This window comes from Rhinopithecus roxellana, chromosome 8, assembly GCF_007565055.1.
Source record: "Rhinopithecus roxellana isolate Shanxi Qingling chromosome 8, ASM756505v1, whole genome shotgun sequence".
In the NCBI taxonomy this organism is placed as follows: domain Eukaryota; kingdom Metazoa; phylum Chordata; class Mammalia; order Primates; family Cercopithecidae; genus Rhinopithecus; species Rhinopithecus roxellana.
This window is the reverse complement of record NC_044556.1, coordinates 95,147,633-95,218,615: the sequence shown is the minus strand read 5'-3', so window position 1 is coordinate 95,218,615 and position 70,983 is coordinate 95,147,633. Positions and strand designations below refer to the sequence as shown.

At 47.1% G+C, this 70,983-nt stretch overlaps 1 protein-coding gene and 1 long non-coding RNA gene across 3 annotated transcripts; one reads left to right on the top strand and one right to left on the bottom strand.

Annotated features, from left to right (window-relative positions):
* Window positions 1-9,842: 9,842 nt before the first annotated feature.
* LOC104670708 lies at window positions 9,843-14,046 on the bottom strand. The gene is made up of 3 exons (XR_749173.1): window positions 13,738-14,046; window positions 13,326-13,586; window positions 9,843-10,066 (listed from the first exon to the last, which is right to left on the bottom strand). It is a non-coding gene; the product is annotated as an uncharacterized LOC104670708 (long non-coding RNA).
* A 6,133-nt stretch (window positions 14,047-20,179) lies between these two features.
* C8H1orf198 (chromosome 8 C1orf198 homolog) lies at window positions 20,180-50,227 on the top strand. 2 transcript variants are annotated; one of them, XR_749172.2, is made up of 5 exons: window positions 20,180-20,647; window positions 33,249-33,299; window positions 44,719-45,261; window positions 48,418-48,502; window positions 48,756-48,845. XR_749172.2 is itself a non-coding variant. In XM_010374045.2 (4 exons), the coding sequence occupies exons 1-4, from the start codon at window positions 20,315-20,317 to the stop codon at window positions 48,810-48,812; spliced, it is 984 nt and encodes a 327-aa protein (XP_010372347.2). In that variant the 5' UTR covers window positions 20,180-20,314; the 3' UTR covers window positions 48,813-50,227. The 2 variants fall into 2 exon arrangements, 1 of the variants encoding a protein (XP_010372347.2); XM_010374045.2 differs by lacking the exon at window positions 48,418-48,502 and having other exon boundaries at window positions 48,756-50,227.
* Window positions 50,228-70,983: the final 20,756 nt, after the last annotated feature.

Here is a 70,983-nt window from a genome sequence, read left to right as displayed (position 1 = left end):
AAACTCTGCCTCCCGGGTTCCAGTAATTCTCCTGCCTCAGCCTCCCAAGTAGCTGGGATTACAGGCTCCTGTGATCACGCCTGGCTAATTTTTTGTATTTTTAGCAGAGACGGGGTTTCACCATGTTGGCCCAGCTGGTCTCAAATTCCTGACCTCAGGTGATCCACCTGCCTGGGCGTCCCAAAGTGCTGGGATTATAGGCATGAGCCATCAAGCCTGGCCAGGTCTCTCTTGTTTCAATTCTTTCACTGACTGTATCTGTTCTCATGGTTTCAACTATCATCCCTGCACCATTTCTAGTGCTGTCCTCCCTGCCAACTCTAGCCTTACATTTCTAGTTGGCTTTGAATCCTCTGTACCTACATGGATCACCAGCCCCTCAAACTCAGATTGTGTGCAGCTAGACTCTTCAAATCCTTCCCCCCAAAATCAGTTCTTCCTCCTGACTCATTTCTGCTCTTTGTTTCACCATTCTTCAAGTTATCCAAGCTTAAAACTTGACAGCAGTGACCTCTTCCTTTTCTTTGACTCTCATTGTTAACCCATGTCCAAGCTCTGTCAAGTATTTCTTTGTGATATCTGACACCTGTAAGTTCCCAGACCTACAACCACCATCCAAGCTCTGTCAAGTATTTCTTTGTGATATCTGACACCTGTATGTTCCCAGACCTACAACCACCATCCTACTTGAGACCTGTTCCTTCTTGTTACAGAAGCAACAGCCTCTTACCTGGTCTCCTGTCCCTGGTAGCTCTCCTGGGTCATCCTATTTTGGTATAGTTTCTAAAAAACTCTTCTGATTATATAGGGCCATGTATAAGGTAATATTGAGCATAATCAAAATTACCCTTAAAAATCTCTTAAGGAAGGCTGGACATGGTGGCTCATGCCTGTAATCCCAGCACTTTGGGAGGCCGAGGTGGGCTGATCACTTGAGGTCAGGAGTTCAAGACCAGCCTGGGAAACATGGTGAAACTCCGTCTTTACTAAAAATACAACAACAACAACAAAAAGAAATCAGCTGGGTGTGGTGCCACATGCCTGTAATCCCAGCTACTTGGGAGGCTAAAGCAGGAGAGTCTTTGAACCCGGGAGGTGGAGGCTGCAGTGAGCTGAGATTGCGCCATTGCATTCCAGCCTGGGGGACAGAATGACTCTGTCTCCAAAAAAAAAAAAAGAAAAAGAAAAATCTCTTAAGAAGATGCTATATTAAAATCTAACAAACTATGTCTCCTGAAATCCCACAACAACAAAATGCATTTCTTAGCTGAGCACAGTGGCATGTACCTGCAGTCCAAGCTGCTCAGGGGGCTGAGGTAGGAGGACAGCTTGAGGCCAGGAGTTCCAGGCTGTAGTGCGCTATGTTTGGACCTGTGAATAGCCACTGTGCTCCAGCATGGACAACATAGCACGACCTCATCTCTAAGAAAAAACAAAAAAGACACATTTATTGTCTCCAGCAGGGGAATAGATTGTACTTTCTTCTGTTAAATGCCAGATAATGTAATTGACTTGCATTTAGAAGGCATTTTTGGAAAAAAAGATGTATTTTTAACACTCCCTCCATGCAAGGCAAACAAGAACTGAAATCGACGAAGAGACTAATAGCAGATTTGTATGTCCTTACCCATGCTCACCTCAGGTGTGAGCTTATGCAAAGTTCTTCTGTCCCTTTCCTTTAAAAAACAATTATCAGGCCGGGCGCAGTGGCTTGCACCTGTAATCCCAGCAATTTGGGAGGCTGAGGTGGGTGAATCACCTGAGGTCAGGAGTTCGAGACCAGCCTGGCCAACATGGTGAAACCCTGTCTCTACTAAAAATACAAAAACTAGCCAGGTGTGCTGTCAGGCACCTGTAATCCCAGCTACTCAGGAGGCTGAAGCAGGAGAATCACCTGAACCAGGGAGGTAGAGGTTGCAGTGAGCCGAGATTGGCCACCAGACTCCAGCCTGGGTAACACAGCAAGATTCCGTCTCAAAACAACAAAACAAAAAACTATAATCATTATATTATTATGTTTGCTTTTGCTGAATGTATGTAATCCAATGGGTGGAATTAAGTGCAGATACGGCAACATTTCTCTGGTGGTTCAGCTGTTTGGGCTGGGGTGTCCACATGTCCATACTGAGGCCCTCTCCAGTGCCAGTCAGGGCCGGGTGGGAAGAAAAGGAACCTGGGGCCTGTCCCCCTGAATCCTCAATTCAGTTCAAAGTCCAAGGATTCAGAAGCTTCTCAGTTCAATCCAGGACACCCAGGTCTCTGTGAAGGTGTATTTTTCAAGTCAAGTTGGTAACTTCTAGATATTTAGACACATGGTATAGGACCCTCTGTTTGTATTCTTGCTTTGGTCCTACACTGAATACGTAGAATGTTTTCTTGAATTGGAGGGAGAAGCAGCAGTGGGGGCTTTCCCACACGCCTGCACAGTGCAAACAATTTCAAATTGTTGGGAAGGCCCGCAGCCATTCTCACTGTCTCTCCCCAAGTCTCCTGGGCTCCTGCTGTCTCCTTCTCCCAGGCAGTCTCATACTATACTACAAGTAAATCCCAAATACTTCTTACTTTCTGAGGTAGAGAATTCTGATGCCTGCATGGCACCTGTTTTCTAGAACCTGCTACTTAAAGTGTGGATCACAGGCCACAATAGCAGCAGAATCAGGAAGCCTGGTGGAAATGCAGCCTCTCAACTGCCTGTGAGGCAGCATTTCCTATTCCTTGGAGCTCTAAGGAACATAGTGGGGAAATGCTGGCAGAGAAGCAGTGGATGCTATAGGAAAATGTGGGACAGGGCAGGCAAAGAGAGGAGCAAAGGCGGGGCTTCCAACCTTGAAGAAGAATAAGAAAACTGGAAAAGAAATGGTGAGAAAAGCAAAAACAAAGCCAGGACAACAACAAAAGCCTGAATGAAGAGAGTTTTCTCCAGGGGACCAGAACCACCACAGCCTCCTGTCTCATTCAGCAGAGGGGCTGACAAGGGTGAGAACAAGAGAAAGCCCCTACTTGACAATCAAGATTGGCAGAGTGAAACATGGGAGTGTGTTGAGGGGAGGGCCTTGGCTTGTAGGGATGGAGGATGGGAGGAGAGGACCAGAGTCTGGAGGTGGTGAGAAAATGGAATGGAGGGGAATCTGTCCACTTCGGAGAGACAGAGGAAACAGGTAGGAAATGCCCCGTGTGCATTTGGATGACAAATGGACAATACTGGTTTCTTTCCAGCCAAGCTGCCCCAGAAAGGCAGAAGGAGAAAACACAGCCAGGCAGCTCTGGGCAGAGGGAGAGAACACAGTCTAGTGGTGGAGGGGTAGCTTTGGTCTCTTCCAAGGCATAAGGACCTGACCCTCCTAAAATAGCCCAATGCCACCCCACATCCCTCTGCCTCAGGCTGCAGTGTCCACTGCTGGCTTCTGTCCTGCTGGGCCACATCTCTGATCCTTCAGAGGTGCCTCTAGCTAAGCCACAGGAAGCCCCCAGAGCACCTTGCTTCTTTTTTAGCCTTCCTGGGCTAAGTAAGGACACGCTCATATTTGGAGGAAGATAGGACAAACCCCAGGGCAAGAGGTAGGTGCCATGTGAGGGCCTCTCTGGTGCCATCTGTCTTGCCCAAGGTGCTGAGACCATAAGAGTCCTGGGGAAGTAGCAACTCTCAGGGCAAGCCTGGTCACTTCCAACCCAGCATTCTTGGAACCCAGCCCCTTTTACTGTTGTCTGATGGGTTTTTCTTGCCGGAAGCACAGATAGAGCCAATTTACCAAGACAGTAGTATTGTAACAGAGAAATAGTTGAATAAATGGAGCTGGCTAAGCAGAAGACTGGGGTTTATTACTCAAATCAGTCTCCTCCAAAATTCAGAGACTGAGATTTTTAAAGAATGATTTGGTGGGAAGGGGGTGAGGGAATGGGTGCTGCTAATTGATTAGGGATAAAGTCACAAGGGTGTGGTCTTCATGCCCCTCTAGGTGGGGGTGAGAGGACCCAGTGGGGTCAGTTAGTTGTCAGAAATGCAAGTTAGAAAAACACCTTTAAAAAATAATCTTAGGTTCTACAATAGTGGTGTTATCTACAGGAGTAATTGGGGATGTTACACATTTTTTGACTTCCAGAACAGTGCTGGTTCCATTTAACTATGCCTACATCCCTCTCATGACCCTAACCTTGTGGACTTTCATTAGTTTTACAAAGGCAATTTAGTTTTGAGAAGGGTTATTATCATCCTTGCTTTAAGGTTAAACCATAAACTAAATTCCTTTCAAAGTTAGCTTGGTCTATACCCAGGAATAAACAAGAAAAGCTTGAAGGTTAGAAGCAAGATAGAGTTAGGTATGTTAGATTTATCTTACTGTCATCATTTTGCAAAGGCAGATTCATTGCCTCCAGGCGCTCAGCTCTGCTCTCCACTCCCTCCCTGTTGCTTGGGCTGGCGGGCTCTCACCCTCCCACTCTCAGCCTCCCTTCCAACTATTTCCCTGGACTGCTCGCTCCTTCTCCTCACACAGCTGGCTTCAAATCTAAATAAAAAAGCTTAACCTAAATAAGAAAATCCTGCAGTGGTTTTTTTGGAATTACTATCACATTTGACATATGTAGAAACTGAGGCACAGGAGGTAGTCTGTTGGGGTCACACTCTAGAACACTGGTGCTGGGGTTGAAATGCAGGTGGCCAGGCTCCAGAGCCCCCTCTGTGCCTCTTTGAGGAGACAATTTCCTCCTCAGCCTGAGACCTCCTCCACCACGCACAGGCACAAACCTTCATGGCCAGGGAATCATTTGCCCAGGGAAGGGAGTGTCCAGGGGTGCCCAGCAGAACACAGAGGTCAGCTGTCCTTTTCAACACATTTCTAAACTTGGCCACAGCAGCGAAGTGGCCACCCAGCATACTTTGGACTTACATATGCTTGGCTCTGTGTCTGTAGGAGAAAGAGAGGTGGTTTTGCTTTTGTTTCGTTTTGTTTTTTAATTTTTTTTTTTTTGAGATGGAGTCTCACCCTGTCGCCCAGGCTGGAGTGTAGTGGCACGATCTCCGTCACTGCAAGCTCCGCCTCCCGGGTTCTCGCCATTCTCCTGGCTCAGCCTCCTGAATAGCTGGGACTACAGGCACCTGCCACCATTCCCGGCTAATTTTTTGTATTTTTGGTAGAAATGGGGTTTCACCGTGTTAGCCAGGGTGGTCTCAATCTCCTGACCTCGTGATCCACCCGCCTCGGCCTCCCAAAGTGCTGGGATTACAGGCTTGAGCCACCGTGCCCGGCCCGCTTTTGGTTTTTTAAGTTTCACAAGCTTAGCTGTGACCATCGTGAGGCAAACACAGGAGAGGCAGAAGACAGTGTGGTGAGATAAAGCCAGTTCTTCACCCCAAAGGAGTGGAGCCAGGGAAGCAGATGAGGAAGCAATAGAGGCAGCTTCTGATGTAATGTGGACCCTCCAGATCTCCGCCACTCCAGCTTCCCCGCCCACACTTCCTCTCCTTTGAGCGCCCTGTCCAGGCGGTTGGAGTGATCCCTGGCCCCGTACTTTGTCTCTTCTCAGGACTGAGAGACTCTGTCGCCTCTTTCTCACCATGCTTCCCCTACCTGTGTGCCAGGTGAACCTCCTTATCCTTCACCCTCTGTTCTTTTTCTCCTACAAGAAAGTTATGGATTTTCTCTGCAGAGCCCACTGTGGCTTCTGCTTATTTCCATTGTAGCCTTTATCTGCCTTGTTATCATGCTACCCAGGGCAGAGAGAACGTCTTTCCATCCTAGAGTGTGGTCCCTGGCTAGGGCTCCATCCTCAGACCCGTGGTCGCAGACCTAGGTGAAGTCAGGGATTTTTGTTCTCCCAAACGTTGCATTTCCCAAGACCACCCTGTCTTGCCACGTCCCCATCCTGTGCCTATAAAAACCCCGAGACCCTAGCAGGTAAACACACAGGCGGCTGGACGTTAAGGGCATATTCACAGGCACCGGCAGGCCGGCAGGCCATTGACCAGCAGAACAACTCGGAGTTTAGCTGGGGTGGTCAGAGAAGAGTTGGCCGCTCAGTAGTCTGACTCCAGGGGAAAACCTTCCCACTCCATCCCCTTCTGGCTTCCCCCATCTGCCAAGAGCTATTTCCACTTAATAAAACCCTGAACTCATTCCCCAAGTGCAGGTGTGATCTGATTCTTCCAGTACATGAAAGCAAGAATCCCAGGATACAGAAAGCCCTCTGTCCTTGTGATAAGGCAGGGGTCCAACTGAGCTGACTCACACAAGCCGCCTACGGACGGCTAAACTAAAAGAGCATCCTGTAACACACGCCCACTGGGGCTTCAGCTGTAAGCACTCACCCCTCGATACTGCCATGGGGTCAGAGCCCCACAGCCTGCCCATCTGTATGCTTTGAGGTTTGAGCAGCGGGGCACTGAAGAAGCAAGCCATATCCCATTGCATGGCCTGTGAGGGACAAGGGAACCTTTCCCGTTTCAGAGGCACCTGCTAATGCTGCTTCTTTTTTTCTTTTTCTTTCTTTTTTTTTTTTGAATCTCACTGTGTCACCCAGGCTGGAGTGTAGTGGTGCGATCTTGGCTCATTGCCACCTCCGCCTCCCGGGTTCAAGTCATTCTCCTGCCTCAGCCTCCTAAGTAGCTGGGATTACAGGCATGCACCACCATGCCCAGCTAATTTTTGTATTTTTAGTAGAGACAGGGTTTCAACATGTTGGCCAGGCTGGTCTCAAACTCCTGACCTCAAGTAATCCACCCACCTCAGCCTCCCAAGGTGCTGGGATTACAGGTGTGAGCCACCACACTGGCCCCTACTAAAGCTTCTTAACTCTGCTGTATATATACTGCTTAGAATGGGCATATTCTTTGGAGCTGGAGTTTGGAGAATGTCTCAAAGCTTCCTAAGCGTTGAAGACAGACACCATTCCTTCCTTAGGCTGTGCCGCCCACCAGCCTCTTCTCCTTGATGAACAGGGAAGAAGCGACACAACACTAGAAGGAAAAGGGAGTTCTGGCACAGTCCTGGTGTTTGTCTATCCTTCCGAGATTGGCTCTGGGAGTGCGTGGATGCATTTTGGCTCCATGGTGAATGGCTGTTGGAGGGAAAGGATAGTGTGTTTAGATTCCTGCTCTGTCACTTGTGAGTGGTGAGGCCTTGGGCAAGCACCTGACCTTGTAGAGATTCTGCTTTTTTACTTGTAAAATACTTTCTTCATAGGGATGCTATGAGAACAAATGACAGGCACCGTAAGGATTCAATGGATGCTTGTTTCCTTCATAGCACTTAGCACAGCCTAGTGCTTTTGTCTGTGTGCTTGTTTTTCATTCTCTTCCTCATCTATTAGATGACAAGCTTGATAAGAGCTGGGTCTTATGCTCATTGTTCCTGGGAGCCTAGCACAGTGTCTGGCACAGAATGAATGAATGACTGAATGAGTGTGCACTGAATAACATACTGCGATAGCACACTAGTTTGAGATTCCAGCCTCTGAATTTCATTCTCATCACTGACACCGAGATATTCCCTGAGCTTGAGTAAATCACTTTTTCTCTGTCTCTAGACTAGTTTCCCCAACCATTGGGTGAAGTAAATTTAACCTCTTTCTTCTTAATAGGAATATTATTAGGACCTACGTGCTAACGTATCCAAAGTACTTAGTGCTTCTCAGATGAAGGTTTCTATTAAGTAGGTACGATTAATCTCAGGGAGTTCCTTAATTTTCCCCAAATACAGGATACATGGCAAGGGTGGTTTTTTCTTTTTCTGAGGAGATTGGGAGATTTTGCAATAGTGGATCCCATATAGCGATTGTTTATTGATATAGGAACATAACTAATGTTTCTGAAATGTAGCTTCCTTGATTTGATCTCTATTTTATGACGTTTTCAAAAGAGCTTAATCAGAGCCCTCCATATTTCTGTTTGTTGGCAACAGGAGTGCCCTTTTGCTAGGAAGTTTACATGGGCATTGCGAAAGGTGACAGCCACTGTAGGTGGCAGACCCAAAGGGAGAAGGGGATGGGGACAACATGCGGCAAGGAGGTTCTCTGGGGACTGCTTGTCTATGTGGGCACACTGCCGCATGTGTCATCAGGTGACCTCCTTGGAGCAACTGCTCAGGGGTTGCCAGGGCTGCGTGACTGTTGTCCTTATGTGGCAGTCAGTACCACAGTCTGCTTCCTGCTGTGGCCATGGCAGCAACAGTGGCCATAGCATAGAGGAGAGGGGATGTGATAAAGGTCGGTGAGATGGCATTTAATCCAGATCTTCAGAAATTGGTAGAACTTGGACAGGCTGGCCTGAGGAAGAGCAGCTTTCTAACCAAATGGTCTGATGCAAACCAAAGCACAAAGGTCACAATGAGGATGGTTTGTACCCAGGGCTTTGGTGATGTGCTGTCACTGGTGACAGCTGGTGAAGGCCAGAAAGAGCTGCTATCTAAAGTAATAACAAAAGTAGAGACACCCAACCGGAGGGTCTGTGAAAGAGGAGGAGGTCAGCAGAGGGGCACAGGGTGATTGTAGAGGAGGAGGCCTGCAGAGGGATGCAGGGTGATTGAGGAGGGGGAGGCTGGCAGAGGGGGGCAGGATGATTGAGGAGGGGGAGGCGGGCAGAGGCGGGCAGGGTGAATGGAGAGGTGGAGGCTGGCAGAGGGAAACAGGGTGATTGGACAGGGGGAGGCTGGCAGAGGGGGCAGACTGACTGAGGAGGGGGAGGCCGGCGGGGGAGGGGGTAGGGTGACTGAGGAGGGGGAGGCCAGTGTGGGGAGGGCAGGGTGATTGAGGAGGGGGAGGCCGGCGGGGAGTGGGGGCAGGGTGATTGGAGACGGGGAGGCCTGCAGAGGGGTGCAGGGTGATTGAGGAGGGGGAGGCTGGCAGAGGAGGGGCAGGGTGATTGTGGAGGGGGAAGGCTGGCAGAGCGGGGGCAGGGTGATTGGAGAGGGGAAGGCCAGCTGGTAGGGGAGAGAGGCAGGGTGATCGAGGAAGGGGAGGCTGGCAGGGGGGGCAGGGTGATTGGAGAGGGGAAGGCCAGCTGGTAGGGGAGAAAGGCAGGGTGATCGAGGAAGGGGAGGCTGGCGGGGGGGGCAGGGTGATTGGAGAGGGGAAGGCCAGCTGGTAGGGGAGAGAGGCAGGGTGATCGAGGAAGGGGAGGCTGGCGGGGGGGGGCAGGGTGATTGGAGAGGGGAAGGCCAGCTGGTAGGGGAGAGAGGCAGGGTGATTGAGGAAGGGGAGGCTGGCAGGGGGGGGCAGGGTGATTGGAGAGGGGAAGGCCAGCTGGTAGGGGAGAGAGGCAGGGTGATTGAGGAAGGGGAGGCTGGCGGGGGGGGGGGGGGCAGGGTGATTGAGGACGGGAAGGCCAGCAGAGGGGTGCAGGGTGATTGGAGAGGGAGTAACCTGGAGTTGGGAAGACCAGGCACACCAGATAGACAATTAGACCTGGAGTATGCTAGTGGCAGCGGAAGAGGAAAGAAAAGGACGGCATACTTTGAAGACGATTGCAAGCATGACATAACTTTTTTCTTGAGTAGACCTGCAGTATGAAGCCATGAACTGAATTATTAATACAACATGACATTTGGGGGCCAACTTGTACGCAAGATGCCCTCCTCCATCCACCTCTCATTCATTTAAAAAGGATTAACTGAAGGCTCCCCTGAGGCTCTGGCCAGTGGTTTTCATGGACCCAAAGGTGGGGAGCCATCTGAGAGGGAAGGCTGTCCTCCCTTACTTCTCATCTTGCAGAAACTTCACAGACAGCTGTTTTCACTTTTCTATATTTGTTCCCATTCTTCATAACATCTTGGTATTTTGATGTATTTCAGGTTAATGGAATTCAAGAACATAAATTCAAGCGGATAATATAATGAAAATACTACTATCTCCATCAGTCAGTCTTTTTAACTGCCTAAAGTTTTAACCAAGTCCCAGAGCTTTGGCTAATGATGAAAGAGGTAACAGAACAAACTCAGGTCTCTCGTCGAGCAGATGGAGCTGGTGGATTCCAGGACACTCCCCAAGGGAGCCAGGGATGACCATCTACGGCTCTCAAAGTGGCGACATTTGCAAACCAGGACCCAGGAGCCCATTTAACAAATGTCAGAGCAGCCTGCAGAGAGGAATGGAAGGAAGAAACATGCATTCCACATCTGGGAGTGTTTAGAAGTTGGAAACCGATCATTTAGAAGAAGAGAGGAATTCCCTTTACTTCTCAATCAATAAATCATTGCCACATAGTTTAATAGCCTCCTCTCCGTTGGCCTTTTATTTTTAAATCTCCCTCATCCTCCCTCTCTCTCTAACTGCATTTATTCACGGTTATTAAACCAAAGATTTATATGAGTTTAAAGCCATTTCCACATGTATAATGTGGAAATGTTGGCATTATTCTTTCCAGGACACCAAAATTTATGTGAGGTCAAACTATAAAGGAGACAAACTGTCTCTTTTGTGCCTGCCCTCCCTCTGTCTCCAGGGAAGAGCTCTTTTGGGTGGAGGTGATCCTGAGGACTTCCTGGAGGAGGGGGCATTTGAGCAAGGTCTTAAGGATGGGATTACTGTAGTTGGAGATAACCAGGTAGGAATTCCAGGTGAAGGGAAAAAAGAGTAAATAACTGATTCTAGAGTTATTTACAGGTATACCTTGTTTTATTGCATTTCACTTTATTGTGCTTCACAGATACTATGTTTTTTACAAATTGAAGATTCACGGCAACCCTGTATCGAAGGAGTCTATCGGTGCCATTTTCCCAACAGCATATGCTCGCTTTGTGTCTCTGTCAGCATTTTTTGTCAATAAGGTCTTTTTAAAATAATGGATGTCCTTTTTTTAAAGACATAATATCATTGCACACTTAAGAGGCTATAGTATAGTGCAAACACAGCTTTGATAAGCTCTGGGGAACCACAACATTTGTGTGACTTGCTTTACTGTGATATCTGCTTTATTGCAGTGGTCTGGAACTGAACTTGAATTATCTCTGAGGTATGCCTGTATATTTTTATAGAGGCTAATAATCTTAAAGGCCTGTCTAAATGTAAACATTCAGGTACGTAGAAGATGTTTATTGTTTCTGAGAAGTTGTTTAGCATTTTTCACAGAGCAGTTAAGCCTGTTGTCTTTGCTAAGTATGGTATAGACAGAAAGAAGGGTCCAGTTTTGAGTCTCATGTGAGTCACGTAGTTTTGCCCAGAGAAGACGATTCTGTTCCAGGCTGTGGGTGCAGAGAGTACCCCAGACCCAGCATCACTTGCCTTGGTGACAAATCAGTGTCTCAGGGAAAACTCTCCCTACAGTTGGAAAAATAGCCCAAAATATTCAAAGCACACTTTATGCCGAGAATAGTTGGGAACATCATCTTCTCGTCTTCCCTTACTTGCGCCAGCCCTCCTTTGTCTTGCCCATGAACACTGCTCTCCAATTACGCAGTGACTCCCCTAAAGAAACCAAAGCTCACTCTCACGCATTCCCATGCTGTACCGGTGCCGGGGGTCGGGGGAGCAGAGAACAGTCCCATTGCAGGGCAGCATCTGGAATAACCAGCCACAGATGCAGGCATGAGTCATCGTCCTCTGGGAGCCTCGCCTGCATCCCTGCTGAAGGCCCACGCAGGGCAGGCCAGCTTGATCTACTGCCCATTGCCCTGCCAGGCCTCAAGGCGTCCGAAGAGTTCCCTCCCCAGGCTGCCATGTGTTTGCCACGGCGCACGGCACTTCACCAGCAGTTTGGCAATGGGCTCACGCGATGTTGGAGCTGGTCTCTCAGCTGTAAGAAGCAGGCTAGGGTGCTGCCTGTGGCTTCTCCATGGCCTTGCAGGACATCTCCATGGAGGAGAACAGGCTCACAGATGACTGTTTTGAGACAGCAAGTTCACTGGACACCCATTTGTACCAAGGGCATACTTGGCATTCAGCTGTGTAGCAGGCACTTTGGGATGGGTGACAGAAAAAGAACCCTGCCCTTATCTTCAGCTAAGGTAAAAGACCTGAAATAGCCATAGATAACACTGAGGGACCGTACATGCAGGCAGACATGACAAATACAACAGTTGTAAGTGTCGAGTGGACACAGAGTCAGGGAGGCTGGGGTGGCTGGTGTGTGCTGAGGGAGGGGTCTTCGCATATGTCACCTCTGTCATTTGACGCTACCCTAGAACGTGGATAGTTACCCCATCTTAAAGAGGAAGAAACTGAGGCCCAGACAGGTATTTAGCAGATTTTTGTGAGCCATAACATCACCCCTTCGCCCACCTCTGTGGTGGGCTGGTGAGTGATGACAGCGTCCACCTCCAACACACATCACTTCACTGTCTCAGGGCCTTTCTCCAAAGCCTTTGGGTCTCGTCAGCCTCCAGGGGTGCGCCCAGGGCATCCTTCAACCATGGGGAATAGGAGTTGAGGCAACAGATAAAGATCCCAGCCTCCCGTTCTTTGGGGGGCCAATTCTGAGGGGCTTGTAACACAGTTCACAGAGAGTGCCCCATGTGACTGATCTCCAGTAGCCCACAGTGGCAGTGGGCTCAATGACACATAATTGTTTGATTTTTCCTACTTCCCATCCCTCATTCCAGCTTCCCTGGCTCACTTCCCAAATTAACTACACATATCCAAGTCCATATCATAGTCTCTGCTTTTAGGGTAGCCCAAAGTAAGATAACAGGCTAAGGTGCTTGTTTAATGTCATCTATGAGGCTAAGGAGCTTGTTTAATGTCATCTATGAGGCTGCAAAGTGTCTCAACCAGGACATAAACAAACCTAGGGCTTCTGCCTCCCACGAAGGTTCTCTGTGCCTTGTGTTACCCTGTCTCCCTGGAGGGGAAATTTCCCAAGAGTGCTGAGTTTTTTTTTTTGTTTTTTGTTTTTTGTTTTTTTTTTTGAGACGGAGTCTCGCTCTGTTACCCAGGCTGGAGTGCAGTGGTGCGATCTCGGCTCTGCCTCCCAGGTTCACGCTATTCTCCTGCCTCAGCCTCCCGAGTAGCTGGGACTACAGGCACCCCCCCACCACGCCTGGCTAATTTTTTGTATTTTTAGTAGAGAATGGGTTTCACTGTGTTAGCCAGGATGGTCTCGATCTCCTGACCTTGTGATCTGCCCGCCTCGGCCTCTCAAAGTGCTGGGATTACAGGTGTGAGCCACCGTGCCCGGCCGAGTGTTGAGTTTTGAGTCAGACCTTGAAGAAAGTAATGGATGTCACTGGCACGGGAGAAAGAGACAGTGTTCTGGGCAGCATGAAAGACCTGATCAAAGGCACAGAAGAGAGACCCAGAAAGCTTTGAAAAGGACAGCAAGAGGCAGGCTCCCTGGATGTTGGCTGCACAGAGGTGAGGGGAGGAGGTGATGGATGAGACAGTGACTGCTCCACTCTTACCAAAGTCACCCGCAGCTCCTGAGTCATGAAATGACATGACACTAACAATATCTGGGATATGATGAGGTGGTGCAGTGCAGAAAATGGATTTGAGTAGGCTGGGACTCAAAGGCAGTGACGCTGGCTCTTGTCCGTATGAACAGTTGTCCACCAGGCCATTCTGATTTCCTATGAGGCAGCGAAGGGTACCCTGGACACAAGTTGTGTTTTAAGGCGTCCTTGTTTGTGCTCCTGGATTGCTGGAGGCTCCCGTCTGGTAACCTGTCCGTGAGTCATGACAGGGAGCAACGCTGTATTCAAGGGTGGTGACATGTTACCCTAGAACACTGGTATAGTTACCCCCCTCTTAAAGAGGAAGAAATGGAGGCACAGACAGGTACTTAGCAGAAGATTTTCGTGAGCCACACCTTACCTTTGAGCCTATCTCTGTGGTGGGTAGGTGGGTGATGGCAGTGCCCCACTTCAAGCACACCCCACTTCCCTGTCTTGGGACTTTCCACCAAAACATATGAATCTTGTCAGTCTCCAGCCCTCCCAGGGAAGACCCCAGGGCAACTTTCAACCATAGGGAAAGGGAGTTGAGTCAATGGATAAAGATCCCAGCCTCCTATCCCACCAATTTCAGAGTGTGGTCTCGGGACCAGTAGACCAGCATCATTTGGAAACTTGTTAAAAACAAAAGTTCTTGGCCAGGCACGGTGGCTTATGCCTGGAATTCCAGTGCTTTGGGAGGTGGAGGTGGGAGGATCGCTTGAGTTTGAGACCCATGTGGGCAACATAGCAAGACTCTGACTCTATTAAAAAGAAAAAGAAAAAAAAAAAGGTTCTTGGTCCCTACTGGGGACCTACTGAATCAGAAACTGTCAGGGTGGTGCCCTGAACTCTGATTTAACAAGGCCACTCTGCCATGCTTGAGCTTCGGAAGCACAGCTCGAGGATATGAACGTCTCTGCCAGGGTGTTCTACTTTAGCTGCTGTTTTCATCCTGTTGTTCTCAGTCCTAAAGTACTCCTTTAAGCCAAGCTGGGAAAGAAAACAGAAGTTAGTTCTTTGATAGCAGGTTCTCATTAAAACATAGACAAAACATCTAATAGAAAAATGTCTGACTAATGGACGACATCTGACTAATGTGATTTCACAGTGCCTGTTGCAGAGGAGATGTTCAATAATGTCAATTTCACTTTTCTAAGCAGGGAGATAAGATAAAACATGAGAATATGGTAGGCAAATGCCAAAGAAACAAATATATAATTAATTATTTTAAATGATAAAGTGAATTTCTACTGGAAGACACCAGAAAGACATGAGTAGAACAGACAGCATTTCCCTGTTGTTGTGCTCTGTGAACAGCCAGGAATGCAGACAGAAGGGGAGGACCGTCATTCTGTCTTTGAGGGTGAACAGGTTGGGCTCAAACAGGGTGTGGCAGTTTTCTTGTAGAGGTTTATTTCTCTTCCTCGAGACCAGTCGGCCTTGCTGTCTCTCTCTCTCAGTAACTTTTTTTTGTTTTTTAGAGACAGGGTCTTGCTTTGTCACCCAGGCTACAGTGCAATGACATGATCATAGCTCACTGTAGCCTCAAACTCATGGGCTCAGGCAATCTTCCTGCCTCAGTCTCCCGAGTAGCTAGGAGTACAGGTGTGTGCCACCATACCTGGCTAATTATTTTATTTTATTTTTGTAGAGATGGGGTCTCACTATGTTGTCCTGGCAGGTCTCAAACTCCTGGCCTCAAGCCATACTCCTGCCTTGGCCTCTCAAAGCTCTGGGATTAATAGATTTTTTAAATGGGACTATTCTAGGGAGAAGAGTTCCAGGGCCATGACTGTTAGCCAAGATGTCAGACATGTAATGGGAATGTTGGCCATCAATTTGGGTATTCGATTGTTACACTGAAAAATTAGTGCTATGTTTGACTTGACTTCCAAATGAGTGACTTGGAAACTTTAATACATCGTGCTGTTAGGGTCAGTTTTTAATATCATTATTATTATATCCAATGGTTAACCTTAGATACATCAATCCAATGTTACAGATTTAACAAAAGACAAAGGAACCCCTGTTCCGTGATCTCAATTCCATCCCAAACTATGAGGTGAGCAGGTGGTCGTGGACAAGCTTAGATGAGTCTCTTCCGTTGATGCCTCAGTTTTCTGTAGAGAGGGAATTAATGATGCCAATTATGGAATACTTATTCATTCCTTCATAATTCATAATTCCTTCACTATGAATAAGGCATTACTGTTTACAACAGTAAACAAGACAGATAAGGTTCTCCTTATTGTAAAGTTTGCATTCTAGTGGTCACTCAAGAACATTTCTGAGGAAAATAACTGAAATGGCACTACACAAGGAAGAACTCCACAGCTCAGGACACCAGAGGCATTTTGACTCAGTTAAAGCACTTGTTGCTATGTCTCCCTAATTCTTTCTCTTTTTTATGAGTGGGGGAGGCGGTGGGGACAGCTCTGTCACTCAGGCTGGAATGGAGTGGTGTGATTTTGGCTCACAGCAGCCTTGACCTCCCTGGGTTCAAGTGATCCTCCCACCTCAGCCTCCCAAGTAGCTGGGACTACAGGTGCATGCTACCACACCTGGCTAATTTTTATATTTTTTGTAGAGACGGGGTTTCGTCATGCTTCCCAGACTGGTCTCAAACTCCTGGGTTCAAGTGATCCACCTGCTCTGGCCTCCCAAAGTGCTGGTATTACAAGCGTGAGCCACCATATCTGGCCTCCCTAATTGCTAAGAAAAGCATTCCAGGAACGAATACCATGTTGTCTTAGTCCATTTTCTGGTTAAAACAGTACACTTGAAACTAGATAATTTATAAAGAAAAAAAAAGGTGGGAGGGGGTAAGTGCTGAGAAATTCCTTAATGGGTACAATGTACATTTTTCAGGGAATGGTCATCACTAGGCGATATATCCATGTCACAAAACTGCACTTGTACCCCCTGAATTTATACAAAAAGAAAAAGAAAAGGAATTCATTTCTTACAATTATGGAGGCTGACAAGTCCAAGTTTGAGTGGCTGCATCTGGAGAGGTCTTTCTTGCTGGTGGGGACTCTCTGCAGAGTCCCCAGATGGTGCAGGGCATCCCATGGTGAAGGGCTGAGCATGATTGTTCATATTTTTCTGCTCTTCTTATAAAACCACCAGTTGGCTGGGCGCAGTGCCTCACGCCTGTAATCCCAAGACTTTGGGAGCCCAAGGCGGGTGCATCACGAGATCAGGAGATCGAGACCATCCTGGGTAACACGGTGAAACTCTGTCTCTGCTAAAAACACAAAAAATTAGCTGGGCATAGTGGCAGCCCCAGCTACTTGAGAGGCTGAAGCAGGAGAATCGCTTGAACACAGGAGGCGGAGGTTGCCGTGAGCCGAGATCGCGCCACTGCACTCCAGCCTGGGCGACAGAGCGAGACTCTGTCTCAAAAAAACAAAACAAAACAAAACAAAACAAAACAAAACAACCCCCCCAAAAAAAACCCACAAAAAACAAAAAAGCACAAAACAAAAAACCAACCAGTCCCACTTCCATAATAACCCATTAATCCATTAACCCAGTATTGGTCCATGAATGGATTAATCCATTCATGAGAGCAGAGCCTTCATAACCCAATCAGTTGTTAAGGGCTCCACCTCTCAATACTACCACACTGAGGATTTAATTTCAACATGAGTTTTGGAGGAGACAAATATGAAACCAGAGCTCTTATGAAAACCTGAGGTTGCTTACACAGAGCCGGTCAAGTGTGCTCAAAGCCCTGGAGGGCCGATCTTGTGTGGGACGCTGATCACGGAAATAGTGCTCTTCCCACACCCTTTTCATCTCCCCCCATACTGCTTAACATAAAGTAGCAAATGCCTCAGTGAAATGCTGACGATTAAAGGAATGCTCTTTGGACCACTGCAAGGTTTGAAAGCATTTCCATGGGTCAGGGACCACGTGTTAGCCTCCTCATTTTGTGAACAGAGAGAGTCTACTGGCTAAACCACATTCACAAAGAAAGATAATTTAGGCGGTCTCCATCCAAATTCTTACCTGAGAAGATGTTACAGACTAAACGCTTGTGTCCCCTCAAAATTCTGATGTTGAAACCCTACCTAATACCAATGTGATGGTATTAGGAGGTGAAGCCTGAAGAAAGTCATTATGACTAGATGAGGTTATGAGAATGGAGTCTTTAGGAAAGGGATTTGTGCCCTACAGGAGTCATGAGAGAGCTTGCTGTATCCCTTTTCCCACCATAGAAGGATATAACAAGAAGCTGGCAGTCTGCAACCCAGAAGAGGGCACTTACCAGAATCTGATCATGCTGGCATGCTAATGTCAGACCTCCAGCCTCCAGAACTGTAAGAAATACATATTTGTTGCTGAAGTCACCCAGTCTATGATACCATGTCCCAAAGGGACTGAGACAGATTCTTAGCACTACAGCAATCCCACACTATTTTACTTGAAGTCTTGGTCTATTCGGGACACTATAACAAAATACTATAAACTGAGTGGCTTATCATCAACAGGAATTTATTTCTCACAGACCTGGAAGCTGGGAAGTCTGAGATCAAGGCACCCGCACACCTGGGGTCTGGTTCTGCTTCCTGGCTCATAGGTTGTGCCTTCTGATGGCACCTTCTTGCTGTATGGTCACACGGTGGATAGGGCAAGTGAACTCCCTTGAGCCTCTTATAGGGGAACCAGTCCCATCCATGAGGGCTCTGCCCTCCTGACCTAAACATCTCCCCAAAGGCTCCACATCATCTTACCAGTTAGGACTTCAACATATGAATTTTGGGGGGATGTAAACATTCAGATTATATCACTTAATTACATATTTGGAGTTTGGGTTTTTTTTTTTTTTTTTTTCGTTTTTTTGAGACCAAGTCTCCCTCTGTCGCCAGGCTAGAGTGTGGTGGTGTGATCTTGGCTCACTGCAACCTCCGACTTCCCGGTTCAAGCGATTCTCCTGCCTCAGCCTCCCGAGTAGCTGGGATTACAGGCACATGCCACCACGCCCAGCTAATTTTTGTATTTTTAGTAGAGACGGGGTTTCACCATGTTAGGCAGTATGGTCTCGATCTCCTGACCTCGTGATCCACCCACCTCGGCCTCCCAAACTGCTGGGATTACAGGCGTGAGCCACCGTGCCTGGCCAGAGTTTGGCTATTTTTATTCCCTCCAGGAGTAGATAATGATATATGTAAAAAAAATGTTTCTAATTTCAGCCAAGTCATCTGTTAGAGCCATATTTTAATTCCCCTGAGTTTCTTCTTATAATCTGGAAGAATTTGTCTTTTAGTTACCCCCTTATCATACAGATCACAGACTTTACATACTTTGGCCAATGTCCCTGAATTATCTCATGCTTTTATTATCTTGAAAACTTCTTTGACAATTAATTATTGCCAGACCCAGAACACCTCATGGGGTTGTGGTTTTTTTTTTTTGAAAGCAACAATTATTTCTACAACTGCTTTGAAAACATCATGAGACCAAGTTTCTAAGGGTACAGGCGGCTTCTCATGTGAATATCAAAGCAAGCCTGGGGATGTTAATTAAATTTCAAGAATACATCTTTAAATATTACCTACATTATTAAACAAGGATTAGAGGAGAGAAATCAGTGGGGTTCAGGTCAGTGTACTGAGCCTCTGTAGCATCAACTTAAACAGAAGATAATACCCCAAAAAACTGTCCTTAAACTTCCGGTCTCATAAACAACCCGCCATTTACTGTGGAGGCTATATTTGGTGGTTCTTGCCTTTCCCTGCTTCAATATATTATGTTGTGAACATTGTTGATAATAATGTCTTTAACTGTAGAGCCTGCCACATTCATGACATTCCAAAAATATTCTGAGGATTTCTGGGCCGGAAGATGAGGCCATCTCACATTTAAAATAGGACTTTGCAAGTTATTTCTACTTCTGTGTTCAGAATTATCCAAGCAAAGACTCTAAGTAACAGTTGAAATGCTGGTTTTTGTTCTTGGTTTTTTATTTTACGAGTGGACACAATTCTCACCTGAGTCCTGTTAGTCTTGTTAAAATGAGTCAGACGGAGAGAGGGGGCTGGGGGAAGTAGGAGCTTTCTATAATTTTAATTTTGTGGTCTGGGACACACCTCAAAATTACAAACCCCGGCCCCCTACTGTTGGGATGTCGCCTCTGAGCCTGAAAACTTTCTGCTCCTCTTTGGTTGGTTTGCGAACATCGAACTGCTAAGAGTTCTGAGCTCCGTGGGTTGGGGAAAGGCACCTGGGCTACCGGCTACTTCATGCACACTCCCTGCCCTGAGGGGAGGCGAGGACCAGACGCCCCGCACGGGTCTAGCCTTCCACGTCTCCCTCCGGCCTCCGGGCTGCCCTGCGCCTCCCGGCTATCTGCAGCTCACCGCGCCAGGCCCCGGGCCCAGCGTCCCGGACTGGCCCAGAAAAAGCAGAGAAGGTGTGGCTCGTCTGGGAAAGGGACAGAAGGAAAGGAGTAAACACAGAAGCCAGGCAGCCAGCGGCTCGGCCCGAAATGCTGGGGCTTTCTTAGGCTCACTGGAGGCTGAAAAAAGTTTCCTTTGTCAAGCAGTGGCCACGTGGCGCTATGGCGGTCACTACCGGGAATTAACCACGGCCACACTCTCAGGGCGCCAAGCGCCGGCTCGGGGACACGCCGGCCACCACCTCAGCCGGCTAAGGGGAGCCCGAAACCTGCTGGCACCGCGGGAATCCACTATGGAGGCGTAAAGGGGGACCCATTGGGGTCCGCGAGGGGGTGGCAGGGGGAGGGGAGCGGAGGGAGGAGCTCCCGGGGAGGGAGCCGCGGAGGGCCGGGGTCCCGGGGCTGGAGGAGCTGGGTTGGCTTGGAGACCCGGGTCCGCTGCTGTGCAGGGCGGGGTTCCCGGAGGGGGCGGGGCTCTGGGCGGTGCGGTGCGGGGCGGGGGCGGGCACAGCGCGGGGCGGGGCGCGGGCCCGGAGCGGCAGGCAGGCCGGGCATGGCGTCCATGGCGGCGGCGATCGCGGCCTCGCGCTCGGCGGTCATGAGCGGGAACCGGCCTCTAGACGACCGGGAGCGAAAGCGCTTCACTTACTTCTCGTCGCTGAGCCCCATGGCCAGGAAGATCATGCAGGACAAGGAGAAGATCCGCGAGAAGTACGGGCCCGAGTGGGCGCGGCTGCCGCCCGCGCAGCAGGACGAGATCATCGACCGGTGCCTGGTGGGGCCGCGCGCTCCGGCGCCCCGAGACCCCGGGGACTCGGAGGAGCTCATGCGCTTCCCCGGCCTGCGCGGGCCCGCGGGCCAGAAGGTGGTGCGCTTCGGGGACGAGGTAGGTGCGGGCCTGGCCGCGGACCCTCTTCCGCGCCCAGCGCCCCGAGGCGCCCCGGCCCGGGGGGCACATGCCGGCGTGAGGCCGCCCCAGCTGGTAGGGGCTGGAAAGGAAAAGGCAGGAATGGCAGTGGGTGGGAGGGGAGCCCCAGAGCCGAAGGTCGGGGGATGGGAGTTCCGCTAGGGGAGTTGGTTAAGAGGTGGGGTCGTTAAAGAACCTCCATCTAGACTTGATCCGCCGCCTCGCACGGACTCCAGAGACTTCTCCCGGAGCCGTCGTAAGCGAGGCTGACCAAAGTGCAAACAACAAGCAGTTTTAAACCAGACAAGCCTGGGTTTTAATCCAGCTCTGCTACTTACTACCTGTATGGCGGTGGGTGAATTAACTTCTTAGAGCCTCAGTTTCCACTGTGTAAAACAGGGATAATAACGCCCACCCCGTGCCTGCCCGTGAAGGCACTCAGCATATGATATATACTAACGTGAATACTTGTGGTGAGATGTATGGGGAAAGTAAAATTGCCAAGCCAGGTAACAGGAAAGAAAAGGTGTCTTCCAAGATAAAGAGGGAAACCCATCCATCACCCTAAGATGTTTTCCAAGTGAGCACGACGTCCAGGGTGTGTTTTAGGGGTGAGCATGGTGACCCTGTTTTCCACCAAAAAACTAAGGGATGATAAGCTTAAATGAGCTCCAGTAAGTCTTGGCCACATAACAGGGCATGTTTAGGTCTCAGATCTAGGCACTGTCCAGACTGCTAGAGGGGCAGTAGAAACGCTGAATCTGTTCCAGAAAAAGCTCAGGGATGACCCACACTTAGACACAAAGGCCTGAGTCTTCTGTGGGGTTCAGAAACTTGGTCTTCTTTTTCTCAGAAATGTGTTTAACCGAAGCTTGTTTGGTGCCCTTAGAATTTGCACTGTGGCTCTTTGGCCTTTCAAATTCAACTCTTGCCATGAGGAGCAAAGTCAAGCAGAGCAAAGTGTGAGAATGAAATCGCTCGCTGTTAAGGCTATTTCTTGGGCTAGAGGGGAGAGAAGCTGGGAGAGTTTTTTTTCTGAGGTAGTTGTGGATTATGGATGGAATTCAAGTTAGGGAGGTTTAGATCAGATTTTCAGGCTTGGGTGTGCTGAGACATTTATTAATACGAAGTGTTCATGGTCATAAACCCACTTTAGTGTGAGGGAAACGTGAAATGACTGAAGGATGCTGCCAGTGTTGCTCTATTCTGATGGAATCAAAAGGAAATTCTCGACTGGACTTCAAATTCTGATGGCTTTGCCAGGAAAAACAGGGTGTGGTAAACTGGGGAGGGGAAAATATAGGTTTTAAAATGTATTCCTAGAGCCGAAACATTTTCAGTGGGAAAATATGTGTATTTATAAAGATATGTGTGCAGTGTTTGTGCCCAGATTTGGGGGATGAAAAAGCAGGCAGCACTCCTTTGGAAGAGTCACGAATAAATATGAGAGGAAGTAAACTTCTAAGTACTTACAAATGTTGGAGAGTGACTGTCATTTTCCCTTAGCTTGGTGTCCAGCTAAGAATATCTACACGCCTACTCATGATCAAAAAACCCTTGTCATAGAAGAGCCCAGTATCACTGACGAGGAAGAATATGGCCAAGTTAATTTTTTATTCTCATTCCTTATCTGGTGCCAGACTGAGCTGTTTCTTAATTTGTAAACTCAATGTGATTTCAAAGCAAGTGGGACTGTCCTGTGCTGTGGTGCCTGCATGTCCTTCCAGGAGCAACTCAGGAGAATTGAATCTCAGCTTTGCAAAACCAGCTGAGAGCATGTTCTGAAATGCTTCTGACCAGCCTCAGCTCAGACGGCAGAGGGGCAGATAGACCCTGTATTTTAACAGAGGTACATAGGAACATGGCCCAGGGTACGTTTTTGCCTGCAGTGGCTGTGTAGGTTAATAGCAGTGGGGAATTTAAATTCCCCTGGACTGGGCCAGAGGTTGGCACCAAAGTGGAGTCAGTTGTCTCATTGTTGTCCCCACGAGATCATTCATGGAGGAGGGCCAGCTCCTAGGCACAGAGATGATGGATAAGGACAGGGTAGGCTGCTGAACAGAGGTACCCCCCAAATAGGTGACCCCAAGTTTGTCTTAAAGGACTGTAAACTAGATAGACTGGGGCCCTGTGTCCCTTCCCACTTGATCAGTCTTCTGATGTGGTCCTGGGGCCTCCGCAGCCCTTTCTGCTGCCCTGAAGGACACTGACTATTTCTTTGAATGGTGTCCTCTCCCCCATTGCCAGTAGTGTTTTTCTGTCTCACATAGCAACATTTTAAGTCAGAGCATGCAAATATAGCCTCCAAATGTGGTGACCATCTTCTAGACATTTCTTGTGTATTGCAGGAACAAATAGAAATTGATTGTATGATGCTGATCACAGATCTTCATGGTTTTGAATGTGGTCAGGGGCTCAGTTCGCTCACTGAAGTTGCCTTTGCATCTGACAGGTGTGGCGTCCGTGTGTGTTTTCATCCTCATCCTCTGGCCTGAGGCCCAGATGGCCCCTTGCCTTGATGACTTAACCTGGTTCTCCGCAGGGAAGGAGGCTGCTGCCTTTGAGTACTGAAGCCGTGAAGGGCCCTATCAGTCTTTAGGTTCTTGCTTCCTTGGAAATCAGCTGAGCAAATATTTCTCAAAGCCTGTTATATTAGAGACAAGGCATTCTAGCTTAGGGTACTTCATCCTCCCATAATCTTTACCAACTCCTTTAAAAATCCCCCCCATGTGAACATGTGATCTCAGTAAAAAAGCACAGAAGTATAGCTTCAACCTAGGCCCTAACCCCTTCCCACAGCCACCCAACCCCCTTTTGTGGAAAATCTGGAGCTGCTGCTGGAAGAACATGTCTCAACCAGCAAAAGGAGAGAAGCCTGCAGAGCCCCAAGTCCTGGATTCTTGTCCTGACCATGCCACCAGCAAGGTGTCGCCTCTCTTAAGGGGTAGTTTGCCCCTCTTTGAAGTCTGGTGGCAGAACCAATGGCTCACAGAGTTTCAAACCCGCTGGCCTGGCTTGGAGCAGGCACAGACATTGGGGACATGCACTTTGGGTCCAGTATTTTGGTAAGAACATTAAGGCAGGTTTGCAAATGGATGCTTTTGACAGTGTTTCGCCCGCGCTGCTTGATTGCTGCGTTCTTCCTCCAGCAGTAGGGTTTCAGGAATGGCTTACTTTGGAGGGGAAAGTTTTTCATTTTAAAAGGATCACCCTGTCTGCTTCTGCTGTTTCCTGTTATCCCAAAGGAGAAAACCCCACACACCTCTGATTGTTAAGAATCTGTTGCTCCCTGCTCCTGCCCCCAATCTCCTTGTCACTGATCTAGCGAGATGTGAGTACGTGGTGAGAATTACAGGGTTCCACATTCTGTGAGATATTCTTGACTCCAGATGGGCCCTAAGCAGATGACTAGGGAACTTTGGGCAGCTGGTGCATCTTGTTTGCATGGACCTACTTGCCTCTTCCATCTCTCCATACGGTGGAGCTGGGCAAGAAGGGTGTTTCCATATCCCTAATTGGGGTTTCACATGTTGTGGAACATGGATTTTTAGACCCCGGAGCCAGACAGCTCTGTCCCCTCTTCAACAGCTTGGCATGATCCTCTGCCATGTCCTTCCAGCACCTTCATATCTGCCCCTCCTACAGGAACCTGGGGACTTGCTGTTGCTCTCTTACTCCTCTTGGCCTTAGCTTCCTTTTCTGAAGCTGTTCTTGCCTCCCTGTATCTCCTGCAGTGCCTGTGGCCTCTTAGTCCTTAGGCTAGAGGACTCCACAGGTGCTGCGGCTATGGGTACCTGTGTTTAGCAAACTGCTGAGCTGCTGCACCCGCTCTGTGTGGTTAAGGCTATCTGCAAAAGACTTTTCTGCAAACCTAGGGGCCTGTGTGCTGGCCAGCCTAGAGGTTTGCTTTCTAAAATAAACCAATTTATTATAAAAGTTTTTACCTGTACATTAACGTTAAAAGTTTCAAACCAGGCAGAAGCAGCATTATAAAACAGCTGGTAGAATCAATCGCTTCAGAACTTTCTTGAGCATTACGTCTTTGTTAGATTTGAGTTTGGCTGCTGTGTCTCCTCATCCTCTTTGCCTTTAGTAGACTGGCCTTTTCATTTTGAAATCTGACATTAAGAAAAAAGAAAGAAAGAAGGAAGGAAGGAGGGAGGGAGGGAGGGAAAGAAGGAAGGAAGGAAAGAAAGAGAGAGAGAGAGAGAAAATTAGGGAGTTGCTTTCTCAGCATTTTGGACTCATTTTTTAAGGAAGGTGGAATGTTTGATTTATGATTCCCACTTTTTGCCTGGTGTATCCGTGGATGTTTTAGAAGGGATGGCAGGGTTTTCTGAGTCCCTCTACCTGGGGCCCTGGGCAGGAGTTGAGATGACCCTGCTTCAAATCCAGTTCCACGGGCTGAGAGGAGAGGGCGGTTGGGCCTGTTCTGTGAGCTTCCCTTTCATGTTGTGGGTTCTCTGCCCCGAGTAGCACCTGGCCTGGTTCCCTGGGAGCTAAGGCCTCTCCTCCCCAGGCACCTCTGCCTGCTAGCTCTTGTGGGAGGGTGGCCCAGTGGCAGCCAGGGAACAGGTTTAGCAAAGAAATGAAGTGACTTGGTCACTGACATGCAGGGAGGGAGGGCAGGAAGCATGGCGACAGGTGTGGAGTCATCTTTTAATTGGTAAGAGTCACTTCTACACTCTAAGCAAGGGATTCCCATAGTACTAGAGAAAATATCTATTATTTCTTCTTCTTCTTCTTCTTCTTCTTCTTCTTCTTCTTCTTCTTCTTCTTCTTCTTCTTCTTCTTCTTTTCTTCTTCTTCTTCTTCTTCTTCTTCTTCTTCTTCTTCTTCTTCTTCTTCCTCCTCCTCCTCCTCCTCCTCCTCCTCCTCCTCCTCCTCCTCCTCCGAAGGAAGATGAGACCATTTGTTTAGACTTCCTGTCATAGTTTGCTCATTTCTTTAGAATTTCCTCCACCTACTCTGTATCCTGTTTCCATTACCATGCTCGCACTGAGTTTTTGTTTTGCTGTAATCTATGGAGGACTGAGTTTCTGGATTCGTATTCATGGCGGAAAACATGCCCAGTGGTGAAATCAGGACTGTTTTTCTGTCTTTGGAACTGCAGTGTTGTATTTCCAGTTATGGAAACCCCCTTATCTCAGCAGAGTTAAAAATATTACAAGTCAAAGGGAAAAGCATGGATTCCATAAATATGTAAACAATACTTCCTAAAAATAAGCAGTTGGTAAAAAAAGAACATATTTTAATCATTCTTCCGTACTCTCCTCTTTTTAAATAGACTTAATTTTTAAGAGCAGTTTTAGATTCACAGCAAAATTGAGCAGAAAGTACAAAGCTCTCATTACTTCTCTGGCTCCCCCACTGTCAGCATCCACGCCACAGTGGTGCATTTGTGACAGCTGATGAATGTACATTGACACATCGTTACCACCCAAAGTCCATAGTTTGGGGTTCACTCTTGGGTTGTCCACTGTATGGATCTTGACAAATGAATAATGACATGTACCCACCACTGTAATATCACACAGGGGAGTTTCACTGCCCTAAAAATTCTCTGTGTTCCATTTATTTATCCTTCCCTCTCCCCAACCCCTGGCAGCCAACGATGTTTTAACTGTCTCCATGGTTTTGCCTTTTCCAGAATGTAATGTGATTGGATTCATACAATATGCAGCCTTTTGAGATTGGCTTCTTTTACTTAGTGATACTCATTTAAGGTTCTTCCATGTCTTTCTATGACTTGGTAGCTCATTTCTTTTTCTTGCTAAATAATGTTCCATTGTCTGGATGTATCACAGTTTACTTATCCAATAACTGAAACACATCTTGGTTGCTTCTAAGTTTTGGCAATTATGAGTAAAACATCTGTGTGTAGGTTTTTTGTGTGGACCAAAGTCTTCAGTTCATCTGGGTAAATACCAAGGAGTGTGATTATCTCACTCCTGTAACATATTTATTTGTGGAGAAATAAATATAGAAATAACTACAGCAGAAGCACTGTTGAATTTGTGCATGGAGCTGCGGTTGGGAGGCTCTCAGTTGGTCAACATGTCCAGGGTGCTGTCATTATCAGTGACAACAACCAGTGTTGTCACTTGGTAATTAAGCCTTACAGTTGATCCACAGGACAGGCTCTGGCATCTCTGAGGGAGTGAGGGGCACGACACAGCTCACCAGGAACAATGTGTTCCACCCGGGATGAGCCAAGATACCCAGGCCACCTGGCATCACTACAGGGTGACACACTCTGCAACCTATGGGACTTTCTGTCCTGCTCACATGCTCCGCTGTCTAAACCTTATTTCTCTAGCTTATAGAATTTCTCAGTTTACATTTCTTACCTTCAAGCCAAGATGCCACAGGTGTCAACCAGAAACTCTCCTTATTTATGAACTTCAGGCAGACGACCATTTCTGGCGTCAATGTGTGTGTTGTTGTGTTCCCAGATGTTGATGCTGTTTTAGAATCACCCCAGAAAGCCTCACTACCCGCCCAGCTGTTTTTCCTGGAACAGCTTGTGGAGGCTAAGGGAGCCCCCATGCTGGACAGCGCCCTCTGCAGGCGGTATCCATGCACACACCAGAAAGAAACACTTGCAGAATGTGATGAGTATCAGGATGTTTGTTATGGTTGTAGCCTGTGGTGTGCTGGTAAATATTTAACAGCCGGCTCAGGGGGAGTGAGGCGGACTAGCCCTGACTTCTAGCATTTGCCAGTTGCCATGACCAGATACTCCACCGTGGCCTGTTCCATGCTCTTGGCGTGACTTAATGGGATGCACAACTGGGCACTGCACTATGTGGTATTTCCACCTTACACATACAATGGATGCAAATAACCTCAAGACCATGGATAATAGTAACTGTATTGAAATGTTGAGTTTCTAGTGTTTGTTACTTTTTTGGGGGGGGGCACACTTTGAAAAAACATTCAGTTTTTAGAGTAGTTTTAGGTTCCAGCAAAATTGAACAGAAAGTACAGAGGGTTCCCACACAGACCTTTCCTAAAATGTACACACAGACATGCATATGCATGCAGCCTTCCCCACCATCGACATCCTAAACCAGAGTGGTGCATTGATTGCAATCAATGAACCTGCATTGTTTTTATCATTGTCATGCGAAGTCTCTGGTTTACACTAGGGGTCGCTCTTGGAGGTGTACACCATGATGGTATCATACAGAGGGGAGCCACTGCCTTAACAGAAATCCTCTGTGCGTCACCTGCTCATGCCTCCTGCCCCCCAGGCTCTGGTAGCCACTGATCTTTTTACTGTCTCTGTAGTTTTGCCTTTTCCAGAATATCATATAGCTGGAATCATACAATATGTAACCTCTTTAGATTGGCTTCTTCCACTTAATAATATTCATTTGAGGTTCCTCCGTGTCTTTCCACGACTTTTTATTGTGGTAAAATACGTATAACAAAATTTACCATTTTAACCACTTTTCAGTGTATAGTCCGAGGCATTTAGTACAGTCACAATGTTGTGCAATCATCATCACCATCCATTTCCAGAACTCGTGTATTATTTGAAGTGAAATTATATCCTTTAAAGAATTAAACTCTGTATATATTAAACAATAACTCCCCATTTCCTGGCCTCAGTCCCTGATAACCTCTGTTCTACTTTCTGTCTCTATTATTTTGCCTACTCTAGGTACCTTATATAAGTGGAATCATATCATTTTTGTCCTTGTGTTTGTCTTAGTTCACTAAGCATAATGTCTTCAAGGTTCATCCATGTTGAAGCCTGTATCAGAATTTCTTTCCTTTTTAAGACTGAATAGTATTCCATTGTATGGATAAACCACATTTTGTTTATGCATTCATCTGTCAGCGGATACCTGGTTGCTTTCATCTTTTGGTTATTGTGAATGGCGCAGTTATAAACATTGGGGTATAAGGATCTCTGAGCCTGTGCTTCCAGTTCTTTTGGGTGTATACCTAGGAATGAAATTGCTGGAACAAATGGTAATTGTATGTGTAATTTTTTGAGGAACTGCCGAAGTGTTTTATATAATGGCTGCTTCATTTACATTCCCACCAAAAGTGCACAAGGGTTTCAGTGCCTCCACATCCTCACCAATATTTGCTACTTTCTGCTTTTTGATAGTAGCCATCCTTATGGGTGTGAAGTATATTACCTTTATTTTTAATACAATGGATTTAATTGCAAGCTTATATAATTCACCTTTTAAATCACGCAGTTAAGGTATTTAACAACAGGTTCAAGAAATTCCTCCAAATTTTGCAATCAGCTCTCGTTAGTTGGTGCAAGCCTGCTCCAACACACCTCTGCTTGCAGCCTTGCAGCCTCCAAAAATAAAAGTGTTTAGGAACCATAGAGTTGTTAAGCCCTCCAGTATCCATTTTTTATCAACAAGCAAAGAAGTAAATGCTGGCAATATGATTCAAACATGTATTCCAGCACTATGGAAAAAAAAAATATGCTTTATTATTATTTTTAAAATTCTGTTTCATTTAGGGTTTAGGAGGTACACACTGAATTGGATGAACATTTCCCAGAGAAGAGCAAATACTCTCAAGGTCTCTGGGATGTTAGGGGAAAAGATTGTGTGTGTGTGTGTTTATCCCAGAGTTCTTGGAGGTGCGTGGGGACTGGCAGAGCCTTTTACATGTAGTGCTGGCCTCTGATAATTGCCAAGTGCTCTGTGTTTCTGGTGGCTTTCTATAGTTTCCCCTCTGCTTTTTGGCTTTCTCCTCTGGGATTTGGTGATCGGAGGCATCTTTCTGCCCTGCACTCCAGAGAAGACATTGTTTCTGGAGAGATTCAGTGCTGCCTTTGGTATGGATGCCTCTTATGGAATTTGACTCTGAGGATAAGTCCTGGCCCACAATGAAGCCCACTCTCTTGTCGGGTGGCCTAAGTAACAGATGTTTTTTGGCACTTAGATGATTTCAGATCCTAGGCGCCAGAGAGGGGGGTGGGAAAGCCTTCCAGGCAGTCCTAGAAAAAGCCTATGTGATTGGTCCAAAAGCATGTGCCTGGCCTCATTTTGGTTGCCTGCTGGTCACCATGGGAGTAGAAGAAAGGATAGCATTGTATGCGTGTGAGTGGGTGCCACCACTTTGCAATTCTGATCCCATTTGCATCCAACACCCTAGGGAGCCTGTTCTTGCCACCAGTGCTTTTTGTGGCTAGAGCGTGCAGTCAAAGGCTGACATCAGAGCTTCCATCACATTTTTGTTTGGCATGTTTATTTTTGTTAAGCACTTTATTGTTTTTTATGAGCTCAGAATTACAGAAACCCAAGGAATCTGCCCCTTGACTTCATTTCTTGCTGGAGCAAACAAAAGACTATTGACTCGACACTAAGTTGGGGAGAAATCACAGTGTGACCCTTTCTACCCCTGCGACCCCCTTGGAATTTCAGCTAATATGGGTTGCAGTCACTAGAGAGTTGGCTGTCCCCAAGCTCTGGGCTAAGTCTTTGTTCCTCAGAGTCTTGTATACTGAGCCACCTTCCAAAGCAAAAAGCCTTATTATTTTAATCTTTGCAGATGTCAAAGGGACTCAAGGTATATAATTAATATTTAGAATCATATCGAGTAACAGGGGAGTCCAGCTACATCATGCCCCGCCCTGGCCAGCGTTCCTGCCCTCTGCCTGCCCCGCAGGTGTTCATACACTTCCTCTTTCCATTTGGGTGGCCAGCGGCCTGTCCGATTCTGGATGGAAGGAGCACCTTTGCCAGTTGATTTCCATTTACCTTCTTCCAAAGATCCAAAGCCGGGTCTCTACTCTACCCTGTGGATGGCTGGCTGTTCCTTGTGGGACTAAGAGCTGTGAAGAGCCGGTGAAGTCTTAGGGGGAGTGTGAGTGTGGGGTGTGGAGGCTGGGGAGGAAAGTCAACCTGTGAAAATATCCAGGCTTGTGCAGAGATCATTTATTCACGAAGAGTTAATGAATGATTAACTAGAATAAATGATACTTATTCCATCAGCCTCTTTTATTTTTCCCATGTGAAAACAAAGCCCTTCTTGGTTTGATTACTTCTAAAAGGAACTCAGAGGGTTCTGAGGATTTTAGGAACTTTGGTTATTTAGCTTAACTGTACCCCTAGCATACACACAGAGACATGGACCAGGAGCCCCCTACAGCTGAAGGCTGGCCCTCCGCCTCTGCTAGGAGACATCTAACCGCAAATCCTTGGTAACTCACATTCCTTCAGGCATCCATTTCCATTTTTGGAGGAACGAAGTTTGTGCATTGGGAAGTAACTTGAGTTTAACTGAAATTCCAAACAAAATGAGGTTCCTCTCATTTTTAAAGGTTTTGCTTGACAGCCATGAGGCAGTGCATACCAACCAGTTCAGAAATCAGGATCATACACAAATACCATTATAGGAGATTGACTGTAACACTTTGAGGATGGGGGTCTTCTTACTGTGCACATGGTCATCAGTTGCACACACTACATGGTTCTCAGAACTGACTGTTTGATACACTTTAATGCAGCTTGACCCAGTTTGTAAGGCTTTCCCCTGACTTTTGTAATTCTTAATATTTATAACTAGTATCTTTGTTAGTGTTGTTTTTTTCCTGATATAAATGTGTTTAGTCCTTTTATATGCACTCCTGGGAAAATAAAGACCTAATTCTGGCCTTTCAACCGTCTCTTCTCTGGGTTTTCCTTGCTCTTTACCCCCAGTATTTGTGAAGTATTTGTGCCACAAATGTACCAGTCCCTACTGCACAGAACCAAGGCACACAGCACAGCCATCAGGACACAGAACTGGATCTCTACCCTGTCGATGGCCGGCTCTTCCTCCTGGGGCCAAGAGCTGTAAGGAGCCTGTACCCCCACATTGGGAAGTCTTGGGGCAGTGTGAGTGTTGGGAGGGGGAGATTGTGGGGGAAAATCAACCTGTGAAAGGATCTGGGCTTGTGCAGAGTTTGTTTATTCACATATTCTCAAAGAGTAAGTGAGCGTCCGCTACGGTCAGTCGCTGAGTCTTCCAGGCACTGGGGATAGAGGAGTGGACAAAGGCCCTGCTGTGTCACCCTTGTCATCTAGGATTGGCCGTGCTTGGGCTGTGCTGGGGAGTCATCACACACTTCCTTCCCCATCCCTCCTTCTTGGGAATAGGCCTTCAGCTGCCCAGACCCTGGCATGCCTTCGTTATTCGAGTTCAAAGACTGAGCTCCCACTGGCTGTTCATGTTAGGAGGTGTCTGCACAGAGAACGCAGGCTCGGGGTCTGGAAGGCTGAACGTGTACACTTATATGTTGGTGAGGCACTCCCCCTGCGTGGGCCCTGGCATTTGCCCCCAGTGTCTGAGGCTAAGCTGGGGTGGCAGAGGCTCTGTCAGAAGCTGAAAGAAGAGGGTCTGTGGGCAGGACTGGTTTGCCCTGTAGATGAGAGGGAAGCCAGACCACTTGACTTAGGGGCGCAGAGTCAGTGTGCCTCTGGGTGGAAAGAAAACGGTTATCCAGGGATACTTAGGGAAGGACATAAATCACCTGGAGTTTTGGGGAGATATGGATATGATCTCAGTTTAAAATATTTTATCCCATTTTCGCCTGTATCACCCAGTGTGTCCTGATTTTTCATTCTGAAAATAGTTCCCAGTGGAAGCAGTCAGACATGGTGCATACCTGTAGTCCCAGCTGCTCTGGACACCAAGGCAGGAGCATCACTTGAGCCCAGGAGTTTGCGTCCAGCCTGGCCAACATACTGAGACCCCATCTTTTAGAACAAACAAACAAACAAAAATTACCCAATTGAAGCTGGACACAGATGAGACATTTGCTAGCACAGGAATAACTGCAGGCAGAGGGTGGGACCTAAGGAAAGGTGACTTCTCCAGGTTATTTGTGCAGGCCAGTGAACAAAACATACTGGATCCAAGGTCAAATTCCTAGTGATTGTTCTATAGGGCTCTTTCTGTCCTGCTCTGTTTGGTGGGGGTGGGGCATGATTTCAGAGTTCTTGTTATAATTAGTCACATGGATTACATTGGCGTTTTTCTTCATTGATTCTGCTGATCCATGCCCTTGAGCTCTCCGGTAGGCCTGTTGGGGAGGAGGGGAGCTACTGTGTTGGCATTGACTGGCAGATTATGGCCTGGCATTATTTTCCCGGATTACCTCATTTAATCCTTGTAACAGCCCTGCAAGGGAAGTCTCATTCTGCTTTTACAGATGAGGAAACTGAGGCTCAAAAAGGCCAAGTCATCTTCCCAAGGCCGCACAGCTAATCATTGTTCAGGGCTGAGTCTGTGCCTGATTCTGCTGAGACCATCAAGCCCTCGTCCACTCCTACTCAGCTCATCTGTCAGAGTCCACTGGGGGGCCTCACCGGCATTCCCTGTTGTCTGTTTGGCTGGGGAGGGGAGTGTCTGGCAGCCTCAGTGGGAAAGGTGAGGGAGCAATCTGGCCAAGATGGTCAGCACGTTATATTGAGAGTGTCAAAGCATCAGGCTTGTTTAGAGCCAGCAGTTGGGATTATTCCTAAGTTTTAGTTCCCTCATGGTCCTGGGTGGATGTTGGCATGGGATATGTCTAGGTTTGGATTTCAGATTTATTCTTGAATTTTTATTTCAGGATCTAACTTGGCAAGATGAGCACTCTGCCCCTTTCTCCTGGGAAACAAGGGTAAGTTGGATTAAATTTAGATCTATTTGTTCTTTTAAAAAGAATTGAATAGTTGTGTATTTTTCTTTCAGCATTTGATGGACTCAGAAGACAGCCCCCTGACTGCCAGGCTGCAGGGGATGTGCCCATTGTTGGTAGAAAAGGAGGGGATGGGAGGAGCATGGTGAGGAACTAGGAAACTATTGTGTGTGGTGTGGTGATAGAGTTCAAAGTAGTAGTGCTTTCAGCCAGGGTCCAATGAGGCCCCATGATGCCCATTGATTAAGGGGGCCAGCCCTCTTGGGGGCCCTTTCTCTGCTCATACCTCTAGTCCCCAGCACTTAGCACCTTGGTGAGAGATGCCCATAAGACAAAGTTTTGAGCAAATGGCAGGCGACGAGCAGGTTGATAGACATAGACATGCATTTAGCTAATTCATCCCAACTTGGATCACTATTCTGTCTCCCAGCCATTCTTCTTCTTCATCATTATCATCATCATTGCCAGAGCTGCTTAAGAGCATCAAGCTTCACTGATGTTAATTCATTTTTCCCTCTTCTAAGTTGCCCCAGTAGAAGTACATTCATAGGCAAAATGACTAAAAGGCAGGTGTCTTTAACCCAAGGAACAGAAATAAAAGACCAAGATTTTCTGAATTCTAGAACAATTTGGTGGTGTGTGTTGGAGGGTTCTTTACGTCATGAGAGTGTGTTACAGACAGAGACAGCGGTGAGCCTGGAATAGGGCTTGGACTCCTGGGCAGATCAGGGTTTTTAAATACTGAAACTTCAAGGCACTGGTTTTGTGGTTTTTCACTTGTCCACATCGTTGCTGATCAGAGGAGGCCTATAAGCAGGGTGGGCCCGAGTGAAGGACCCTGAGAGGCCCTTATGTAAGCGACTGTGTCTTAAAATGAGATGTTGCCCAAGGGTTCAGATGGACAAGGACCTCTGGCACTGTTCTTGGTACACAGACAGTATTTAGTAAGCTATTGCCAGTTGCCCTGGGTGAAGCGAGCTGGCCTCAGGGCATGGGTGCGTGGGACAGTTGAGATGATTGTTAGAGTTAAGAGGTGATTTTGGGAAAGACATGGCATTAATTTAGTCTCCCTAGGAATCTGGGTACTGGTTGCAGGGGTGACCAACATTGTCTTGGGAGAGAGCACAAGATGTTAAGGAGCCACCTGCGACTGGAATAGCTCCTAAATCCAACACTGGATCCTGTGTCTACTGACATTGCAAAGGAAGTCATAGGTGGGTAAAAAGTGCATCATTACATGGATTCTTAGCCGGGGCCCTCAATATTCCTTTTCTATGGGCTCCCAAAATGAGTAATTGTGAGAAACACTAATCCTATAGATGATATCTAGTGGTAATAGCCAGACAGATTCTCTGTGTGTTAGAAATGAGCAACCTTGGGTGTGGTGGCCCAGAAAGCAGTGCAGATTTTCCTGGACTGGGTCTGTAGTTGATGATATCACAGTAATAAAGGCAGAGGAAAGTAAAAAATAGTTAAAGTGTCCTAAGACCTAAGCTCATCATGTTCCCCATAAGAATATCTATTCTCTTAAGAATTTACCTTGTTAAATGTTCCCGAATCAGCTATTTGTGGGACAGGACAGTTCATCTTTTATTAACTTGGCATAAAAGACATTCTGGGACAAGGTAGTGCAGCTCCTGAAGTGGCCACTGATACAGACACAGCTGCTGGGGCCAGAGTGGGAAACAGGTGCCTGGAGAAGTTCTCGAGAACAGAAAGAGCAAGTACAGTCCACTTGGATCACACTTGTGCTGAGAGACTCATTGTCCACAGATACCAGCATATCTGGTCCCTTAGGAACCAGTGTAAATTGAGGAAGCTTGCTAAATCTGGTTAACATGTGTCACCTATCATAACTTGCATCCTTTTAGTAAAGTCTAGTCTTCATTGCTCAGAGTTTGCAGTTTCATTTCATGTTCCTGTTAGATGAGAGTTCCAGTTTGTTTCACAAACTGTTGGGCTTACTCTATGTCCTCACCTTCCTGTTTGATCTCTTGAGGTCAGACTTACTATAGTTTGCTATTAGAAATGTCTAGGGGCAAAACAGAGGGTATCTCGGAGAGCAAGAGAGCTGTCCCTTCCTCCTACTTCACTAGACAGTGCCGAGTTTTAGAAAGCCCATCACTCATTCCTCTTTAGTCTTAACCCTGGAGTGCCCTGCCACCCTGCTTGAAGAGATTTGCCAAACTCTTCTTAAGACTTCAGGGCTTATAAGAGCCTCATTGGAGAGCCACAAACAGGAGGTGGCTTTAGTGAAGGTAGGACCCCTCAATCTCCAGTTGCAGGAATGGAGGGAGACTTGGACCCCATTTCTTGTTACCTCTCAATTGATGCCTTCCTAACTCTATCAGTTCTCTATAGATGCATAACAAACTTAATGGCTTGAAGCAGCATTTTATGTGCTCATGATTGTGTGGGTCAGTGGTTGGAGCAGGGCTCAGCTGGACTGTTCTTCTGTCGGCCTTGCCTGGGATCACTCATGTGTCATCTGATCTCCTGATGGGAACTCGATGCTCTGAGAACCTTGCTTATGTGTCTGGTTGGTGCTGGGTGTTAGCTGGACCACATGTCTCCAGCAGGCAGCCTGGACTTCTTCACACAGAAGTGGAGAGATTGGTGTGCAGGAATGGAAGTGTACGAGGACTCTTTTTGAAGCTTAGGCTGGGTAATTGCATAGTATCACTTCTCCTCTGTTCTGCTGGTCAAATCAAGGCACAAGCCAGGCCAGATTCAATGTGTGAAGGAAGAGAATGCACCTCTTGATAGAAGAGCTGCGGTAAGTTTGCACCCATTTTAAATCTAAGATTCCATGCCCTAGTAGCTATGTCATTCATTCCATGCTTAACCTTGGTTATTTCTTTCCATTTTTAATTAATCACTCATCGATTTTTTTACGTTTTATTTTTAATTGTGGCAAAATACACACAACATAAAATTTCCCATCTTAATCATGTTTAAGTGTATAGTCTGGTGGCATTAAGTACATTCACATTTCTGTGCAAACATCATCATCCATCTTGAGAACTCTTTTCTAAAATTATTATTTTTAATTGACAAATGAAAAATTATATATATTTATGATGTATAACAAGATGTTTTGATATGTGTACACATCGTGGAATGATTAAGTCAACTTAATCCACACCTCCAGAACTCATCTCACAAAACTGAAACTCTGTTCCCACTAGAGAATGACTTCCCCCTACTCCCGCTAGCCCGCGGCAGCCACCATCTATTTTCTGTCTCTGAAATCATTCATTGATTTTTTTTTCCAGTAGACATTTATTGTGTACCCTGTTTATGTCAGACATTATGCCGTAGGCCCATAGTTGAGCATATGCCACTTCTGTGCTCGAAAAACAGCTCAATGAGTGGACAGCTATGTTTGGTGGCAAATCTCACTTAGGACAAAAGCTATAGCCACCAAGTCACTCCAGTCATTTTCCCCATTCATTTAACCCATATTTGTACACATGTTGGGTAGATGTAACCTCATGCCCTCCTTCGGCTGTTCAGTTCAATAGGCATTTAACGGATGCCAGCAGAGTGCCCAGCTCTGACTTCTCCATCCTCTGACAAACCTACCTACACAAGGGTAAGCCTGACCCAAGGTCATGGCCATGGGCAGAATTAAGAATCACAGGGATTTTTGGTTTCTCACCCAACTTTTGCACCTCCGTATGGGTTCCTTTCTCTTGGCCAGCCCATGACCGTTCCACTTCCACAGAATGAACTGCAGTTGTGCTTGGGACCGGTGGTCGCTGCCTCCATGCAACGCAGCTTTGATCAGGAGAGCTCACTGTGGCCTCACTGTAGCAGCTGTGCGCCTGCCTCATTTTCCAGCCTGTCCCCCATGCCTCAGTTGCCTCCTCTGAGGCTGATGCTGGCTGTGGTGCCTCTGTTGCCCAGACTTCTTCCATCATGGAAGGGAGGGCTGCCGGTCCCAGAAGTGGTGGGGGTGGTCGTGATTGTCATCTTTTCCACTCATCTATCAGCTTGGCAGGTGTGCAGGTGGAGAGGGGGCCAGTGGGGACCTAATGTTGCATTCCTATCTCATGCTACTGCTGTTTTGAGAGGAAAAAACTCAGCACTTAGAAGGCTTCAGATGGGATGAGGAGGCAGGGAGTGGAGAGAGGATTCTTTACATTCCCCAGGCGGCCTGGGCTGGAGAATTCAGAGAAGAAAATGCCTTTGGGGCAGGTCAGGCCCTGCCTCAAAGTTGGCTGGGCTCTTGGGAGCCCATCCCCAGCCTTGGTTGGCTGGGCTCTTGGCTGGCTGGGCTCTTGGTTGGCTGGGCTCTTGGTTGGCTGGGTGTTTTGACCCTGTCCCCAGCCTTGCCCCTCCTCCAAGCTGTCTGTCTGCTTCTCCTTTCTGGCTACCCCATTCCTTCACCTGATGTCCAGCTGCCTATTAGGACAGTAAGTAGGTTGGGCTGGGGATTGGTTTCTTGATTTGATGGATATCAAAAGATCTCAGGGGGCCAGTATAGATCATTCCCAGAGTAGGGAAGCCTTCCAGAGCCCTCCTCGGGAAGACACGTAAACATTTATGAGCACAGGCCCTTCTTCTGTGCTGTGCCCATGATAGGGATGTGTATGCACTTTGAATTCTTTCACCCTTGGGAGGCTGGTGTCCCTGTTCACGCTGTGGGTCAGGACACCGCGATGCAGGGGGTCAGGTGCCTGGCAGGTCGAGTGGACGAAGAGCAATTGGAGCTCAGGTCTATCTGTGGTTTGCAGGGCTTTGCTGCCCATGGTGGGACAGAAGGGCTGTTCCAGCAGGATGTTCCTGGACATAGAGGATTCACTGACTCTGCTTGGTGGTTCCTCCTCACTTCCAGTCACAAGGTTTCTGAGAGACAGGACACCCTGGGGTGGCACCCACCCACCCGCAGCTTGGTCTCTGCGCTCCTCACCGAGAACCCCATCTCTGCCCAGCAGTCCCCTCCCTTCCTCCTGCCCTTCCTCTGGGCTGTGCCTCACCTCTTCCTGAGACAACAGTGGACCCCTGTGGGCCTCTGCTCTCGACCGTTCCCTGCTCTCCATGTGTGTGGGGTGATGTGTCACTTGCTCAGCCCTGCCCTCACCCTGCACTGCCAACCCACAGGCTCTGTTCTCGCCCACCTCAGGGACCATGTTCCCTTGAACCTCAGTGTTTTGCTTAGTCCCCTGACCCCATCCACCTGAGAAGGCCCACCTGCCCTCCAGACTCAGCACAAAGCCTCTTTTCACACTTGTCCCAATCAGGAATCTCACCACGTGCCGGGTGTGTGCTGAGCACCCTCCCTGCATTGCAGCATGTAATCCTCACAGCAATCCACTTTACAGATGAGGAAAGCAAGGCATAAAGTGAGGATGTGAACCAGGCAGTCGTAAGCCCAGGGCTGGGCTCTTAACCCCGTGCAGCTTCCAGAGTTGCCCTCTTCCTTGTTGCCGTTAGGAAGCGCTGTGATAGAGGAAACACAGCGATCGTGCTGATGAATTCCTTGTTGGTGCATCTTCGTCCCTGTGAGATGATGAGCCCAGAATGGCAGACACAGTTATTTGTCCCTTAACCTTGACATCCCTGGGGCCTGGTGCACCTCTGCACCCATGCCCTGTTGGGCCTCCGCTGAGTTCTCCCTGGCTGGTGTTTGTTGCCTTAGAGGCTGACGGGGCGGGTGTTTGTTCGCTTACGTTCATTGCCCCGTCTCTTTGGGCCCCTGGGTTTGTCCCTGCCAGCTGCCACTTCTACTGAATTTGTGATTCTAAAGGTTTTGAGTGTCCTCCCGCTCATCTTCCTCCTCTTCCCTGTTTGGAGGGGAGGTGGCAAGAATAGGTGTTAAGTGGCTGGTGAATGTATTAGGATTTGCTCCATTAAATGGTGATCTTTTCTGACAAGGCTTCTGTAGCCTTTGTCTCAACAATTTAGATCTGTCCAAGGCTGCCAAGCCAAACAGTTAGTTTTGGCAGCCTGCCCTCGTCTTTTACTGAAATATTACACATTCCTCTTCAGTGAGTGGGATGTTAAAAATAGACACTGGGCTCAGTTGTGGTCCTTCTGTTTTTAGAACAGACATGGCCAACTGAGACCCAGTTCCCCGCATGGGGCGACTGACGCCCAGCCCTGATCTGGCTGGAGGGAGTCCGCCCAGCAGAGCCTCCGTGGGCACTTGGGACATTGAGGCTGGGCTGTCAGTGTTGCTGTTAGGAGGGACGGTTTCCTTGTGGACTCTCCTATCTCCCCTGTCCCAAAGACTATAGAAGACCACTAAGTTGAATCCCCAAACCCTGGCTTTCTTTCTGTGGCCAGCGCCCATGAGCTGGCGTTCCGTGGCCCATAGGTTCCTCCCCTTCATGAGCCTCATCCTCCCGCCAGCCCTGGCTCCCTGTTGCTCAGTGCCGTGGGAGAGGCTGACATGACCTCCTTTCTCAAGAGCCCAGCTCTTTTTCCGCACCTGTAGAAAATGGATTTTTGTTCTAGGAAAGTCTAGGACATGCCCTGGACTGGAAGAGACGGGGAATGGCCAACAGTGTGGAGTCACCGAAGCAAAAAGCAGTAAAACTTACTTTGAAATGACAAAAGGGGCTCTGCCTTCCTGTGGCCTGCATGTCGGTGTGTCTTTGAAAATGAGCTTGGAGCCACTTTTCGCTCTGTCCTGGTGCTGCGTGCACAGACACCAGTACAGGTCCCGCGTGGGTAGAATGAGGTCCCTGGGTGGGATGGGCTGCAGTTCCTGAGAGATGGGCTTGATCTCCCCTGGGCCCCCACCTGGCCCTGCTAGAGTCTGTTTTTATTATAGTTCCTGGAGTTTTTAGAGCTGAGCAGAGTCGGATCTAGACAGGAAAAAAGATTCCTCCCCTACCCCAAGAGGTTTGTGTCTAGAAATTCTAGATGACACACCTGTTTCCTTTGGGGAAAGCAGTGGGGAAGAGGCCTAGCACCCAGCAGGGTGATGGATGAGGGCAGGTTTTTTTTTTTTATATATAGTAGTTTGAAATATTGATGGGGTACATGTGAAATCAGAGACTGTATGTTTACGTTGGGGTATTTGGGGCGTCCATCACTTCGAGTATTTATCATTTCTATGTGTTGGGAGCATTTTACGTCCTCTCTTATAGCTATTTTAAAATACACAGCACACTTCACTATAGTCACCCCTCTCTGCTATTGAACACTAGAGCAAACGCTTACTCCTTCTATCTCGTTAACCAACCTCTCTTCATCCCCTTCCTACCCACACACCCTTCCCAGCCTGCAGTATCTATTTCTTCTATTCCCCGCCTTCATGAGATCATCAGGGCTGTTTTGTTAAAGGAGATTGTAGTTATATGTTATTTGCAAAATTATGAACAGCATACACATACATAGGGAAAAAGACTTAGAAGCAAATGCATTGGAACTTTTTTCTTCTTTAAGTTCTTGTCTTCCCCATAGTCACCTCCAGACCCCCTAAACTAGGTAGCTGCTTCTGCCAGCAAAGCCCTCTCCTCTAGCCAGATGACACCCTCCTCTGAAGAGCTGTTGCCAGGTTTCCAGGTCTCCTGTTACCCAAGCAGGGATGGGAGCAACCTCTGTCATTCTGTTTGAGGAGGTCACACCCAGCTAAGTGCTGCCTGGTTCCCTTCCCGCAGCACCCCTGAAGCAGCCCAGGAACCACTGTGATGGGCGTCTCCCCCCAGCATCCCTGGCTCTGCCCACTGCTGCCCTCCACATACACAGGAAGTTCTGTCTTACCTTCTAGAGGCTTCTGAGCAAAGACACTCATGGGAGAAATTGCTGATCCTAAAAAAGCCTGGGGTTTGATGAAGTGCTCAGTTTTAAGTGCTGTCCTTACACTACAATTTCCAGATCAAAGTCAACTCTGTCCCCTGAGCTGGGCCACACTTCCAAGCCATTTTTAGTGATTCGCCTATTTCAAGAAACCATCATCTCTATCCCACAGTTTTTCTGTATTCTGTTGTGGAATTTGGAAATACGCAGAGTATTCAGAATGCATCACTCGGAAACAGTCCTTTGAAATCAAATTAGATCACACACATACATAAAGAAATCCTACTGTGTCCACTGCTCCTGGTGGCTTCCACGGGTGTCGTACCTGGTGTTATTTTGTAATGCAGGATGCCCAGCCATGGATTCAGGCTTGGAATCTCGCGATCCAGATTGAAATCCCAGCTGCCGATCTCGTAGTGGGCTGGTGACCTAGGACAATTTAATTATCACTCCAATTCTCCATTTTCTCATTTGTAGAATGAAAATAATAATAATTTAGAAACAACATTCCTGACACATCAGGCACACTGAATAATCTACATTGTCTTTAACCAGAGCTCCTGGAAGAACCAATGCTTTGATGGCTGTCGCCCAGGTTGGAGTGCAGTGGCACGGTCTTGGCTCACTGCAGCCTCTGCCTTCTGAGTTCAAGCGATTCTCCTGCCTCAGCCTCCTGAGTGGCTGGGATTACAGGCATGCATCACCATGCCCGCCTAATTTTTGTATTTTTAGTAGAGACAGGGTTTCACCATGTTGGTGAGACTGGTCTCAAACTTCTGAGCTCGTGATCTGCCCGCCTTGGCCTCCCAAAGTGGTGGGATTACAGGCGTGATCCCGCACGTGATACACCGCGCCCGGCCCTTGGGTTTTATTTCCTATAACATTGAGCTTCAGGGCAGCCTAGGCTTGCGTTTTAAAGTTGAATTCTTCATGGACTCATGATCTCATCTCCCAAGCCTGGAGGGAAGACGTCTGGCCATCAGAAGCTGGGCTTTTAGAAGTCTCAGACTCAGAGAGCGTGTGCAGCTCTCTATGTTCAGGGCCTGCAGTTCACACAGGAAAAGCAGTATTTCCATCCTTGCCCTGACAAATACACCCCTGCCTGTTGGTGAGAATCCTGGGAGAGTGCTGCTGTCTGCAGAGACTTAAAGAACTGAACAGACCGTTGATTATGTGAAAGACTGTGCATGAAAGGCATGAAGAACCGTGTTGTGTATCTTAAGGTAGCACAGGCAGCTTCAAATTATTGTACTCAGTGACTGAAAATGCTACTGTGATGTATGTACATCTGGTGGCATTAGAAATTGGGGCAGCCGCTAGAAAGCAGATTTGATAGTATGCATCCAAAACCATAAAAAGGAAAAGTTTAAATTGTTTGTATTTTGATATTTCACTTCTAGAAATCTGTCTAAAAAATTAACCCAAAATGAGGAAGAGATTGTATGCATGAAGATGTTTATGGCAACCTTAATTATAACAATAAGGCCTAGAAATAGCAAATTGTCTGATAATAAGAAAATGGTTAAGTAGGTGGTGTGACAGCTACTGAAATATTTTTATTAAATATTAAATGATTAAATATAATCATTAAAAATAATGGTTATAATGACCATACAACAACATGGATGATGCTTTTGATTAAGTGGAAAAGCAATACCCCAAATCACATGCCCAACAGAACTACAGCCTCATAAAACACATATATAAAAATGGTTACATAGAAATAACAAAAAGCGGTAGTGATTATGGGAGGAGGGAAGGATTATGACTGATTCTTTTTCTTTTTTCTATTTCCCAAACTTTTTGTCATGTAATTTTATTACTTTTATTTATTTATTTTTAGTATATATTTTCTTTTTTCTTTCTTTTTTTTCTTTTTTTTAATTTGAGATGGAGTTTCACTCTTGTTGCCCAGGCTGGAGTGCAATGCCGCGATCTTGGCTCACCACAACCTCTGCCTCCCGGGTTCAAGTGATTCTCCTGCCTCAGCCTTCCTGAGTAGCTGAGATTACAGACATGCACCACCACGCCTGGCTAATTTTGTATTTTTAGTAGAGATGGGGTTTCTCCATGTTGGTCAGGCTGGTCTCGAACTCCTTACCTCAGATGATCCACCTGCCTCGGCCTCCCTAAGTGCTGGGATTACAGGCGTGAGCCATACCATGCCCAGCCTGTTTTTTAATATATTTTTTGAGACAGGATCTTGCTCTGTTGCCCAGGCTGGAATGCAGTGGTGCAATTGTGGCTCACTGCAGCCTTGACCTCCCAGGCTCAAGCAATCCTCCCACCTCAGCCGACTGAGTAGCTGGGGACCACAGGCATGTGTCACCATGCCTGCCAATTTTTAAAAAAAATTTTTAGTAGAGAAGGGGTCTCACTTGTTGCCCAGGCTGGTCTTGAACTGGGCGCAAGCGATTTTCTGTCCTTAGCCTCCCAAAGTGCTAGGATTACAGGCATGAGCCACCACATCTGGCATATTAATTTATTTTAGAAAGAGGCAGGGAAGTATGAGGGAGTAGAAATGGTGAGGGAAGAGAGAAGTCTTCAGAATTGATTCTAAAATCAATTGAGATTACAAATCATAATTGAGATTACAAATTGCTTGTTCTGCAGAGCTTGGAAGACAACATTCTACTCCAAAGAGGTGGTTTAGGTTGCCATGTAATGATTTTGGTGGTCAAAACAGCTCAGCAGTATCATTTTTAGAGATCACTGTGGTTAGCAACATCCAGATCAAGGAAAGCATTTTGTGGGTGCTCAGATGTGGGGCATGGGCTGTGACGGGTGCTGGGCCCTGCCCTCTGGGTGTTTGTGATCTGAGGCTGGGTTCTGACCCTGGCCGCGAGTGCCCTTGTGTTGCAGTGTGTACCTTTCCTCATTATTCTCCCAGTGAGGGTCATCACCTGCCAGGAAGGTGCTAGAACCACGCTGGAGGAGACAGGCAGGTGCCCTGTTTACCCAGCAGAGAGCCCTTACTCATCGGTAATACTGAGATGCCTTGAGCTGCATGTAGCATAGTGCATGAGGGGTTGTATTAGTATTAGTGTGTTCTTGTGTTGCTTTGAAGAAATGCCTGAGACTGGGTAGTTGATAAAGAGAAGAGGTTTAATTGGCTCACAGTTCTGCAAGCTGCACAGGAAACATGGCCTCGGCATCTGCTTGGCTTCTGGGGAGACCTCAGGGGGCTGTGGCTCATGGTGGAAGGCAGAGGAGAGCAGGTATCTCAAATGGCAGAGCAGAAGCAAGGGGGAGAGAGGCAGGGGGAGGTGCCACACCCTTTTAAATGACCAGATCTCATGGGAACTCACTATCATGAAGATAGCATCCACCCCATGATCCAGACACCTCCCACCAGGCCCCACCACCAGCACTGGGGATTACAGTTCAATATGAGATTTGGGAGGGGACCACCACCCACACTCTCTCATCTGGCCTTGGCATTTAAGCTTCTGATGCATTTCGGCTGTGCAATGGAAGTCCTGACCATACCCACCACTCAAGACAGACAGTTCCAGCACATGGGCAACAACTCGTGTGTGGCTGGCATGCGTCTGCATGCTGAGGAGGGGGTACGTGAGCTGGCACACCTATAATGGTCGATTCTCAGTATCACTTTCTTTTTTCTCTCCTTTCTCACGTCCCACCCTAGAGTCAGATGGAGTTCAGTATCTCCGCCCTATCCATCCAGGAGCCGAGCAACGGCACCACCGCCAGCGAACCCAGACCACTGTCAAAAGCTTCCCAGGGCTCCCAGGCCCTCAAGTCCTCCCAAGGCAGCAGGTCCTCCAGCCTGGACGCCCTGGGCCCCGCCAGGAAGGAGGAGGAAGCATCCTTCTGGAAGATCAATGCTGAGAGGTCCCGAGGGGAGGGGCCTGAGGCCGAGTTCCAGTCGCTGACCCCTAGCCAGATCAAGTCCATGGAGAAGGGGGAGAAGGTCTTGCCTCCCTGCTACCGGCAGGAACCTGCCTCGAAGGACAGGGAGGCCAAGATGGAAAGGCCTAGCACCCTCCGTCAGGAGCAGCGTCCTCTTCCCAACGTGAGCACCGAACGTGAGAGACCCCAGCCCGTCCAGGCCTTCAGCAGCACGCTGCATGAAGCCGCCCCCTCCCAGCTCGAGGGGAAGCTGCCGTCTCCTGACATCAGGCAGGACGACGGGGAAGACACCCTGTTCTTGGAACCCAAGTTTGCACAGGTGGGTGGCCTGCACCAACGTGTTCTCAGGCAGGGTTGCACCTTCTTCCATGGGGACTGAGAGGGTCCCCTACAAAGCAGGCAGGCCACAGGTGCCCATGCTCTTTTTCCTCTCCCCCCGCCTTCCTCCTTCCCCTGCCTCTTCCTCAGAGGATGCCTAGGCTCAGTGTGCTGAACCACCAACACATATGCAACAAAACAAGTTTTGCGAGTCGATCTGGGTGCTGATTTGTGTGCCAGTTAGTGGATTCCGTGGCCCACTGCGCTTTCCTGGGTGTGGGGGCTGCTATCAGAAGAGGCCCCCGGAAGGTGCTACGCCCAGGGCTGTCACAGCTCAAGGCTGTGTTAGGCCTTCTTTTTGGGAGCTATCCATAGAGGCAATGGTCTGTTCTTTAGGATTGGCCTGGATTTGGACCAGGGTAGCAGCCTGCTGGCAAGCTGCCTGCTGGCAAGGTGGGCAGGCACACTTGGGAGGCCACACTGGGTCTTGCCCCTCTGTGGGCCTTGCTGGACTCCTGGCTGCCTTGCTGAGGAGTGAGCCCAGGATGCAGTTTCCTTCATGTTAGCCGCACCCGGCCTCCTATGGCTCTTGAGACTCCTTGGTTCTTGTGGTCACTGTTCTTTTTTTTTTTTTTTTTAATTTTTTTTATTTCCATAGGTTTTTGGGGAACAAGTGGTATTTGGTTACATAAGTTTTTTAGTAGTGATTTGTGAGATTTTGGTGCACCCATCACCCGAGCAGTGTACACTGAACCCAGTTTGTAGTCTTTTATCCCACACCCTTCTCCCACCTTTTCCCCCGAGTCCCCAAAGTCCTTTGTGTCATTCCTATGCCTTTGCATCCTCACAGCTTAGCTTCCACTTATGAGTGAGAGCGTATGATGTTTGGTTTTCCATTCCTAAGTTACTTCACTTATTATTAGAATAATAGTCTCCAATCCCATCCAGGTTGCTGCAAATGCCATTAATTCATTCCTTTTTATGGCTGAGTAGTATTCCATCATATATATACACACCACAGTGTCTTTATCCACTCACTGATTGGTGGGCATTTGGGCTGGTTCCACATACTGAATTTTAAAAGTTTTTTTATTATGATAAAATATTATTAATATAAAATATTATTATTATAAAATTTACCATTTTAACCATTTTACAGTATACATTTGGTGGCATTTGAGTACATTCTCAATGCTGTGTAACCATCACTACCATCCATCTGCAGAACCCCTTTCAACCTGCAGAACTAAAGCTCTGGACCCATTCAACACTAACATCCCATTCCTCCCTCCCCCGCAAGCTCCTGGCAAGCACCATTCCACTTTCTGTTTCTGTGAATTTGACTCCTCTAGGTACCTCATATAAGTAGCACCATATAGTATTTACCCTTTTGTGACTGACATTTTACTTAGTGTGGTGTCTTCAAGGTTCATTCATTTTGTAGCATATGTAGAATTTCCTTCTAAGGCTAATATTCCATTGTGTGCTTAGACCACATTTTGTGTATACACCGATCCATCAACAGACACTTAGGTTGGCTATTGTGGTCTGTTAGGAATAGTGCTGCTGTGAACACGTATGTACAAATATGTGTTCCAGCCCCTGCTTTCCCTTCTCCTGGGTGCATACCCAGATGTGGAATTGTTGGATCACATGGTGGTTCTATTTCTACTTTTTTGAAGAACCTGCATCCTATTCGCCACAGCAGCTGCGTCATTTTACATTCAACATGGGTTCGAGTTTCTCCACTCCCTTGCAAACTTGTTATTTTCTGTGTCTGCTAGCGCCATGCGAAGGGGTTTGAGGTGGTGTCTTGCTGTGGTTTAGACTTGCCTGTCCCTGATCATGAGTGGTGTTGAGCCTCATTTCATGTGCTGATTGGCCATCTGTGTCTCTTCTTTGGAGAAATGTCCAATGGTCCCTTGCCCATTTTTAAATTTTTGGTTATTTTGTTGTTGAGTTGAGATCATCACTGATAACGTTGAATGTCACCCAGAGTGGATTTCCAGTGCTTCCATGCCTCCCTTGGCAGATGGCTGCACGTGCTGTCCTCCTGAGGAGGGAGGATCCAGCAGTGCTAGTACCTTCTCCCCACCTCGGCTCCCCATCAGCGCTCCAACCTGTCCTCCTCTTCATGTTTCTGCACCTTCTTAAGCCAGTGCTTTCAGCCCTCTCGTTTCCTGCCTCCTCTGGTACCTGCCTGTTTCTCCGTTCTGTTTTCTGTCTACATCCTCCTGCCCATCAGCTCCTCCTTACAGACAGGCTGTGTTCGCTGCCTCCCTAAGCAGCACTCTTCTCTGAGACTCTGCACTGGGGGCTTCCTCTGAAGGACGTATTTCCATAAAATAGGTGATAGTCCCTACTCTCAAGAGAAGCAGGAACGTGTTTCTGTGTGGGCAGTGGAGAGTAGGAGACAGCACATGAAATTCCTTTGAGAGAACAGATTTCTGAGAGTAAAGCACAGTGAAATGCCACTGCATTGAAGAAACTGGAAGGAAACCAGAATAAGGAAGACTGGATTGCACCTCTTCCATTCTGCATGTTTTGCCTCACTCTGCACCAGTCTCACGTGCAGCCAAACTGGGCCTGAGACAGGTGTCAAGGGCAAGCCCCTTAGGCCATTGCCTGCTCTTGCCGCCATGTATGCATTTTCTGCTTGCCGGCTGCTTGGAGGGCGGAGAGTCAAGGTTTCTTTGCTCAAGAGGACCTCAGCGCACCAGGTAAATGTCTGCCGGTGTTAGGCTGGAGGAAAGGGACATTGGAAACAGGCTGCTGAGTGGAAGCCAGTCAGAAGGTTTATGAAAACAGCAGCAGCTTGAGACAGCCTGTGCTTACAAGAGGGGACCTGTCAGTCAAGCCCTTTCCCCTGAAAGAACAATGAAATTAAACCAGGCCTTGTGGTGCACACCTGGTGCATGCCTGTAGTCCCAGGTATGTGGGAGGCCGAGGCGAGAGGATCGCTTGAGCCCCGGAGGCTGAGCCTGGAGTTTGGGAAAATCACCTCATAACCTTTCACAAGATCTGAAAGAAATAAGCTTCACGTTCTTTCCATGCTTTGTTTACTTTCTCAACTTTGCAAGTTCTTTTTTGTTGTGTTTACGTGTGATGTTTATTTTATATTTGAAGGAATATCTTTATGAATTGTTCTCTTATTTAGGATGAATAAATTTGAACATGGCTGTCATTCAGAAACATAAAAGATTTATGGAAAAATTCAGAGACATCGTTCTTTTCTCTGTAAGGTCTGTAAGCTGCTCCCAGACACGCCTGGAGTTGAAGAGGGGTTAGTGTTGGGTGCTGGCAGAGTGTAGATTGCATTGAACTTTATTTAATCTTCTGATTTCAAGCACTGAGATAAATTGAGGTCAGGGAACCTCTGAGACAGAAGTAGGTTCTTTTATCTGGGTCGTTTTAAATGAGATGCTGTTTTTAGATTATGCGTAACTGAAAAAAAAAGGCTCACGTCTGTCTTCCATGTTTTTGTCCCTTCTCCAGGTCAGCTCAAGTAATGTCGTCTTGAAGACGGGATTTGACTTTCTGGACAATTGGTAAAATGTATTAGAAAAATGCAATGAAGAACCCTAAAATGTTTTCCAAAGTGGTGTGGTGGAGGAGGATAAAAAGGGCCACCTTTTCCTATGTATTTTCCTGGTTTCTTGACACTCTTTTCTTAATCATTTGGAAACTGGTCAATATTGCAGATTTTTTCTTTTTTGGTAGAACCAGATATATATGCTATTTTCAGTGATTTGATAACAGAAGTTTTACATTTGGAATTTTTAAGGTCTGTTAATAATTCAGGAGATCTTGTAAGTAAAACTTCTGTTCCCAGCTCCACCCAATTTTCTCCTCCTCAAAGGATGTATTCCACCAAGTCACAAAAATTGTAAAAGTGATTTCCATCTCCTTCTCCATTATTTCCCCTCCCCCCTCCCCTTTTTAACATATGGGTTCCTTTTGAGGGGTGATTGAGGGTCATGTTATCAGCCATGACATCAGCGTGCTGGCCGTGACCCCGGAAAGATTGGCCCCCAGAGACCTTCTTAGCCAGCACTCGCAGCTGTCCGGGACTTCTCTGGCGGAAGCCACGTCTCTCACATCATGTGCCACCCTCCACTTTCACGCCATTTCCAGGGAACAGACTGCGGGTATGTGGCAGCGTAGTCTTTAAGCTGCCCTGATACGTATTCAGAGTACGGATCATTGTTTTTAAAAAAGAGTTGCATGTTTAAAGAGTTTTGTATTAACTTTTCATTATTTTGTATCTAGATTATCAGCAGTGGGGCTACCACTTTCTTTGGTTTTGTATCCATTTCCTCTTGGAAGTTCTTGTTGCTTATGTGACCTGTTGGTTGTTCCCTGGACTGGGCACCTGCAGGAGTCAGGGCAGATGGCAGGCGTGGCTGGAGGACAGGGCTCTTCTGCTTAGTTGTGTTAAAGTCTTCCAGCGTGGGACTGGTAGGAGCAGTGGGCATTCTTTTTCCTAAGGGCTAGCCAGGCTGCATCATGACGGACCTTCCCCAGCCCTGACCACCACCAGAAGCAGAAGAGTGGAGTTTGTGATCACCTCAGCAGCACCCGTGGAGGCCTGCATGGTGTCATAGCAGCAGTATCTCTTGGAGCTGGTGCAGACGCCAAGGCTGCCCAGTGGTACAAGGTGGCCCACCTCCCCTAGGGAAGCTGCTGCACTCACAGGCTGCCCTGCCCAGTGGCCCTGGAGCTATGTGAGCCTGCAGGGGGCATCCAAGCAGAGCCTCAAGCCCGGTATGGCGCCATCTCCACGTTGCCATCACTGCATTCTCACCTGAAGCCTTAATCTCTGCGACCCCTGCCAGTGAGCGCTTGGTTTCAATACCAAAGTGTGTCTTTTTTTTTTTTTTTTAATGCGTGTTTCATAGGACCTTCTGAAATGATTTCCAGAATATTTTATCTGGCTCCAAAATAAAGCACATCACAACTCACCTCAACCCCTCATCACCTGCAGGAAAGTTTCTGCCAAAGCTGTGGCAGAGCCAACATTTGGTTCAGTTCTTGCCAATTGCTTTATGTCCCTAAACCTCATTTGGCTCCTTGAGGTGTATTTTATCTTTCTCCTTCAGTGATTTACTGTCACTTTTCAAATATTGGTTCTTTCTGTACCATTGAAGTATAGTCGATATATGCGAGGCAAAAAAGGTTTCAGCACGGTGGTGAGGGGAAAAGGAGCTTAGAAATCCCAGTTGGCACAGCCTGAGCAGGCGCCAGCTCCCCTTGGGGCTAATGGCACCGTTCACACAGGAATTCTCAGAATCAGCAGCCACCTGCCTCCACCTTCTGCCTGGAGAGCACGGGGCTGTTACAGAATCTGTGGTAGCAAATGTATATGTATGCGTTTGTATTCTGTAGTGTTGGCGTAGCACAGAAGAAAGACCTGTGTCTTAGACACTAGGCCGAGGTTATCTGCCTCTTCTCTTGGGAGGAATTCTGATGATTTTATTTTTTCTTTTTTTGAGACAGAGTCTCGCTCTGTCACCCAGGCTGGAGTATAGTGGCGCAATCTCAGCTCACTGCAAGCTCCACCTCCTGGGTTCACACCATTGTCCTGCCTCAGCCTCCCAAGTAGCTGGGACTACAGGTGCCCACTACCACGCCAGGCTAATTTTTTTTTTTTTTTTTTTTTTTTAGTCAAGACGGGGTTTCACCATGTTGGCCAGGATGGTCTCAATCTCCTGACCTCGTGATCCACCCACCTCAGCCTCCCAAAGTGCTGGGATTACAGGCGTAAGCCACCACACCCGACCAGGAATTCTAATTTCTTTCCCACTTTCTCATAAAGCCCAATATTCTCTCCAAGTTCTTCTTGGTGCTGAGGGCTGTGGATATTATTGAAAGCTTCTGCCTCACTTAGTACCGACTGGGGCCCAGCACCTAGCAATGTTAACTCTAATAACAATGTTTCTTAATGGAATAGCCTCCTGAGATTAAATGTTAATCAAAAATTAGGAAATCTTGGAGGGGTCCTCAAGTTGTATTGCTTTGCTCTGCTTTTTGAAGAAGGGACGACCTGGAGGACACAGGCTTGTGTGTGGGTCTTCATCCTGCCTGACCGGCAGATCTTCCTCTGCACCTTGGGCAAAGTCTGTGCAAAGATGGTTTCTTAGCTCTACATTTGCCATATTTTTCCTCCCATGCATCAGGAGGGAGTTTCGAAATCCAGGAGTTTATATTTATTTTTTAGAAAATACACACTTTTCAGGAGAAACCTGAGCATGATTTTGGATTCTCCACCTCCCCCCGGTCTCTGCACCTGGGATTCAGCTCAAGGATTCAGTGTCTTCATTTTTACAAAAGTTCCCCCAAGAAATCAGCAACCAGCCTCTGTTTAATCTGGGGGCCCCTCCCTTGGCCCCCTGGGTTTGGGGGTGCAGCCCCACTGGGAACAGTGGGGGTCTGTCACCTGTCTGAGCCGCACCCTCTGTGTGGATGTCAGGAACAGCCTCCCTTTCTTTGGGTCTCCCTTTCTTTAATTAATGTTTTCAAAAATAATAAATTCTTACTGACGACTTGTAACTTAGTCATATTTTATACTCGTAGCCTTTAATAAAGCCATTTAAAAAACGCTATTTGTGTCTCTGATGGGCCTCTGCTGGTGTCAGGAAGCCTGTGGAGATGATTGCAGTTGAACACAAAAGAGAAAAAGAGGTTCGTGCTAGTGAAAGCTACCTTAAGCCACTTCCGGAAGCCTGCTTTGCAGTCTTGGCGCGGTCCTCTCTGCAGGTTTGTGGGAGGTGATGGCTCCTAGCAGGAGGGGTGGGCTCTGTCCTGGAGGGCGCTTGCACAGCCCTCGGGCAAAATGGAAGCGTTGGCAAGGCTTTCCACACAAGCTTATTGTATTGGGTGAGGGCTCTGAAAAGCTGCCTCCCTGAAAGCTTTCATGTTGCATGTAGTTAAAGCTGATTTTTGGTGGGAGGATGGGGAATAGAAATGCAAAATAAAATATGGCCAGTCAGTCTTATTCCATTCATTAAAGTGTAGGTGGTAAATTACCAACTATAAATTAAGGAGATGTCAATTTCTCATATTAAATAAGCTTTTAAGGCTAAAAATGGTGACAAATGCTGACATAGGTTGGCAGACTTCTCCTAACTTATGCACAGTGGGACCTTGCTGCTTTCGGGACTGGAGATTTCTGGGAGAGTGAGTAATTGCACCTGCCGACTTAGTGGCATATAGTATTTGTGATGAAGTTTGTGGGTCGTCAGTGTTGGATGATTCTATCTACACATTATGAGAGGAAACAAAATAGCTCCCAAGCTTCTAGGTTTGGCAGTAACTCAGTATGTGTTATTAACACATCTTTTAAAAAGGTGTTTCTATGCAAGAGGGAGGAGCCACCAACATAGAGGCAAAACCTACCTGGGTATATTCAGCACTTTGCAGCCAGGGAGGGAAAATGCTGAATCTGAATCCGGGGGTGTGAGAATGCTAGTTGTTGCGGGGTGGGACTATTCAAGGCCTTTTCTGGCAGTTTTTTTTTTTTTTTTTTTTTTTTTTTTCTCCAAGGCAGTCTTCTGATGAACTTGCCAGCTTTCCGGGAACATGGGTACCAAGAGGGAGCTCCCTTGGAGGAAATCAGTGATTTTGAATCACACCCAAACTTGGGTAGAAAACAAGTGGGCAACCCTGGATTTAAGATAAACTTAAGAGCAGGGCATTGGTTTGCTAGGGAGGCATAACAAAATGCCACAGGCTGGGTGGCTTCTACAGAAGTTTATTTTCTCACAATTCTGGAGGCTGGAAGTTTGAGATAAAAATGTCAGCAGGGTTGGTTTCTGAGGCCCCTCTTCCTGCTGTGTCCTCACCAAGGTCGTTCCTCAGTCTGTGCTGTCTGTGTCCAAATCTCTTCTTATGAGGACCAGTCGTATTGCATTAGGACCCACCCTAGCCACCCCATTGTAACTTAATTACCTGTCTAATAGCCCAGACTCCAAATAGTCACATTCTGAGATATTGGGGGTTAGGACTTCAACATAAAGGAATTTGGGGTGGAGGAGGGACAATTCAGTTCCTAACAAGCAGCAATTTGAACTAGAAACAAAAAAATACCCCTCATAATGGCAGGCACAAATACAGTGTCCAGGAGTCAACGTAAGTGCACAGACTTCTTTAAGGAAAAATCTAAAAGTTAAATAGAAAAATTAGAAGAAGATCTGAATAATCTTGGATGGGTAACAATATTTGAAAAGTTACTTCCCAAATAATCTCATAAAGTTAGTGCAACTTTTTTCTTTTTTTCTTTTTCTTTTTTTTTTTTTTATTTTTTTTGAGGCGGAGTCTCGCTCTGTCGCCCAGGCTGGAGTGCAGTGGCGTGATCTCGGTTCACTGCAAGCTCCGCCTCTCGGGTTCACGCCATTCTCCTGCCTCAGCCACCCGAGAGTTAGTGCAACTTTAATAAAAATTCCAGTTGGCTAGTTTGAGAAATCTGATAAATTACTCTAAGTTATAAACAGAGAAATAGTTCACTAAAGAAGTGAGGGAGGATGGCTTGCTCTGTTACGAAAGCATGTTACAGGGCCATGGAATTACAGTTTGTGGGTATTGGTGCAAGAACAGACAACTGGAGGAATGAAACAGGATGGAGAGCTCAGGGACAAAGCCATGTGTCTTTGGGAACCTAATTTACTATCAAAATGGCACCACAAACTGGCAGGGAAAAGGAAGGATTCTCACTATATGGGTGGATGAGTTTGCACAGAGAAATGTAAATGTGGGTTCCTACCCCACACTATGTAGAAGGTGAGTTCTATGGATTAAAGACCAGATTGTCATAGGTAAAACTGTAAAACTAATAGAGGAAAATAGTTTGTGACTTAGGGCAAGAAAGGTCCTTAATAAAACATCAAAAGCACAAACCATAAAGCAAAATAATCTGATTACATAAAAGTTTAGATTTCTATTAGTGAAGATAGATAGGGTTAATTAGCTGAGAGAATGGAGAAGATGTTTGCTATGTCAATTCTAATAAAGCACAAGCATCAAGAACATAGAGGGCACTCCTGTAAATTAACAAAAGGAGGTCAGTGATCTCAATAGAAAATTAACAGAAAATCCTAAAGACCATCAGTCTATGAAAAAGTGCTAAAAATAACTGGTAGAGAAAAAAAATAGAGAGCTGGATCATGCCAAGTTTTGGCAAAAATGGGATAAAGCAGTGGTTCTCAACTGCAGAGACTTCCCCCACCCCAGGGCGTATTTGGCAGTGTCAGGGGACATTTTTTATTGTTACAGCTGGGAGGGAGGTGCTACTGGCATTCGGTGGATAGAGGCCAGGGATGCTGCTAAACATCCTGCAGTCCACAGGGTACTTCCCCAGAACCAAGAATTATCCAACTCCAAAGGGTAATAGGGTCAAGGCTGAGAAATCCTGAGGTGGAGAAAACTGTGCAGCCAGCGTGTCAAGAGTAATCTGGTACTATTTTGCCAGATTATTTATACGTATATCCTGTGACCCCACAATTTCCCACATATATATCCCTTAGAAGTTCTCACACAGCTACTTAAGGGACCTGTTCATTGTACAGGGCTGTTCACTACAGTGCTGTTTGTTTGTGGGAGTTGGAAGCAAGCCGGATGTCTATCATTGGAAGGAGGGCTAGGTGCACCCACACCATGGAGTATTAGGTACCAATTAACAGCAATGAATTAGATGTATACATAGAAATATGGATGGATCTGAACAAGCATATTATTGGAAAAAGGAAAACACAAAATGGAATATTGTCTTAATCCCTTTTCTGTTGTTTATAACAGAAGAGCTGAAATGGGGTAATTTATAAAAGAAAGGTATTTATTTCCTACAGATATGGAAGCTGAGAGGTACAAGATTGAGGAGCTGCATCTGGTGAGGGCCTTTTTGCTGGTGGGGACTCTACGGAATCTCAAGGTGGTACAGGCTATCACGTTGTGAGGGGACTGAGTGTGCTAGTGTGCTAGCTCAGGTCTCTCTTCCTCTTCTTATAAAACCATGAGTCCCACTCCCATGGTAATCCATTAAATTAATCCATTAATCTGTTAATCCGTGAGATTAGTCCACCATAAGGACAGTGCCCTCATGATCCAGTCACCCTTTAAAGGCCTCACCTCTCAATATAGCCACATTGAGGATTAAATTTCAGCATGAGCTTTGGGTGGGGGAGACATTAAAATCATAGTATATATAGCAACACCACTTGCGTAATTTTAAATATATGCAAATAAACAAGGTATATTTAAAAGAATAGAATGGTAGCCTATGGGAGGAATAGGGGTGGAAATAAAGGTGGCAGGAAAAATTTAACAGAGGGGTCTTAAGTGGACTGATGATAATCACGTGCTAGTAGGCACCCACTTGCAAAGAAATTTGATATTGTGCATCACCTAAGTCTGTTGCTGAGCTCTCACATGAGACAGGAGTCTCATTTATTTAGCCAGCTTGTTAGATCAGAGGTGGTCCTTGGCTGACATTGATTCAACATTTTGTGACTTGGCTGTTTGGCTGCAGTTGGTGTCACTCTCGATAGTTGTGTGACTCTATAGTTCATCAGCTGACATGTGTAAAGCTTAGTGGATCAATGCAAATGGGACCTGGTGCCTGTTCCTTGGGGACAGAAGTCACACAGGCTGTGTGAGGTGGGGAAGGGCACTCTGCAAAGGAAGAAATGATTTCATCAATTGACCAATGGCTTCACCACAGCAACCTGAAGTTTACTCCAACAAAGTTTGTCATGCAATAAAATCATAGACAATAATGTGTGAGGATTCCTAAAATTATTTTAAGTTTCCTAACTACATTACAGAAAGTGTTGGAAAATATAATTGAGTGCGTTAACACAATACCAGCATTTTAAAGCATTTTATTATGAAAATAGTCAAGTCCAAATGGAAGTCATGTATCTCACAGGGACAGCCCAGATTGGAAATGAGATCCAAATGCAAATCTGGAAACCACATGGGCCCTGGCAGTTCTCTTTGTGTCATGCTCTCTGTTTCCCTCCCTCCACCCCCTCATTTCGTTCTCCTTCCCACTGGAGATTCAGCAGTGTATAATACAGACATAGCTGCTACCCTCATGGGGCTTATATTCTAGTGGAGGAGACAGACTAAATATATGACTACACAAACAATTTTATAGTTGAAAGTGCTTAAAAGAGGATTTCTGCTTCTGGCAATGACAGAGCAGTTGGGACAAGGCTTACCTTATAAACAACTAGAAAAGTGTACAAAGTATGTGAAACAACTGTTTATAGACTCTGGACAACAGACAATGTAGAACTGTGATCCTTGGGAGAGAGGACATGAATGAGATAAGCCTTATGATTCTGGCTTGAAACATTTTCTAGATTGTGTTGTAGGAGGTGGGGATTCTCAGCATAGCACACACGTTTCTCTGAGCTGAGGACAACGAGTTTGGGGAAAAAAAGGAGGCTGGAATTTGCATGAGGGAACTGCAGAAAAAGAGCTCTAGAAATATGCATTGGAGTCTCCTTGAGAGTGTTGGCAGTAATTTCTGGACTATAGCACAGGGGTGGGGGAGAAGTACAGACAGAACCTGGCAGTTTTGCTTTGCTAAGGAGGTTGAGTTTGAAGTTGGGGAGGCCAAAGGGGCTAGAATAGACAGGGCAGAGTTCCAAAAAGGAAGGGTTCCAGAAATTTGCGTAGAGATTTCCTAAATCTTTGGCCAAAGACCAATCTGTACATGTGTGAAACTTTAGTGCCTGGACAAGATCAACTTCCAACGAAACAACAGTTATCAGGGAGCTACAAAAATGAATAATTCCCAGAGTTTACATGAGGCCAAGAATCACTCAACATCCCTCCAGCCACAGTGCAAACCAGGTTGCATATGCAGGGCTCTCATCAGAGATGCTAGAAGGGCCATGCATTAGAAGTGGGGTTAACTTTGCCTTAGAATAAAGAGTAGTCTAGATCTGCCCTAAAAGAGTTTTAAAACAAGGCATGAAAGTATCAAACCGACTCACAAATGATTTAGTTGCTACCAGAATAGGCCCAAAACTCTTTATAAAAATATCACAATGGACTGGGCATGGTGGCTTGCGTCTGTAATCCCAGCACTTTGGGAGGCCGAGGCAGGTGAATTGTTTCAGGTCAGGAGTTCGAGACCAGCCTTACCAACATGGTGAAACCCCTGTCTCTACTAAAATACAAATATATATATGTATATTAGCTGGGCCTGGTGGCAGGTGCATGTAATCCCAGCTACTAGGGAGGCTGAGGCAGAAGAATTGCTTGAACCCAGGAGGTGGAGGTTGCAGTGAGCTGAGATCGTGCCACTGTACTCCAGCCTGGGCAACAGAGTGAGACTCAGTCTCAAAAAAAAAAAAAATCACAAAATGTAGCACTAAACAACATTAAATGCACAATGTTCAGCAACCAATCAAAAATTACTTATTTACTAAGCAAGAAAATGTGACTCATACACAGGAGAAAAATCAACTGATAGACCAACCCAGAAGTGACAGAGATGAGGAATTAGCACACAGGAGATTAAAACAACTGTGATAAACATTATGCAAATGCTCCAGGATGTGAAGTAAAATGTGAAGATGAGGAAGAGGGTAATGGAAGCTGAAAGGACAAAGCAATACATAAAATAAAACTTTCCTGTATCGGATTAAAATTAGGTGACACACTGCAGAAATTATTGAACTAAAAGACATAGCAATAGAATCTGTCCAAAGTGAAGGACAGAAACCAAAAGATTGGGAAAAAGAGGAACAAATCCTCATTGTCATGTGGGGAAATATTACAAGATCTAATGTATGAGTAATGAGAGTCCCAGAAAGAAAAGAGAGAGAGGAAGGGATCAAAAAATTTGAAGAAATAATGGCCAAACTTTTTCAAAATGTGATAAAAATTATAAACTTACAGAAGAAGTTCAATGAACCTGAAGTGGGGTAAACACACACACACACACACACACACACACACACACACACACACACACGAACATACCAAAGCATGCTACAAATAACTGAAAATCAATAATAAAGAAAATCTATAGAACAGTTTTTAGATGTACCATATGACCCAGCCATCCCACTACTGGGTATATACCCAAAGGATTACAAATTATTCTACTACAAAGACACATGTACACGTATGTTTATTGCGGCACTATTCACAATAGCAAAGACTTGGAATCAACCCAAATGTCCATCTGTGACAGACTGGATTAAGAAAATGTGGCACATATACACCATGGAATACTATGCAGCCATAAAAAAGGATGAGTTTGCGTCCTTTGTAGGGACATGGATGCAGCTGGAAACCATCATTCTTAGCAAACTATCACAAGAAGAGAAACCAAACACCGCATGTTCTCACTCATAGGTGGGAACTGAACAATGAGATCACTTGGACTCGGGAAGGGGAACATCACGCACTGGGGCCTATCATGGGGAGGGGGGAGGGGGGAGGAGGGAGGGCTTGCATTGGGGAGTTATACATAGAAAAGTTTAGAGAAAAAAAAAGACGTATGAAGTACAGAGAAGGAAAAATAATACAGAAATGACTACAGATGTTTCACCCCCAAATATACAAGCTTGAAGTAAGTGGAACATTTCACTCTGTCACCCAGGCTGATGTGCAGTGACGTGATCATGGCTCACTGTAGCTTTAACCTCCCTGGGTTCACGTGATCCTCCCACCTCAGCCTCCTAAGTAGCTGGGACTACAGGTACACACCACCATGCCTAGCTAATTTTCTTTCTTTCTTTCTTTCTTTCTTTCTTTCTTTTTTTTTTTGACATGGGGTTTCACTATGTTGCCCAGGCTGGTCTCAAACTCCTGGGACCAGCCTGGCCAACATGGTGAAACCTCATCTCTACTGAAAATACAAAAATTAGCCAGGTGTGGTGATGCACGCATGTAATCCCAACTACTGGGGAGGCTGAGGCAGGAGAATTGCTTTTACCCAGGAGGCAGAGGTTGCAGTGAGCCGAGATCATGCCTCTGCACTACAGCCTGGGTGACAGAGCAAGACTCTGACAAAAATAAATAAAATTTTTTTAAAAATCCCTACTATTTGATGTCTACAAGAAAAACACTTAACATTTCAAGTGGGAGCTTCAGGGGACACCTTGGAGAGAGGCCTGTTGGCTGGTCTGAGCCCTTCAAATGGAGAGCTCTGGGTTTGTTTCTTTCCTACCTTGAGGGTTTGCATCCAATTTTTGTTGGGAAAAGGTTCTGGTGAAAAGACATAAAGGTGGGAGACCCCTGGGCAGTGAAAGTGTTCAAGTTGCTTCCACAGTTCTTGTTCTCTGTCTCTAAGCAGTTCTCCAGCTCCTTTGAGTCGGCCTTGTGGATCCTCATAGCTGCCCCAGCTTAGGAGTAGCCTGGCAGGAGTTACCTGCCCCACCATTTGACAGACCGAGCTGTCCCAAAGAGTTGCCACTGGCCACATGCAGCTACTGAGCACTTGAAATGGGGCTAGTGCTAACTGAAGTGTGTGGAAGTGTAAGGTACACACAAGATTCCCAAGACTTAGTATGAAAGAAGGCAAAATATTTCATTGATACTTTTGTTATATTGATTACATGTTGAAATGATATTCTGGATATATGGGATTAAATAAAATATAACATCAATGAAAATTAATTTCACTTGTTTCTTTTTACACTTTAAATGTGGTTACACATATGTGATAAAAATCACGTATGTGGCTTGCATTACATTTCTGCTGGACAGCACTGCATAGAGCTTCACCCCCTTTTGGAAGGCCTTCTGTACATTCTTTCATTTGACTCGTATCACGGCTCTATGTTAGGGTTAAGGTACGTATTGTATGAAAATGAGTCACGTAGGCAGAAGTCTTGTCCTCACTTACTTCTGTGACTTTGAATAAGTCTGTTTTCTTCTCTGTAACACAGAAGTAATCATCCCTTCCCTGCCAGCCCCATTGGGTTCTCAGGAGACCAAGTTAGGAGACTCTCAGGGAGTAGAGTTGGTGTTCTTATTCTCATGAGGAGGAAGGGAGAGCATATGCCCCGAGAAGTGAACTAGCTTGTCCAGGCTGGGCACAAAGCACGTCCCCCTGGGCCAGCGTCATTTCTCTCCAGCAGGGATTCCACTGCTAACCTTTCAGGGCCATGTTCCCTTCCACCCACTACTCCATCAAGTCATCAGATTAATTTGACAGAAGAGGCCCCTGCAAAGGGCAGGTTTGCCTTTTGGCTCACCCCAACCTTTGGGGATTGTGAGCCAGGAAAATAAATAAGCTCGACCTCAAAGAAGCGTACAAAATGGGCCTTGGGTCAAGCAGCTTATTTATGCAGCAGCTTTTCTTCCAAATAGCCGATGGGTTTTGAATCTTTACCAGGCTATTTCTTCCAATGACTCCTTCACCCCTTGAAAAAAATGATGACCATATTTCTCTCTGTTTTCCAGTTGAAGAAATAGAAGAACATAGAGGCTGAATGTTCTATTCAGAGGCATCCAGCCAAACAGCTGCAGAGCCAAGAGCAGCATCCCAGGGCCAGGGGAGTAGGACCAGTGAGGTAAAAAGCAGGGTTGTATGCAGGAGGCAGAGATGGAGCAGCTGGCCGAGAGCAGCCCGTGAGGAGGGGTGGACAGGCTGGCTGCTGCCCAGACCCAGGGGCTTCTTCAGAGACATGGTGCACAGATGAGTGGCCATGACTTTCATATGAATGAGTTCAATGAATGAGTTCTCATTCAATGAATGAGCTGTCTTTTAACCACAGATAGGCTGGGCACATTCTCTGCTTTGGGGGTTAGAAGTCCTTTTCCTGGGTGAGATGACTTCCCTGTGGTAGATTCAGGCCTCATGCTGCACTCAGCTTCTCCCATGTCTAATGGCAATGCTGGCCACTGACTGTTCCAGTGTCCGGGCCTGGAGGATCACGTGGCCTTGCCAGAGCATGATGTGGGTTTGATTGTTGTCGGAAAGCAGGTTGAAGCCATCCAGAAAACAGCCACATTCTCTGTAGTGTGGTTTCTAAAAGAGCATCACTGACTGCTCACATTTGGGGTAGGGGTGGGGTCGTGGATGGGGAAGACACAAGGAGTGGCAGGAGGGGTGAGCCAGTCTCAGTGACCAAAAAGTGCCTGGGCCCTACACATCTTGGATCTTAGATCTGAGCTCCAGGGGCCTTGGCACGGTGTGTGCCTGCTCCACACTCAGCTCTCTTTCCTTCTAGAGCACGAGATTAAGAAAACGGGGGTCTCCAATCCTCAGTTGCTTGTGGAACCCTCCTGGACAGCACCTCTAGTCTCAGCTTGGGGAGCTCCAGGTGAGGGTGTGCAGGAGGGTGGGGGGTTAAGAATGGACTTTGAGTTGCACAGATTGAGATTCCTTCCCAGCCATGTGATGTGATGGATTCTATCATCTCTCTCAACCTCACAGGGTTGCTGAGAGGATTGAATAAAATAGCTGTTAACATAACGCCCGGCACACAGTAAGCATGGCATCAGTGACAGTCATTATTTTATCAGCAGTTGCACAATGAATCAGGGGCAGCTGGAGGTGAGGGGGCAGAAGGTGGCTCCATGTCCCAGCGCCCCAAAAGGCTTCTACATAGCTAGCCAGACTCCTGTCCTCCTTCCTTGCCACCACCTCTGAGGCCATGCCCGTCCACTGAAGAGGGTGCCATGCCTTTGATGACTTTGCTCCCATTGCCAGGCCCCTCTTGCTGTGCTCTTTCTTCTGCATGCCACCTGACTCTGCCAGCTCCCTGCAGTGGGATTTGCTACCTCTGTTTTTCTGACTCCCCAAGGGCTGACTCCATAGAGGGGGTGTTGAGTGCCTGGACCTAAGTTATGCTCAAGTTCCCTCCAACACGCCAGCTCCCACCCTCCAGCTCTCATTCTACTCAGCTCTTCCTCCAGGTGCATTCTGTGCCTGGCAGCACCAAAACAGGGGTAGTGGATGAGGACAGTGGCTGAGAAGCCCTCCGGGCCTTGCGCAGGTGGAGAAGCAGGTGCCCAGTGTTGCTCCTGGCAGACTAGCCCTGCATAATCTGGTTTCTGTCTTCCAGCCCTTGCATATCCAGCTGTACTCTCCCCAGGGCCTTTGCCCTCCTCCAACATGGGCTCTTGCACAGGTAGTGCACTGAGGCAGATGGTGCAGTTTTAGGGCCCCATGGGAGGCAGGCAGAACAGCTAATTTCTGCTGGAATCACTCACTTTCCTTGCGTCAGCCTGCATCCCAGACTCAGTCAGCACTGATGCAGGGTTTCTGTGATCAATAAATAGCCTGCACTTTGGACAGTTTCTCTCCATTTCTCCTCATTGCCAGAATCCCAAATCCCTTGGGATTCTAGCCACAGCCACTTTTGCAATGCCATTTAGGAAAATGTGCTATTACGTGAATGACCTGCTTTCTAGAACTGGACCACTCATGAAAATCCTCCCCTACCCATTGGTTATGTCCTGTCAGGGGCGCAATTACAAATTGCTTCAATTACCCCAGGGAAGAGTTTCCATTTCTAAGTGCCTTCTTATCAGTAAGTCACATAAGACACGTGACTTAACTTTCCTCTTTGCCAAGTTCCTCATCTGTAATATGGGTAAAACAATAGTTTTGTGTCATATGGTTGGTATGAGGACAAAAGGAATAATACTGGCAAGCACAGTCAACAGAGACTGGCACATAGAGGAAACCTCACCTGTGTTGTTTGTCATTATCAGGGAACTCATTATCAAAGCAGCCCGAAAGCAAACTCTGGTGCCCTTTGCTTCCCCTGAAACTCGGTGACAGCTGCATCCTATAGCTTGGAGAGTTGCTTACAGTTTTGTTGTATCAGTGTCTGTCTTATGTAGCAAATGCAAATCAGAAGCAGGGATAGAGGTTTAATGCCCTCCAGGCACTAGGGTTACAACATGTCCTTTCTCCCCACAGCCTCCTGGTTCTTTGCTCAGCAAACTGCCATCTACCCTGAAACACATCTCCTGACTGGTGACTCATATAGCTATTTTTGGATTTTCTAGATTAAACTGTAATAAAAATTGACATAGATAACCATCTCTGCTCTCTATGATCTTAATAATCAAGTCATTTTACAAAGCACATTCATCTTCCGGCTGCCAGATAAAAGCATCCTTGACTTGCATGTCCAGTAGACCACCAGCTCCTTGAGAGTCAAGGCTCTGCCAGGCTTGCAGAATGTCCGGTCTCTGGAGCAGTGTCTGGCACCTGGTAGGCACCACTTCTGCTGGCCTTGCTGCTGCCAGGTGGCTCTGGCAATTCATGTCCTCCCTCTGCACATCCTTGAAAACCCCATATGTTTGTGGGGGGCTATCTGGGGCTATCTCCATGGCAGGGCAACAAGAGAGACCATCATGAGAGCCACTGGCCCATCCACTGCCTGGAGTGCAAACTGGACACCCAGAAGCTAGCTGAGCCTGAGCTAGACATTTAGTGCCAGAAAGTGAGTCATTGCCCCTAAGAAGAAGGCCTTAGGGAATGGTGGAGATACTGTCCAAAGAAGGGAAGAGGAATTTCAGAGATAGTATAGTTGGAGAAAAAAAAGAGCATTATTTCCCCAGTGAATACAGTTGACCTAATAAACCGGTTTCATTAGTTTAGCTCAGGCTATAATTTGGGCCTGAAAAATACCCCTTCTATTTACTATGTGACTTTTTTAGGGCCCTGTGGCCTGGTGGAGATGAGACCTTGAAGATGACACCTTCTGCTCTCTCTCCAAGCCCAGTGTCTTCGTGGAGGCAGCAGTTCCTAGACAAGTCTGTTGGCATCCAATACCTGGCTGGCACTGAGCCACTCTCCCAGGGGTGTGGGACTTCAAGCCGTGGATGCAAGCCTTAAAAGTGTGAGGGGGGCAGGGGGTCTCACTGGGGTTCTTGATTCAGGGGGGCCTCACTGGAGTTCTTGATTCAGGGGTGAATGAAGTCCAGATTAGAATTAACACAGGGAAGTTTTCATTCTCCAAGGCTCTCGAAAGGCTCTGAAATCTATCAGGCAGATGGAGGCAGTGGAAGAGAGATAAAAAGGCTCTGGGTTTGGAGTTCTGAAGTCCAGTCCTGCTCTGCACACTATTAGCCATGTGTCACCTGCTCAGGGAGACAGAGGAGACAGGAACTAACCTGCAGTCCACAGGTGGTCAGGGAGTCTGCGCACGCTCTGAAATGACACACACGTTCTTATGTGTCTGTGCATGTACTGGAGGAACAGACTCATAACATTTTTTAACCAGATTCTCAAAGGGGTCCCTGATTCAGAAAAATAAGAACCACTCCACAGAGGGACTGCTGAGATTCTGACCGTCACAAGCTTTCTGGAGTTCTAAATGGTGCTCCTGTCAGTCCCCTCCGTGGGTCTCAATGCTGTAGAGGCAAAGCCATGTGTCCTCGTCCTGCCCTGAGCCTGGCAGTGTGACTGAGAGAGGAAGCCAGGATGGGGTTCCTGTTGGATCCCACATGTGTTTCCTCCCTGGCTTGTGGAAGAAAATGCGTTCTCCAATGTGCTATGCTCTTCCTAATTGGAGGCAAATGCTCTGTTAGAACCGTTTCCTTTGGCTCGCTGTCCAGAGGCTCTGGGCGTCTCCGAGGATGGATGCAGGCTGGATCAACGTCTCCAGCACCCCATTACTGGGCAGGATCTGGTCCAATTTTGGCACCATATCAGTGGTGGTGGCTGCCCAAGCCTCAGGGCCCATTTGCTGGAGGAAAAAGACTCCACCTGTGACATTTCACAGTCCGTGACACTCTCGGTCTTCTAGATATACAGAGACAGTTTTGTCAGCTTTCTCTCCGAAACCTTATTGTCTTTAGGTCGGGTCAGAAATTCATAAATGGGCAGTTTGGGTCCTGGGGAATTCAGTCAAATGAACTGGGCAAGGTAGGCAACATCTCTGCTGATGGAACCCTTTGACTTCTTGCCCTCTTGCCCCAGGCACCGCCAACCTTTTCGGGGGAAGACCCAGACCAGGCCACCAAGGTCAGCCACCAGGATGTGGAGCTAGAAAAAGAAATGCTTAAATCTCCAGAGGCAAGTGACCTGAAGCGTGTGGTCCCCCGCCTTTTCCGGAGATAAAGGTCCCTGTGAGCAGACCGCACCACAGGCTATTTCTGGAAATCCAGGCTAAACCCATCCTTGGTCCACTGGGCTGGACTGCACTGCCGCCAGGGCTGCTGCTGCTCTGAAGGATTCTCGCTCTTGGACAGCTCATTTTTTGGTATATACTTTGCTTCTTCCGGGCCTCTTCTCCCCTCTTTTAAAAAAGGCCTGCTTATTTATTTAGAGATGGAGTCTCACTCTTTTTGCCCAGGCTGGAGTGCGGTAGGGCGATCTCCGCTCACTGCAACCTCTGGGTCCTGGGTTCAAGTGATTCTCCTGCCTCAGCCTCCTGAGTAGCTGGGATTGCAGGCCCACACAACTACGCTTGACTGATTTTTGTATTTTTAATAGAGATGGTGTTTCACCACGTTGGCCAGGGTGGTCTTGAACTGAACTCCTGACCTCAAGGGATTCACCTGCCTCGGCATCCCAAAGTATTGGGATTACAGGCATGAGCCACCGTGCCCGGCCACCACACCTGGCCCCAATTTAAATATTCATTTGGCAGGAGAGGTGGGGAGTTTTATTTTCCCACCCAAAGGCTTCACAGTTAATACCCTGTCAGCTGCAAGCGGCCTCCCTAGCTGCCAGAACCCAGCTCTTCCCGTGGACAGAGGCAATATTTTCCCTGGATGAGATGAACGAGCAGGGCTCTCCCAGAACATCCAGGCTTCTAAACCCTGTGCCATGAACGACCTCCACATCACTGATGCTGGCTTTTCCATCTGCCTGGCCTGGCCCTGGCCAAGTCACAGGAGAAGGAGGAGCCGAGTTTCAGAGGAAAAGAAATGGAATGAGTGCTTTTCCACCACATGGACATAATTATGTCTTGGATGAATTTTCCCATTTCCATCATTGCAAAAGATCTTGCAATGATCTTAAAAAGACAAATTGCCAGTGTCTTGATGCCTGCTGTCACCTGGACCCAGGAGTGGGATGCTGGGGAGTCATTATCCCTGGTATTTGTAGACAGCTGTGCAGTTTGCCATGACAGCCTTCCTGTGACTTGGACAGTATTGGTAGTGGGCAGGGGCCTTCTAACCGTCTCATGGTGCAGAAGTCCCCTCTGCCCACATCCTCCTTGTTCAGGGCCTCATCCCTCCCCCACACCCACTTGGCTCTTCTGAGACCCTTGGTTCACCTTCTTTCAATTGCCAGGCCCTCCATCCTCTTCTGGATTTCCTGGTTTCTTTCCTTCCCCATCTATGTCTTTCCTTCCATCTGAAATCCCTTGGCTGCCAGGGTCTCCTGCTAAAGCTTAGTGTGAATGTTTCATGCCCTGACTCCCGTTGTCCGCCTGCTCCTGCCTCCTGGCTGCTGAGCAGAGCCGGAGAGAGGTGTGGCCAAGGCTTTGCAGTCCCTGATCTGTTCCTAGCCTCACTTTTCCATGGCAGCTGGTCTCTCGTGTCCTTCTTAAGCCCCCATACCACCCCCAGGGTCCTCTCTCCAGGACTTTCTTCTCACCTTTCCTCTAGAAATGGAGGCTCCAGACCTGCCTGGGCCCTCCTCTCCTGCTCTGGCGCTCTCTGTCATGCCTGCACTGGGTGACTTGGGCAAGCTGCCTTGCTTCTCACGGTACACTTTCTTCATCTGGAACGTGGGTGTGATGATGCTTCCGACTCTTGGGCTCTTGGGAGGGTCACACAGGAAGCAGGAGAAAGACCTGGCTCCAAGAACAACAGCTGCTTTATTGGGGCCACCTTTGGACACAGCACTATCTGTTCAAAGCTGGTCCTCCATGCAGCCTCTTCAGCTTCTCTTTCCCATTCATGAGGATGGTTTCTCCCCATTAGCCCCAAGAAGCCACCCACCCACCTGCCAGCTCATGCCTGAGCTCCCCTACTCTACCTCCTGCCCTGCGTTACATGCTATGTACTATTTTCCTTATTTATGCAAATGTATGGGGGCTCTACTGCCCCAGGCTCTTCCTTGTGTAGCCTTGAATCCCTTCTTTTTTTTTTTTTTTTACTCTTTTTTGTCATCCCAAAGTAAACTGAAACAATGCTCCCTTCTGTTCAAATAGCGTATCAGTTATCTATTGCCACACAACCCTGCATCAAAACAACACCAGAATTCCATGGCTTAGAACAATAGGCATCTATTTAGCTCCTAGATCCCTGGGCCAGGGATTGGGGGTCTCAGCAGAACTGTTCTGGACCCATTCTCCGTCATGTGTCTGCAATCAGCTGGCACAGGGCCATTAGGGTGACTGAACTGTGTGTCCCTCTTGTTCTCTGGTCAAATTAGACTACTACAATCTCACGGAAGTGGTTGAGAACAAGAGTGAGGTTTTTCAATATATCAGTTGTGTCCCATTGGCCGACACAAAGCAAATCCCAAGACTGGTCCCAGAGTCAAAGGGGAGGCACTCCAAAGTGATGGGGCAGGGACTATGGCACAGGCCAGGAGAAGGGTAGGGCCACATGCAATCAATCGATCACAGGTGACACCAGGAGCACTCACTCCTCTATCACAGAGGTCTGTTCCTGCAGCTGCCTCATTCCTCCTCCATGCTGCAGCTCCTAGTAGCAGGAACTGCATCAAACTCAAGGCTGTATCCCCAGCATTTAATTTATCACCGTGCCTGGCTCATAGAAGGCCCTCAATGGTAGTGGATTGAATTGAATGTTTCCTCTCATCTTAAACTCAGTCTCAAGGAGCTCGTCATGCATTTTTTTTTTTAAAGCCTACAGCATCCGGTATTCCTATGTGGTCTCCCATCCAAGTACTAACCAGGCCCGACCCTGTGTAGCCGACAAGATCAGGTGTATTCAAGGTGGTAAGGCCATAGACTGTGCTCCGCTTTTAAACAGCTGTCCTTGTTCCTCTGTAATCAAATGCCTTCCCTCATTCCAGGGCCCACTCAGCCCCCTATAGACCAAGCTCATGCTCCCTGTGGTCAGGATGCTTGATGGAGCCATTTATAACAACTGTTCTTCCCTACATCCTTACCCATCCATATCTGTACTTTTGAAAGCCACTGGTAATCTTGGAGCACAATTAAGCCATTCATCAGCATCTGAAGCCTCTCTGGCTTTTCAGTAACAAGCAGGTATCTCTTCTTCAGAACATTCTCCTCCCAGCAGTGTAGGACCATGGACAGAACTTGGCTTTCAGCCTCAGAGAGACCCAGGTTGCACCACCTTTCAGTGGTGTGGCCCTAGGCCAGGTATCTGCTTCACTCCACTGCGGAGCTGGCTTCTCTCTGGGTCTTAGCTGTTGGCCCTCTCCATCTCCTCTCTGGAGCCTTGAATCAAACTCCTTTTCTGAAGACCTAGAAGGTAACTGCACTTCTGGAAGCCTTTAGAGACCAAGAAGAGAGAGGGTTTGGGTTGAGGGGATGTGTTTTTGTTTTAGAAGTAGTGGTGGGAAAAGCATGGACTTCAGATTCAAACAGACCAGAGTTCAAATCTCTCTCTAGTCCATGCCAACAAAATTCTGGGCCACATGACACATCTCAGAACATCTCTGACATCTCCTTTATTTTACTATTATTATTATCATTTTTGGGGGGTTGTATGCTACTTTTTTATTATTATTTTTAAAGTTCTTCGTTTTTCTCTGTCCTAACACCAGGCTCCTGTAAGGCTCTATACCTTTAGATGTTCTCTTTTCACACTCGCTTTCTTGTGAAATCTTGGCTTTTAAATGACCTATCTGAATTGGCACCTTTTAAATTCAAATCACCAGCTCCAAAATCTCACGAAGAATCCATTCCCACATTCTCATTTTCGGTCAGGATGTTTCTACATTGATATTCCATAGTGACCTCAAATCTCAAACTGAAATATACTCCTCATCACAATGACCCATTTTGTTTTTGGTTTTGAGACAAGGTCTCACTATGTTGCCCAGGCTGGTCTTCAGCTCCTGGACTCACATGATCCTCCCAGCCTCCAGAGTAGCTGGGGTTACAGGCTTATGCCACCACGCCTGCTTCCAGTTTACTCACTTGTGTTAGCGGGACCATTTCCTTTGTCTATCCCATGGTCACGTCAGCCATCTTTGCTTCATCCTTCCTCTTCCTGGCTCCTACCATTCTTTCTTTTCCATCAGGCTTTAGACTGGCCCACCACTGTTCCTCCAGAAGGTTGTGTGGAAGTGAGTAAGTATCCTCTCTCTGCGCCTGTTCTACCTTCTTTCAAAGACAACATTAGAATTCCCGAATTTGTAAAGTGAGGAAATGAGGCACTGATTGTTTTTCATTTGTTTGAGCCACATGTTCCCCAGCACAATTAAGGGCAGTGTCTAGATATTTCAGACACGAGAAGAGGATGAGAGAGACAGACTGAGAAACAAAATTCTCTGTGCTTCTCTTTCATCCTGTCTGAGAACCAAAAGTATTACCAACCCCGCACCCCTGGTGAATGCATGTGAGAAGCCTTGGCCTCTGGCCTCTTCACATCCTCATATGTAAAGGCATGAACAAGGATGGTGGGATTTCTTCCACGCCTGGCTAGCTCTTTCCAAGAAGATGATCTCATTTGTACTTGCGTCTTGGTGAAAGGCTTATTTTTAAAATGCACATTCCATTTTCCATTATTTAATAGGCACATAATGTCTTGCAGCTTCCTTCTAAGTGATTTCATGCATGGTGATTCTATGTGTTTCTCCAGTTCCTATATGGGCCTCAGTGAATCTCTATATATTTTTTTCAACACTATGGTAATAAAAACACGTTGGGCAGTGTGTGGCTGTGGTTTCATTTCAGAAAAACTTTAGTCTAGACCATCAATGCCCTGTGACTTAGGAGCAGAGGCTGAGAGGGAGACTATCTGGCAGATGATCCTGTACTGCCTCTTCCAAACAGAATTAGACAGGGAAGACGCTGGGGTTTAAGCATGTGTAGGGTGGGAAGGGCAGGGATAGGAGATAATGTTAAATAAAAAAAAATCATGACATTTATTAAAGATGGTAAGGGAGGCCGGGCACGATGGTTCATGTCTGTAATCCCAGCACTTTGGGAGACCGAGGCAGGCAGATCGCAAGGTTAAGAGACGGAGACCATCCTGCCCAACACGGTGAAACCCCGTCTTTACTAAAAATACAAAAATTAGCTGGATGTGGTGGCACGAACCTGTAATCCCAGCTACTTGGGAGGCTGAGGCAGGGGAATCGCTTGAACCCGGGAGGAGGAGGTTGCAGTGAGCCGAGATCGTGCCACTGCACTCCAGCTGGTGACAGAGCACTGACTCTGTCTCAAAAAAAAAAAAAAAAAAAAAGATGGTAAGGGGGATTTTATTTATTCAGAAACATCGAGATAGGTGTGGGGATCACAGCAGTGGTGCTCTGCAGTGCAGGAGAGAGATTGGTCTCAACTCTGAATACAACAAAGAAAAGTGAGAATTTATAGTGAAGGAGTAGAGTGGAGGGAGTTGTCACTGGATGGAAAATTAGTAAGAGGAAGCATTAGGGCTAAGGGGGATTCTGGCTAAACCAACCTAACAGGATTCTTGCTGAAGGAAGGCCAGGGTGATCAGACATTACCTGGCAAATGGTGGAAGATGAGGAACCTGATCAGATACTGATGGTGATCAGATATTGAATATGGACAATCTGGTTAAACTGACTTAGCAGGGTTCTTGCTAAAACTGGACAATACAGACACGAACCTGGAAGTCTGAAAATTGTGTCCATTTAAAACATTATATTTGC

Bases quoted from the DNA above. Each gene is read 5' to 3' on its own strand.
- C8H1orf198 (XM_010374045.2), top strand. From the start codon at position 20,315: ATGGCGTCCATGGCGGCGGCGATCGCGGCCTCGCGCTCGGCGGTCATG. The intron at 20,648-33,248 runs GTAGGTGCGGGC...TTTTTATTTCAG, and splicing joins TGGTGCGCTTCGGGGACGAG to GATCTAACTTGGCAAGATGA. The intron at 45,262-48,755 runs GTGGGTGGCCTG...TCCCTTCTCCAG, and splicing joins TGGAACCCAAGTTTGCACAG to GTCAGCTCAAGTAATGTCGT.